General features: G+C 39.6%; 1 protein-coding gene across 3 annotated transcripts; it reads left to right on the forward strand.

The window, feature by feature from the left end:
- Positions 1-20,973: 20,973 nt before the first annotated feature.
- On the forward strand, positions 20,974-50,271 carry CXADR (CXADR Ig-like cell adhesion molecule). 3 transcript variants are annotated; one of them, XM_048956567.1, is made up of 8 exons: positions 25,122-25,231; positions 34,757-34,923; positions 35,582-35,786; positions 36,141-36,299; positions 37,878-38,000; positions 38,264-38,402; positions 38,742-38,928; positions 49,704-50,271. In XM_048956567.1, exons 1-8 carry the CDS (start codon positions 25,144-25,146, stop codon positions 49,743-49,745), a joined length of 1,110 nt encoding a protein of 369 aa, XP_048812524.1. In that variant the 5' UTR covers positions 25,122-25,143; the 3' UTR covers positions 49,746-50,271. The 3 variants fall into 3 exon arrangements, with proteins under 3 accessions (XP_048812516.1, XP_048812524.1, XP_048812507.1); XM_048956559.1 differs by lacking the exons at positions 25,122-25,231; positions 49,704-50,271 and adding an exon at positions 20,974-21,116 and having other exon boundaries at positions 38,742-40,874; XM_048956550.1 differs by lacking the exon at positions 49,704-50,271 and having other exon boundaries at positions 38,742-40,874.
- The last annotated feature ends 21,818 nt before the right edge of the window (positions 50,272-72,089 follow it).

Raw genomic sequence — 72,089 nt, forward strand, 5'->3', positions numbered from 1 at the left:
AGTATCAAAAATTAGACACCTAAGTTTGATACTGGGGTACTGAAACCCTCTATTCAGGAATCTCATATACCTATCAGTTGACCAGGGAGACTGCTGCCATCCTGGGTGAGGTGTGGTTCCTCAGAATCCGAAGTCATAGTTCTCTACAACCACAGGCACTTCATCCTTTAAAGAATTTAAATGTGAGGTTAAGCAGGGAAAATAAAGTTTCCTAGAGCACCAGCAGCCACTAGCCATCACAAAACCTTATCTCCTAGAAACAAGTAGAGAAACATGACCACAGACTTCTTCAGTGGCCATCTGCCATTATGCTTTGCAGCCACATGATGCAACCGATGTCCTAAGACTTTCCACAGAATTCAGTAAGAGCAGCAACTTTCCTGAAAAACTTGTATCACCCTTCTTTAAAGTGAATTTTAGCCTGCAGGTTGATCAGCTACTTTAGGTATGGCCTCTCCTTGCTCTTTTTGCTGAACTGTTACAAAGGAACTGGAGTTATTCAAAATAGAAAGGGAAGGGAAATGACTACTCCAACACAGTTATTATAGTATGCTTCTGGAAGGCTGGAGATGGGTTTGGATCCCTGTCTCCTTCAACAGTGGGATCAAAATCTGTGGTGCTTTCTCCTCAGCCAAATTTACTGAGAGTCAGGCTGCTGAGTTGCACACCTGTGTCTTGAACTCCCCGTCCTACCTGGTGGCACAGTTTGGGCATGAGGGAGGAGAGGGCTGGCTTACTGGTAGTCAGAGCCAACCACATACAGGGGAGATGGCTGGGAATCCAGGTATGAAGGGGAAGGTACATAAACTCCCCAGCATCATGTGCTGCATCTTTTATAAATTGCTTTCCAAGAGAAAATAAGGTGTTTTGAGAAAATTTTTTGTTATTTTTAAACCTTTGCAAGAGAAATTTTGCTTCTCAAACCTTATAGCTTTCTGCCTCCGAGCTTCAACCAGCAGACTTTGAACTGTTTACAGAAACAATCACCTCTGAATAGTCTTACAAGGGCCTGTGAGACCTGTGACATAACAAAATAAATACAGCACTGAAGCTGTACTGACTTACTCTACATTTGACCTTTTCTTCTAAAAGCAAGAGAACAAACGGATTTCTAGGAATTTTACAAAAGGAATTTTGTGTTGAGACTGCAGATACCATTTTATTTTCTACTGTCATTATTCCAACAGTTTAACTCCACAGATTATAGACAGAGCTTTCAGAAATAAATAATTTCCTTAAAATGTCATTTAAACATACAGGCTCCAACAGATACCTTGTAAAACTGCTGTATTAGCTCATACATTACAGTATAGTTGAGTTTATCTGGGAAAGCTGATACGATGATAGACACCTTCCAATAGCAGGCAAAGCACCTGAGTCAGTCATCCGTATGGCAAATATTCAGGAAATCAAATTTCCCTAGTGATGGTACTTGTTGAAGGACATTTAGGTGTATGTACATTCTGTCCACTTTGTTCTCAGCAACTCTCTAGAAATGAGTGTCTATCAAACGGGATTAAATACTGCTTTGTCCCCCTGCTATTTGCTAGTTATGGTCATGACCACATGTCTAGAGCATAACTCAGTTACAGCGCTTCCCTTCTATATTATTCCATCAGCAAACTTACTGTAAGGGCACTAGAGTTATTTAGCAGACAATACCTGGAGTTTCTGTCCTTGAACTGATTGAGGACTGAGAATGACAGAAGGTATTATCCTGTGTGTGTTTGTAGGCTGTTGAATCAATATGCTGCTGGAGGGGAATCTTCCACATCATTTACAAATAATGGTGAGAGATTTGCTCTCAGAAGCAATGGAGTACAAGCAAAGTGCTTCCATTGACTTGTGCAGTGTTATAAATTTTGCTGCTTGATTAATTTAACCCTCTCTCTCTCATGAGCTATCTATACTGAGAATTACTGCCCTAGACAGAGACTTAGCTGTTGCAAAGGGATGAAGGGATAGAGAGCACCCTCAGCAAGTTTGCAGATGATACAAAGCTGGGAAAGGTGGCTGACACACCAGAAGGCTGTGCTGTCATTCAGCAAGACCAGAACAGGCTGGAGAGCCAGGCAGAGAAGAACATTATGAGGTTCAGCAGTGGCAAAGGCAGAGTCCTACACCTGGGAAGCAACAACCGCATGCGTCACTAAGAGTTAGGGGCTGACCTGCTGGAAAAGAGCTCTGCAGAGAAGGACCTGGTTGTCCCAGTGGACAAGAGGCTGACTATGAGCCAGAAGTGTACCCTCGTGGCCAAGAAGGCCAGTGGTATTCTGAGGTGCATTGAAAAGAGCATGGCCAGCAGGTCGAGGGAGGTGATCCTCTCTCTCTGCTCTGCCCTGATGAGGCCACATTTGGAGTCCTGTGTCCAGTATGGAGCTATTCAGTACAAGAAAGACAGGGAACTATTGGAGAGAGTTCAGTAGAAGGCTACAAAGATGATCAGAGGTCTGGAGTATATCCCCTACGAGGACAGGCTGAGAGACCTGGAACTGTTCAGCTTGGAGAAGAGAGGATGGAGAGTGGATTTTATCAGTCCTTATAGATACATAAAGGGCAGGTGTCATGTTGATGAGGATAAGGTCAATCACTGATGGTGCCCAGTATTAATGTCAGGTAGCTTCTGCATCACAGACAACTAAAGCCAACTGTCTAGGAATCTATGTTTTCTGTTCATATAAAATGTTTCTAAGGTTGTTTTTTTTTTTGCACTCCTGATGTTTCTCGAGACATTAGATGTCACAGAATGTCAATTCTGTCAATGATCTTCCTCCCTAGCTTTGCATTTTGATGTTCAGCAATATGAAATTTCAAGTCCTTGTACTCAACACACATCTAACTTTCTGACCCTGAGCTTTATTATTATAGTAAATGATAGTCTACAGCTGAACTCTCCTAAAAAGCCATCAACTACACGATGCAAGAAATGAAACATGTTAAAAGCTTGGGGTGTGGACATGTATACCAGAATCTTCCCCAGCAGTGAACACCTGCAGGAAACACAGCTTTTCATAGCAAAAGAAACAATTAATTAACTATTAACTATTAATCCATTTGGGACAAAAAATGTTAACTGCCAAATCACCAAATATGTCAAATCCAAAAAAGTCTGAAATAATAACATTTATATAATATGAGTTACTGCAGATATTATTCCTATGCAGCTGTTTTTCACAAATAAGACATTTTCTAAGTGTACCCATTTTTCCCCAGTTCCATCAGTATTAACTGCTACTGTCTAGATTTGCTGATTCTACTTCTAAAATATTCCATCATCACCTGAATTACTTAACTTTTTGTCTAGCAAAACTTTCTGATTAGCTGGAAACTGATTGGGAAAAATAAATAAATAAATAAATAAATAAATAAATAAATAGATAGATAGATAGATAAATATTAAGAGCTCCAGCAAAGCATCTTAATAAATCTTTCTGTGTCACTAAGTATATTGGATAAACTAAACTGAAAGCTGAACAGCTTCAAGTTATGCTGTCAGCTTAGTGAGGCACATTCCTTTGCTCTCTATTTGAAGTTCAATTGTAAATTATTCCCACAAAGGAATTTTTCTGAAATGGTACAGAAGCTTCACTGGACATGTCTAAATGTCAGTTAATAATATGTACATTTTCCTAAATTAAGTGAATGGTTAGCTTTTTGATGAGATCCTGAAATGCCAAAACTTAGGCTTCTGAATGAAGATCGTGTGCCAGCTGGACATTTCAGCGATCTCTGCCCGAACACTTGTGTTTATTTCCTTAGAGATTTTGTAACTGAAGACCTTTTGTGACTGAAGTCATTTTGACTGAGCAGAGAGCAAGCTTCTTTGTTGTTCTAGTAATCAAATAAGCCACAACAAATGAAAATAGCTGTGAAATACCTCCAACAGCAACTCTTCTCTGGCATTGTCTTCCGGTGTTAGAAGACTTCTCCACAGTACTAAGAAAACAGATCTGCAAGATTATTTGTCATCACTTAATCTCTTTATAGCACTGCTCCAGTGTCCAGAAATATTACACTGAAAGGTTTCCATGTGTTAAACACGTATGTATGTCTGCTCACGCAGAATCCAAACTTGATTGGGCTGCTCTGCCAAGACAATGATTGGAGATTTCAGGAGCCCATGGCTACAGCAGGAGATGAATTCTTGAATGTGTACATGCACAACATACAGGAGTTGAGCTTAGGAGCCCACAAGTAAGAGACATCACACAGGAGGCAAGGCAGTCAGCAACTGCATACAGGCAGATTCTGCTCTGGGAGTAATGACATTCAGTGCAGTCAGAAGTACCTACAGCCCAGAGAAGATGTATGTGGAAATCCAAAGAGATCCTGTGTGCAGGATGTAGAATAGAAAGGCAGTGCCACGAATGCTCCACCTTTTTACCCTTGTTTCCACCGTGTTCCTTGAAATACTATGCCTTGAACAGTCACTGGCTTTTGTCTCCCACCAGCAACTGGGCATAACTTCTCCCTTTCCCCAACATCAGTTCTCATTCTTACCCAGTAGATATTACATGCCTCCCATTTTCCCCTAATCCAACAACTGGTTTTCCAGTATTTACAAATATACTCTACAAAGAGGTTAACTACTCTTTACTTAATGAATTCAGTTTATGCAGAACATTCAAGAACACTTTCTCTTAATAAAGAACTCCAGGGATGTTGACATTATACAACAAAGGTCCATATTCCTCTCGACCTGCTTTACGTTTTCTAATTTCTTTTTCTTTGGCTGGCAGGAGAAGCATGAATAACTCAGCAGAAACTACTCGGCTGTGTTTCATCCCTGGCTGCTGACTCATAAAGATTGTCTGGGAAAGTTTGTAAACACAAAAAATTGCCATTAAATATAATATCATATTACCAGCCTTGCAAATCAAAGAAGTTCTTACTGGGTTAGGATGAATAACAAAGGGTACAGAGACATATTTAGAAAGCAAATGCTTATGTATGATGAGCAACATGCATTTCACAAGCAGCAGGGAGGAGAGGTTTGTGAAAGAACCAGTTCTCACACAACTCCACCCATGCAGATCCAACAAAGACAGCAAATAAGCAGCAAGGTTGACTGAACCATTTAAAATGAAAGGAAGGTAACACACCCAGGCCTGGCTTCCTTTCAGCATTTATAGGTTAACATAGAACCAAAATTCTTAAATGGTTTTACAGCAATGTGAAATATGAATCTATTAACAAGAGCATTTTAGATTTTGAGATGAGTATTTTCTAATGCAGTAGTCTACCAAACACTGTGTGTGTATGTAGGGAATATATGCATAGTGAAATACTGCATGTAACAGGAATGACATGATTTATTTACTTATTTCCTTCAGGCATCTCATCCTCAATCTTTTTTTCTCTTTGTTCATCATTCTCTCTAATTTTTCCACTTTTTACTTCTTTCTGCTCTGTCTGGGGAAAGGAGAAAAAAAAAAAAAAAAAAAAAAAAAGTCCTGCTCCTGTTATCTGGTGTTAATGATGTTGTAAAGAGCAAATGCTACGAGTTCCTGTTGCAAACAGCTCTGCTGCTGCTGCCAGACAGCTACATGAAAGAGGCTGATAGGAGCAGCTCCTCTTCTAATGCTTATTATAGCTGAACAGCAAGAACGTATACCTGAGTGGTAAAGCCAATAAAGATGCTTCCAATGACAGTAAGAGGCCAAAAATGCACCAATGCAGACAAACCTTTAATGACAGCCTGTAAACACAGTTATCATAGTTAATATATGGTAAATAATGCATGGCAGGTAATCACATGCTGCCCTTGACAGCAGACACGGGCTGCATTTGTTAACCCTCACATCACATCACTGAGCTCTCTTTTCAGAGGTATCTGAGGGAAGGACAGACGGCAAGATATAGAATCACAGAATCACGGAATCGTTTGAGTCAGAAGTCACCCTTCAAGGTCTTCTGGTCCAACTCCCCTGCAACGAGCAGGGACATACAGGGTCATGAGATGTTGGTGACCACTCATGTTGTCCTGCTCCACCTTACTTTGACACATATAGACATAGCCACCCAATGTGCTGTTTTTACCCATTATTTTTACTATTAGCCCACAGAGCTGAAAGCACGGGAAGCAGAGACAAACATTTCCTTTCAGTTCTTTAATTAACTGCTGAGGTAGGAGCACCGCAGCTCTCTCTCCCTGCCTGGAAATTGCCAGAAAGCGCCGTCTTTCAGTGCTAGCACGGTGGGAAACCGGCACCCTGCCGTTCCGCGGGTCGCATCCCCCCGAGCCCGAGCTGCAGCCCGGGGCTGCGCCTGGGCGGGCAGGGGGTGGGACGGGAAGAACTGCCTGAAACTCTCTGGTTTCAGGCTGTGCCAATATTTTCCTAGAAGATGATAGAGTTTCGGCAGGCTGCTGTGGGTTTTGTCCGGTCAGCTTTTATCTCTGTAGCTAGAGCTCTGTGCAGCTCCTGCCTGTTCAGCTCTTACTCTTTGAGGAGCCGATTTTGTTTACAGGAAAAAAAGCCTGAGGAAAAACAAAATTTAAAAAAAAACGAAAAACTGAGAAACTGCTTAATGACTTCACGTGGCCGTCACGCTGTTCCCGTATTATCTTCTGAATATTTTATTTTCCTTCTGTTCTTCTCCAACAGGCTGTTTTTTTGCAGCCTTTTCGGTCTGGTGTTGTTTGTTTGTTTGTTTTTTGGGTTTTTTTTTTCCGTTTGATTTGCAGAAGGAGATGTGATTCAGAGTTCATCTTGCAAATCGGGCCGCCTTTGCCCCAAAAGGGCTCTGAGGAGGCTACATCCAGCTTGCAGGGGTCGGGTTTCAGCGTGAAAGTGCATTCCTGACTGCCCCCCTCTCCCTTTGTGTTGGCTTTTCCCCGGCAAAATAAATGGAATTCTTAGAAAGATTAATCCCATTCAGAGAGGGAGAAACAAAAAAGATCAGTATACGTGTATGTACATATACATACATATATATACATATGTGTATATGCGTGCTTATATATGTGTGTGTGTGTGTGTATATCAAAAGGTGGGGTGTTGTGTTGTTTTTTTTTTTTACACTTTTCACCCCATTGCAATGTTTTTCACTCTTTGCTTCCCTGCTTTCATTCTTTCCTGACTTACATTTACTTCAGGTTTCATTCTGCTTCTTGGCTTCTTTTTTTAGCAGAAAAAAAAGCACTGCTTTAGATTGCTGGTAATATTTTTAGGTCTTAAAAAAAGTGACTTAGGAAGGCAGCCACAGCTTTCACCTTTTGCTCCTTGTTGCTGTTCATGGCTGAACTAACTTGTACTGGCCACACTGCTTTGTCATTTCAGAATCCTAAAAGCATTTCTGTGTACAATTATTTCTGTTCCTTTTACAGTGGCTACATGGAAAAATTCAGTCTAAAGCCTGAATTTTTAGATGAATCTAATATTTTGAATGTTCTTTTCTCCTTCCCTTGTATTGTCTTGTCTGGAAGGTTTTTTTTTTTTGTTTTTTTTTTTTAATGTGGGAAATTGAGGAGGGGGAGGGAAAGCATTTGCATCACTATGGCTTTTTATGTGAATTCAGTTATCCTGGCACAAAACAGTCTAATTAAACGAGAATGCCACTATAAAGAGATAAAAATGTTCACTTATTCTTAGGAACAAGCAGATTTTAAAATAGCATTTGCTGTGAACTCCTAACATAAACTGGAGAATGTGAATGGCCTTTTTAGTAAACAGTGAATTCCTAACAGAGAGATAAAGATACATTTAAGAAAAAAATCTTTTTTGTCCATGTTAATGATGATAGTAACAACAACAAAAGAATCATTAGTGCATCCCTCTGTTTTGAAAATTACATTTACAAGTTGAGTGTCACTATCACGTGATTCATCTATCAGAGAACTGCTTTGTGTTCCATTAAATATCTGTGTGAGCTACTTTGTTTACTTGGGAAGTTGATCTTTTACATTTTTAAAACCTTTTTTTTGTTGTTGTTTTTTGTTTACTATGTTTTTGAACTTCACCTTTTTCTCTGCTTGTCTTATCTTTTTCCTTAAATAGCTTTTCCCACTTCAGAGCCAGAATTAAGAAACTGGAGACCATCATGAAAATGAGCTCTCTATATGAATTATTCTGAGGATTATCTGTTTTGTTTTTTCTTGGTTTTTTTTTTTTTTTTCTTTTTTTTTTCTTTTTTGAGGTTTGTGTTTCTAAGCATCCCTCCTGGTCTTTAAAAACCAAAGCTGGCATCTGTGTTGGCTTGAATTTAAATGGTCCCTGCAGGCTCTTTAACTCAAAGAGTTATTTTATTCATTTGGCTGTTTCTTGTTTCTTCCCGTAGGGTAACTACAAACCTAGCTCTTATATTTGTTTACTTGCTTCACTATGTTCAAATACTATCTTTTCACCAGTGCTTATGAATTTATTAGTGCTTGAATGCATTTATATTGTTGAACTCGGTCCAGTTTGTCTTTATCACCCTATTTTACCTCCATGTATCCCTAACAATAAGTTATCTGCACATGGCAAAGTACTGTGTAACAGAGCAGAGGATGTAGGGAAGTGTCAAACATACTCTAGCTATTGTTGCCCTATTAATACATTCCTCAATTGCACTGCCTGCAGTCAACGTTTTTTATTTAAAAAAAAAAGATTATAATTGGGTCCCTTACCTCAACATCTATTAAATAATGTCACAGACACTTCTTTCAGTGTGGTCAAATCCATCTCCCAGACTGCATATTCTCCCGTCCTTTCTACTTTCTCCTTGCTTGGACCAGCTCTAGCACTACTGATGACATTTGCTACCTGGCTCCCCAAACAGCTCCTCACCCTCCTGCCCCTTCCCTTTTCCTGATGGATTCCCATGGCTGAGTGCTACAACTCACTGGCCTTGCAGTAGTGCAGAGATTAAAGAAAAAGGAAACACGGTGCAGATTAAGACCTGAGGGACTGAGGGTGTTTGTTCAGCGTTACTGAACTGCACCTTTCCCCATCAAACGTCAGCAGCTCAACCTCCAGATCGTGAAGTCTGTCTCCTTTAAAATATACCTTTGAATAATATGGCTGCATGTTCAATAGCCACTTCTAAAATGTTCTGAAAAATAGTCACATATCTATAGAGAGGCAACAGATTTTATTAAAACAAAGCATAAAGCATCTGGAAGCAATCTAAAAAAGCAGAGGAAACACAAAGCCTTATTTTGGTCCTGAGTGTACCAGGGGAGTCTTTGTACCCCAGGCCACACTTGAGGTTCAGTATGTTCTGAAATTATATTCACATTATAAATAATCTTTGTGCAACTTCTTAGAAGCTTTTCTTAAATTAAAAGAGCTCATTTCTTGCATTACAGCAAAGCCATGCAAATAACACTGCTGCCATCGCTCCTTCACAGGTTTAGCAGACACAACCTTATTTTCTAAATTCCTGTAGAAACACATTGTTCGTCCAGGTTCATCAGTTTGACCATACCATCTCTGCTTATGGGTCTCTCAATTATTTCCTTCTTTCCATCATGTCACAAATATCCCTATGCTGGTTTAGATCTACTCAATCTATTTTTTTCCTACATCTTGTCAATCTTTTCATCTTCTTGACCTGTTTTGTCAGATGGCACCATCTTCTACTGCACATTACACCTTTCTGCTTTCTTGTTTGATTCTCAGTAGCATCAAAATACACTCTCCCCCTAAAAATAAGTAAGGCCACTAAGTTGGTTTATTCCACATGCTTCCTTAAAACCTCTCTCTCCATGTAAACATAATTAATTTGCTAGTTAGTAGGCACTTGGGTGTTAATACCTGAACCAGAACCAAAACTATTTTCTTTGTCTACCTCATACTTACTGTAGAGGCACTTAGTACTTTTCCTGACCACATTTCTTTTAACTTTTTTTGCATACGTTGACTAAATGACAAGTCTGCATTATAATTTTCATGTCTTTGTTGTTATTGTGTTTTTTTGTTGGTTTTTTTTTTTTTTTTTTTTAATGGTCAGCTAATTTATAGTATTAAACACATCTGGAGAGAGAAGTATACTGTCCATAGTTTTGGTCAGAACTAATTGTTTTAGTTTCTGTTTTTCTACACTGCTGAAAGATAGAATGTATTAAATTCTTAGCTTCATCTTGACAAAAGCAAATTACAAACAGTAACTTATAAAAAAGGGAAGTATCCCCCCTGTTCTCTCCACTAAGACACCTTCTGGCCTCTCCACCAGAAGTTATTACCAAGCACAAAAACAGGAACAAAAAAAGAGATTTGCCTTGTTTCTCTCTTCCGTTCACTTCAGTCCATTCAGAAGCTGGTGACCTGAAAGCTCTTAGATGTGACTGATTTCCAAAAAGTAAACTGGAGAAACTGAGGTGTAAGTACAGCTGCTATTTTGATGTTCCTGCTATTAGAGTAGTAATCACTGAGAGAAGGATAAGAAAAATGTTTGCAGGGAAAAAAAAAGTGCTTCTCAGGGCTACAGCCTTGAGAAGAAGGGCTTGTTATGAAATAGTCACAATGAAAACCAGTCATGTTTGCTCTGGTATGAGGTTACAATGCCAGGTCAATTATCATCCAAGTAATAGTTCTCTGTGGGAAAATTAAAACACCTTATCTTCCCTGAGAATGCATGTTGGAATAGCTGGGTTCATGATGACTGTTTAATTGCACACCTTCAAAAGAGCTAGAAGAAAAAACAAAAAACAACAAAAAAAAACCACTAGCTTCAGAAAAGAATGTAGACACATTGCTTAGGACACTGATCAACATTTTTTTATACATTTTTAGAGTACTTAGTGAAATAGAGCTATGCTTTGTGACAGGAGCCTTTAGACACTGCACAAAGAGACAAGAGTAGCTACAGTTCTGACAGTTGTTTAATAGTAGATTTAGCTGAAATGACAACTGCATTAGCTGATACAATAATCCCAGCCCCGTGGTCATCCTTACCTTTTTGCAAAACTACTGGCCTGCAATGCCACTCTGTCCTGCATTAGTTTATGTACTCTGCTCCCCATGTGTGTTATGGTGACCACGGTGACCAGCAGTGATTTGAGATGGGATTCAGCAGCCACCTGTGGAGATGCTGTCTTGGCAGCTGCTGCTCATGGGAAGCACACCTGGTGACAAGAAAATCTGGCCTTGCTGGACATGGTGCTGGAGGCTCATTCCCATCATGCCAGAATTTCTCTTGCAGCCTTTACTATGGGGAAGTATCAATATCTTTCACCAACTTAGCAGCATGCCCTGGCAGCCCAAAGGGCCCACTGTACCCTGGTGTGCATCAGGCCCAGCACTGCCAGCTGGGTATGGGAATGGGTTTTCTTGCTCTGCTCTGTGTTGTGCAGCCTCACCTGCATGCAGGTTTCAGTGCCACAATTTGAGAAGGACATGAAACTATTAGAGAGCATCCAAAGGAGGGCTGTGAAGATGGGGAAGAGCCTGGAGGGCAAGATGCATGACAGGCCGAGGTCCTTTGGCTGGTTCAATGCAGAGCAGAGGAGCTGAGGGGAGACCTGCTGGTGGCTGCAGCTCCTCACAGGGAGAGGAGGGGCAGCGCTGAGTTCTGCTCTGTGTGACAGCTACAGGGCCTGAGGGAGCGACATGGAGCTGCGTCAGGGGAGGGGAGATGGGGGTTAGGGACAGATGCTTCACAAGTAGGTGGCTGGACTTGATGTTTCTTTCCCCCTTGAATTCTGGGATTTGCCTAATCCCTCTTCCCCAGTGGCCACAAGCCAGTGAACAGAAGCACAAAGACAAAGTAGCAAAGGAGCAGTGATGAGCACAAGGGGAACAGAAGGACCAGGACTGCCTGTCTGATGTCACTACAGGTTATTTGTAAGACTCAGCCTCTGACACTCTGTAAAGTAAACATAACTTCTTGTTCAATAAACTTCTCATAATAAAATACATTAAAATGCTCCATGAAACAGGCATTATTGCACCTCTAACACCTCTTACCCTTAGAGTATTTCCAGCATGAAGGGGAAGGATGTTTTGCCAATTCTAAGTTATTGATTTTTTTTCATATTTTCCCTTTTAGTCAAGCAAATACTTTATCATATAGCTATACAGATCAGACAACTAAGGAACAGACAAATGAAGCAAACTGCTCAGAGATTTCAACAAACAGCAAAACTAAGAATCTGGCTGTCCTGCCTCCCACTCTCCTCTCCATGTCACGCAATTCACTTTTGAACTCCCGAATGCATTTTACTCATCCTCCTGGAGCATTTCACTAATTGATGAAAGATTAAAATATAATTCAGGATGACATTCAGCACTGAAATCTGCCTTAACAAGAGGTAATAAGCTGAAACTACGGCAAAAAGGGAAAAATAATTACAGAAAAGCAAATTACAGAATATGAAAAGTAGCTTCATTTCTTTGTAACATTCTCTATGAACAAAGTTGCATTTCTTTGTTCATTCTGTGCTTGCATCATGTCCAAAAATACGCCACAATTCTGTAATAAGCATCACTTTCAATAAACGCCAACATCGTTGTAATTTCCCATTAGATTAACAGTGCTTGACTTCCAGTTAGAGAATACTTCTACTAAGCAAATATTTTCCGCTGGCTCTCTGAGAGGCCATTTAAAACAGGTTTCGTTGTAAATAGTTACACAAGCCATTACAAAGGCTGTTATCAGTGAAAATATGTATTCCTTAACACTGTCAGCAATTTTCTACCAAGCTAATCTAATTACAAAGCACTATTGAAACTAACCCAACCCGTAAGGGTAGGGAAGGTAAATTACATAACCATACTTTTTTAAAAATTATTATTTAAAAAACTTTTATAAAGTTGATCTTTTACAGTGATTTTACTGTAGTGTGATGTTAAAAGATCAAGCAAGACAGAAATGCATCCAACTCAACTCAACCTAAAATACAAACTGGAGCTCTCTCTCATGACAGGAAGCTGTTTAGGTGCAAAGGCATACAGAAAGAATCACAACTAAAGACAGGTGCACATCGGAGTGGATTCCTTTTCGGATCAGCGAGCAATATTCAAGCAGCCATGTCATACACTCCCTTTCAGAAACTGGTGAAGCCTAGTATTAAAAGTTGCTAGACTTTTATTTTTGCCTCCATGGGAGAAGGCTCTTTTAGAATTTCCAACTTGGAGAATTAAAAAGTTTCCTTTAGGAGGAAAAAAAAAAAAAGTAGAGTGCTGGTCCAAAGTTCCTGTTATACCCAGCAGGTGTGGCTACAGAAAGGCAAAGGCAGGTTTCTGGAGTACTCCAGGACTAAATGTCAGCTTCAGCAACAAGGGGCTGGCTCAGCACCAGGTCTATTCCTGTCTGGCCATGGTTATGTACAGTGTGCCTGAGCTCACTTAAGGGCAGACTGTTGCCGGGAGCGCTGGAACACTTTCTCCAAAACCAACCCTGATAAACTACCAGTTTCTGTTGACAGATCTGTTGATGAAGTGGTTTCATATGATTCGGGAGGACAAGAAGCAATGGATTTTATTTTCCTTTGTAGGATTAACTTGCCAGTGTGTCAGTGCCTGGACTTAGTTGACGGATACATGACCATTACACAAAATGGGAAAATGGAGGGCAACATACTGGATGTGGAACTATGACTAATAGTAAGACTGTAAGACTACTGTTTTAGTAGCAGTTAGATACTGAGGCAGGCAGTCAGTTGGCTATTTAGTCCTTTCTGTTTTCTGAGAACCTCTCTGATAGCCAGCATAATTTGAAGGAAGTGTATTTTAAGATCATTTTTATTTGCATTTTTATTTTGTGATTTCTGTAGGTCTTCTTCCCAGTCTATCAGTTGCAAAGATCTAATATTTGTTTATTTTTAATGAAAGTTCTGATTTTCACAAGTGTAAAAGCTAGTCCTTCAAGCAAACTGGAGAAAATTGCCAGTGATATTACCATCACAATCTTTGTAACTGTTGGCCCCAACATACAGATCCTCAAACTTATTTAACAATTTAGCTGGCAAAAATGGCAGTTAACACTTTGAGGAGCTTAGCTTTAAGTACTGTTCCAGTCACCCCATGGCAAGCAAATTTTACAGTTCTAAGTTAAGCATTCAGGCTTCCCAGGAGAAGGGGGATACTAGACACCTACACAAGAAATATTTCAACAAGTAGCCAGCTGAGCACAGTGTCTCACACTTGTGAAGAATGAAAGGAAAAGCGTGGAGCAACAAGTAAGGTTGAACAGGTATCTAAGCTACTGACAGTTGGACTTGAAATGGCACCTACCTACTTACCTATTATTAGGATCTTAATCTATGAAGTGGTGACACACTGGAACAGGTTGCCCAAGGAGGTTGTGGATGCCCCATCCCTGGAGGCATTCAAGGCCAGGCTGGATGTGGCTCTGGGCAGCCTGGTCTGGTGGTTAGTGACCCTGCCCACAGCAGGGAGGTTGAAACTAGCCAATCTGAGGTCCTTTTCAACCCAGGCCATTCTATGATTCTATGAACATCTTCTTTATGCCAGCAGCAAAGACTGGTTTGGCAATACCAGATGAAACAGGTTGTTTTTCCATCCTGTTGTCACACTGCCCATCTCTTATTTTGCCCTATCATTTTATTCCTTCCACTGTCTTCTGTGCTGACACGCTGTTCTTCCACCCTTGTTGGCTTGTACCCAGACCTTTGAGGACGTGAGCTGGCAGAACACAAACACGAGCAATGATCTGGGCATGCCTGTGGGATCTGGTCTCACTGACAGAATAAGCAAATGAATGTCAAATGAAGTGAGTGTGACATGCAGTTGGCTCCTGGCATGTTCTTGCTTCTTGCACTGGCTAACAGTTGTATCGCAACACAGTTAAGAGTAGAAATACTGTATAGCAGACTTGTGCACTCCAGGCCACAGGCTCTCCCTCACGCCAATTAGGCCAAAGTAGTCTTCAAGCTTAGCATGAAAGGGTAATTTCCCCTGATTGTGGAGGATCTTGACTCAGGTTCAGGGATATCATTTCAGGAAATGGCTTAGAGCAGATGCTAATGAATGGGAAAGGTCAGCAGTGACAACAGGAGAAACTTGCTGCTTAGCAGGATAATGCCAGCTGAGTAGCAGTTCAAAAACTGTACCAGGTATCTGTAGATATAGACATTAAAGTGGATAGTAAGTGCTAAGGCACTACTCATAAATGCCCTGCCCAAATAAAATAATTTGAAAAGTCACGACAGATTCCAAGAAGTCATCAGCTACTCGTTCTAGGCATCAAAGCTGTCCTAACTTTGGGATTAGATATAAAACACCATTGCTTCTGACTTATCTGTGATCATCTTTATGTTCAGCTGAGCTCCCTGAAGGGTTGGAAAAACCCCTTCCCACTACCATTAGCTCATGAATGCTCTCAGATTTCAGGTATTGTTTCTTTTCTCCTTTCAAGCACTGTCTTCTGTTCAGTCCTTACAAGATGACTGATTCCTTTTGTTCTGCGCACTGGATAAATGTACTACAAACACCCTCCTGTCTATAGATAACAATTCATACAGTGCACCTTCCTGCTTCTTCATGGGCGTTTTTCATTTTCCCTTTTGCTCTCTAATTATCACTTCCAGCCTGGCCATGCAAGAATCCACCCCAGTGCTGGTGAGATCCAGTTGGAGATTAAAACCCAAACCAGGCATAACTCATAAAAACTGTGTACTGAAGAACCTAACTCCTCTGTCTGGCTGTAATATTTAAGATCTGTGTGTGGAGCACAACCGGCTGTGCATGCTAGTGTGCAAGCTGAATTCCCTGCACAAGGAGTCAATTGTAGAAGTAGAAATTCAGCACTTATTCAACACAACCATTCCACGATGCAGCTAATTCTACTCTAAAGTGAAATTAAACCAAAGCTGAGAGGCCAAATTTCATAAGGCATCTGAGACAATCTATTACTACAATGAACAAGTATGGGCCTATTCATCCCATCCTTTGTCACAACTTCACCTCCACCTACCTTGTGTTTGCAGGGCTTTTATGGCACCAGCAGTGATCAGCTATCAATTCATCAGGTAAACTAAACTGATAAAAAAAAGTGAGGAGGATAATTATTTGCTAGTCAGGTGAACTAAATTAGCTCACTAGGTTGTCAGATGGCTATCAAAGTTGGCACAAGAGAAAATCTGGCAACTGCAAAAGTGGGGAGAGGTAATTGGGATTGTGCTTTTTGTGAAATGCTGTCACTGGTCATACAGGCATCAGCTAACTTCACAGCTGAAAGACAATGCAAAGAGAGAAAAGGGGAAAGAAGAACGCGAATGCAACCTTTGGAGACTGCTTATTTCTATATCAGCTGCTACAGAAGTACTTCCTCACATTTTTTTCTTTTGCACTTTACTACCATGCACATTTACAATGAAAGTCTGAATACAAATAGATCCCACTATACAATTAATAGAAGGCATTAATGTTTTTACAAAGACAAATCATACAATGTACTCATGTTACAGACTTTATACAAACCAAATCTATTTTGTATTACACAGATTCAGCTTCCCTTTTATAGAGAAAATGCGTAAATTTAAGCTTGGGCCAAACTCTTAACTGCTAGGAAACTGTAGGGAACTGGTGTTCCTCCTTAGCCCTTTATTGTCAACACCCTATATGATGCATATGTTTAAGTAACCTATGAAAAAATAATTATTTGAGGCGGTTTTTATTATTAACCTTTAACATACAGGGACACAAAGGTGTAAATTGCTGCCCTATTAGAACATTTTTGCCAGAAACAGTCTCCCCAGAAGGAGCACAGCAAGGTGTGAATTGTACCCTGATAGCAACTGTAGCTTGATTGAGGTGTTAAATTTCAAAGCTGTTATTTTAACTCTGAACAAGGCCACCTGTGAAAAACATTAACCCAAATCAGGGATAATTAAACCCCTGCTATTGTTGGCTATTTTTCTCTTTATTCCTTTTTATTTTCCCAAGTAATGGATTGCATTTAGTGATCATTATAAAAAGGTAGTGATCTCATGAAAGCTTAATAGGAAACCACCCAAGGCCATTAAAGAAAAAGGTGGAACTCATTCTGATCTCCCCATTGGTAATCCATCCATCCATCCATCCATCCATCCATCCTAGTGTGGAAATTAAGGTGAGGAAGAGGTGGTGATACCTAGCTGGAGCAATCCCAGTTAGGAAGCTGGAATGCTGGGCATGTGCTAGCCTCAGAAATTTGACTTTGTTCCAGGTTCTGCCAGTTGGGACGTAACACAAATGTGTGCTCAAATCAGTACTATGAAATATGTAGTGCTCAGTAAATTTGCCTTCTAAAATCCTTTGCTGTAATCTCTTCATGTTGATGAGACCTTAATGTAGTCTATATCCTTGCTCTGGCAGGTATTTTCAGCATATCAAACTGATTTGCCCTGGGCTTGTTTAACTGATGTTGATAAGGACAGCTAGAGACAAAAAGCTTCATTGCAGAAGTGCCTGTGCCTCCCTCCCAGCAGGGCATGTACTCCAGCTAATGCAGTGCTGAAATTTCTTGGAAAAAAAATTGTCTGCACATGGTAGACTCTTCCCTTCTTACAGTTCAAGATGTGGTTCAACAGCAGATTAAATTGATCTCAGCTGGGCCACCGAGTCCTTCCCTTCCCTGGCTGCCACCCAACCTCATTTTTAAGGTCAACTGAAACTCAGGCAAATAAGCAGGAAAACAGTGTGCAGAGCTGAGCATGTTGAAAACAAACGGTATTTGCTGGGCAGGCTTCCTGAGCTAACATCAGCTAGTGTTGCAAGGTCCAGACCCAGCAAAATAGCACATGTGGCAATTCTGGTGTTCAGGGCTGACCTCCAATTTACAGTACATTCAACAGCAGCAGCCTGCAGCTTCAGAACATAAACTGTCCCATTCCCCTCTCCTGGTTAAGACTGTTCTCTTCATTTGTGTGTTTTCTGTCTGAATTCTAATGTAAACTGATGCAGTACGTTGATCAAGAAGAAAACTCGTTCCAGAAACAAATGCAACAAATCCCTTTTACAGGTAGAAATCCAAACCCGAGGTCCCATGGGTACTATCTGCTCCTTCTTTATCTTTCCTTCTCATTTTTTCTCTTGGCCTTCTTGAGACACATTGTTAACCATGTTACAAACTATATAGGTCCATGGGCAATCTTCCCTCAAGACTTGTGCTGGCTGACCCCAGCAGCTTCTCCATTTGCCAGCATGGAAACCAAAACAGAGAACAGCTCTTGTAGGTCAGATAGTAAAGGAAGTGCACCAGAAGAAGGGAACAGAAATTACTCATAAACTGAGATTTAAATTGTTAGATTGTTTATTTCCAAGAAAAGTAGTGGCAAGTTGCAAGAATATGCAAGCATATTCATTCAGTCTTTCAAGTTATGAAGAAGTAGTTTTGGATATACATGCCTGTCTCACCTCAGCATTTTGTAAATGCATTTTAAAATTACTTCTGAATTTGTGATTTATGTAAAAACAGTATTTAAAAACTTTAGCAAGATTTTACTGGTATTATTTCAAGGTACCTATACATACAGGCTGGCACCAATCTATGAGTTCTCCTACATAGTTTTTTCTTTGCTTTAAACACATGATGTGAATTGTTTATCTTTGACTCAAATCTTAAGATTCCTGAGCAAGAGATGTTGTTCTCCACTAATGAAATGCTACATTTGCAAAATGTAGGTCTAGATTGTAGATCTTCACTCCAATGGATCTCTCTTCCTTGTTGAGTGGATTTTGCAGTCAACTCTGATTCTTTTTTTGGGTTTGATCCAAAATGCTGGCATAAGTGGAAATCTGTTCAAGAAGTTTTGAACTTGACCTGTTTTATTGTGAGTGGAACAGCTTTGGTCATTTTCAAAGCTATTTTTTCCATTGTGGTGTTTAGAGTTCCAGGAATTATAGACCATTCAAAACCTACAGCATGTCACATCCTCTAATAAATCCAGTAGCTTTATGCCCTATTAGCCTGATCTGTCTTTGCAGCGGAGAAGAGTAGATTTTTTTTAATTATTTTCTTTTCTTTTTAATAGTAATTGTCATTTAAACATTTTATGTTGATGGACTCTTCATTTGCTAATGCATGACAGTTTTCAAGAGTGTAAACACAACTGCATCAGCGTCCCTTTTGATTTAAATGAGAGAAATATTCTATCTAGGCTAGACAAAGTGTGGATTTCATATTTCTTGAATGCAGTACAGTATTTCTTCTAATTATTAGCTGGGATCTATTTTGCAGGAGGTTGAACATCTCCATTTTAATGATGAATCATTTTCTTTTTCTGTGATGACCACAATTGCCTTGCTTGACCATGATTACCATGCTTTCCATGGTATATAATTTATATGTTGACACAAGTGGATATACAGCAAAAATCTCACTCATCCAGCCAGCCTAGGATTAAGACAGATTACCCTTTAAAGCACAAGTTTGCAGCACATATAAGAAGTACATGAAAACAAAATCTGAATATTCCCACTTTGAGTTCCTGGTCTCCTTAGCATAATATCACTTTGTTTCCTTTTATTCAGAGAAGGGAAAGACGATTCTATTTAGTCATTAACTAAAATGCTTGAAATCTCTTGATTTAAAATTCTGTGCTTTATGCGTAGTTTCTAGCATCTTATTCAGCAGATTTGTTACTGAAAGGAGATCTAACACACATTGTAGGTACTGCTGTGTCCATTATAGGAATTACTGTTTCCTGGCAAGATGTAAGCAGTACTTTAGCTGTGCTTTAATGGAAAACAGCAATGCATTTTCCTTATTTATCGAGAAAAATAAAGGTTCTAAGCTGGTAGGTAAAAGCTGCAGCTTTATTTACAGCACACAACCATTCTGAAAGATGTCAGTGTACACTCATACATACATTACTCCAGCAGAAATGGAGACACCACCCATTTCATCAGTGGAAATCCCTAATTGAATGAATGGAGTAACACCTTCTCTGTAGCCAAGTAGACATTTACATCAAGGGCAGAAAGGACTCGTTTCTTACATACTCATAGAATATAATTATATAAAAACATCAAAAAGAAATGACGAACAGTAATACAATTGCATTCAAAAGCCACGTTTGGGCTATACAGTCTGGACTACTTATGTTCTGTGTTTGTGTCAATAGTTTTATTACAGGGATGTTCGTTAATATAGGCAGAGCAGTGGGCATGAAAAAAGAAGTGCTCACCATGCAGCTCATCCCTTTACAGGAATGAACAGTGGTAACGGAAGGCCGTTTGGGTCACTTAACACTGTGCCATGGGCACTTTACCCTGGACAGCCTGATCTGGTGGGTGACAACACTGTCCGTGGCAGTGGGTTTGGAGCTTGATGGTCTTTGAGGTCCCTTCCAACCCAAGCCATCCTATAATCTTGAGAACAAACTCTACAGGGTCTGCTTTATCTAACAATAAATGTAATGGACAGTTTTGCTGCACATGGAACACAACACAAACCATGTCCTTCTGGAATCAGCTGTGACTGCCATTTTGGGGGTCCTGCACCATGATAAAAGAAAGCCGCCCTACACCCCACTTGTGCGAGCCATTTTATCTTCCTTTTGTCCTTTTCTAGTTTTCCTCGATTTCGAATCATTCACAGTCAGAATACGTACGCTCCGCACAGGGCGAGAGCCACACAGTACCGCGGCGTTGCCATGGGGACTGCCTCAGATCAGCCTTTCTCGGTGTCTTCCCCAACAGCCGAAGCCAGCAGCTATCGATAGGAAAAAGCAGCGGCGCCTTTCTTTGATAGCGGCGTTCACACGGCGCTCTCAGCATCTCACTTCTGCTCCCTCAAACGCACTTCCATCTCCGGCCCTTCTGTCGGAACGCTCTGGTTAACACAACCTCGTACATATCACGATCGCTAAACGCAATAACACTCGGCTTGGTCTTGTAGCACGCGGGCACAGCCGCCCTAGGGCGAGGATCGTTACTCTGCAGCCGCACCGGGCGACGCCGCTCTGCTGTGGGCACGTGCGGCCGCGCGGGAAGTTCGCAGCCACCCCGACGGGCGCAGAGCAGGCTGAAACCCCCCAGGGGCGGCCGGGCGAGCGGGCACGACGATACCCCGCGGGGCCGGGCCGGTGCCGGCCGGAAGTGACGGGCGCTTCACCTGCTGGGCGGTGCGCGCGGGGCGGGGCGGCCGCCGGGAGTCGCGGAGAAGCAGGCGGTGGTGCTGCTCGAGCCGCGCTATGGAACCGCCGCCGTTGGTGCTGCTGGTGGGGCTGGCGCTGCTCGCCGTCGCAGGTGGGCGGCGGGACGGGCCCGGGACAGGGGAGGCGCCGGGGTGCAGGTGGAAGGGAAGGAGGGAAGAGGAGCGGTCGGGGCCGCGTTGGGCTGAGAGAAAGGGCGGCGGCGGCGGCGGCGGTGGTGGTGGGGTTGGGGGCTTCTCCCGCCCCTCTGCCGGCCCCGAGGGTGCTGCCGAGCCCCCCCAGCCCGCGGTGTGGCCGCGTAGCAGGGTGCGTTGCGCTCGGCGCCCGGCGGGGCGGACCTGGGCTTTGTTCGCCGCCGCGTTTTGTCTCCTTTCTCTTCCTTGCCGCGTGCATCTGCCTGCTCGCCCCTTTCCCACCGCTCGGGCTTTGCGATTCCTTTCATTCCGCCTCTCTTTCTTTCACCGATTCAACTTCCAACGTGGTGGCGGTGAGGATTGCGAGAGGCGCTTCCACGCGGTTCCCGGCGAATGGAGCGTCCCGCCAGGTCCCCACGGCTGCGGGCAGCGGTACGGCCGTGCCCGGTACGCACGGCACGGTGTTTCCGCAGCGGTCCCTGCCCTGGTGCTTGCCGGCACCGCCCGGGAGTGAGTGGCTGCGGTGGGCGGCAAGGCTGCAGGCTGCCTGGGAGCGGGCATCGAGAGAGCCCGCCAGGGAAAACCGAACGTGGGGAGGAAATAGAGCCTGAGAATCTGCGTAGTTAATGCCTCTTCAGGGCTAGTCTCATTCTGGGAGGGTGGAAGAGACCTTGGTGTCTTATGGGGAGTGGCTGAGTGAAACGAGATTGTTCGATGTGGAGAAAAGGAAGCTCAAGGGAGCCTCTGCAATTCGCTGAAAGGAGGTTGTAGCGAGGTGGGGGTTGGCCCCTTCTCTCAGGTAACAGCGTGTAATGGCTTTATCTTGTTCCAGACGAGGTTCAGGTTGGATATTAGGAAAACATTTATTCTCAGAAGGAGTGATGATGCAGTGACACAGGCTGCCCAGGGTGGTAGTGCAGTCAGTGTCCCTGGAGGTGTTCAGAAACCACGTGGATGTGGCACTGAGGGACGTGGTTAATGGGCACGGTTTGGGTGGGTTTGTGGTTGGACTAAGTGATCTTAGAGGTCTTTTCCAACCTTAACGATTCTATGATTTGGTGACTTCCAGAGAGCTCTTGCAAGTTTGATTGTTCTGGATTAAATGAGGATGACTGAGATTTATGGTGGAAAAAGGGGGAAAATGAGGGATTGTGAGGGAGTAAAAGCATTTGAATTAAATACTGCATCAAAACAGAAAAAGCATGTTTGTTCAAATGAAAAGTTGGCAAACACCTGGATAAATTGAGATCAATAAATCAATTGAACCACATGCAATTACTTGTGCTTCCTCACTTCAAACGTATCATTTGAACCAGAATTGTTTCAGACCTAAGTGAAACTACATAAGATGCCAAAACACCTACAGAGGTTAATGTTTAGAGCAAAGCATGTCAGGCAGATAGGGTTTGTTTCCTGTTGGAATGCTGATGCCATTGTTGATGTCACCTCTGTTTTGGGAAATTACTCACGGGATCAAAATTCTGTTTCACAGAGTGATGAGCTCTAATCCCTTGCATAAAAGGGTATTGGTAGCTCAGCATTAACTCACTCTCTAAGCAGGAGTTGTGTAAGGACTGTGAATTACAAGTATATAGAAGGTAGGTTAAGTTTTATATTAAAGTGTTTCTTGTAACAAAAGTTGTGAAAAAATGCTTGAGCAGAATCGTATGCACTGCAGATGAGCAGGATCCTCTTATAAGAAATGCAGATAATGCTATAAAGCTGGAGATGATTAACACAAGGCGATGTGCAAAGCCGCAACCAACCTTTACACCTTCACTTCTCTGAGGTGTGTGTGTGTGTGTCTTCAGACGTCACTGTGAAACTGGATGATTTTGTGTACTTCCTTCAAGTATTTGGCTTTCTGAGTGTGTGCTTTGATTAGGAGTGGCTTTGCTTATTTGATGGCATGGTTAGTTGAATAACTAGTCTGAAAAATGCACAAATCTCATAGTCCTCTGAAGGAAACAACTTAAAAATCTGTGCATCGCAAGTTAATACACCAGAGGTTGCTGGTGTTTTTTCCTCCACCAGGCTGAGTTAATATTTATGTCAGTGCTCCTGGCAGATGTTACTTCCTTTGTTGAGGAAATAGATACTGCTTTATGGACCAGAGTTAGAGGAAGGGAACTCGTGTAGTTGTGTGAAAGCTGTTCGTGATAGAGGGCTGTCTCATTGTTGAAGTCCTTGACTTTGTGGTCGCGGAGTAATTTTATCATGGTACTTCAGGGCTTAGTCTGTGTTATGTACTCCTTTTTTCCCACTCTTCTCTGTAAGCCTACTGTTTCTTGTTTCCATGTTACTAACAGTTGAAGATTGGAAATAAGCCTCCTGATTTGTACAGAATCAGTTATCTTGACTGTGCAAAACATGCTCAGCTATGCCATTCTGTGTTGAAAAAGTGTTTGTATTTAAGCTGTCCCTGAACCCTGCTCAGGGCTGTAATATCTTTTCTAAGGTCAATTTCACAGTCATAAATAACTGAGAGCTTTCCCTTGCAGGAAGGAAAGAATTCATACAAGAACGTTTTGGGATATAAGGGGAGAACAGTCCTCTTTACCCCTATCATTGTAATTGGTCCTGTGTTGATTGTAGCCATTGCGTCTGTATTACTTGTTTGTGCAACTGATAGTTTCCTGTGGTGTTTTCTGAGTTGGTGCTTCTGGAGAATGCCCACACACAGAATGGATTGGTGTAGTGAAACTCAGTCTTCTGCTGTCTTGAGGACTTAGGATATGAATTTGACATTTGAATGGCTTTCTGCAACTGTACGAGCTTTTCTAAAGCTATTTTACTGATTCTTCTCCAACTGAAAATGCATGCCAAGCCTGTGACAAATGACAACTTGATATTATGTATTGTAGTTACAATAGTACAATAGGTCACATCAAGTAGGTGGGGATTTCCAAAATGTGCAGATTCTCCTTAATATTCTACAGCTGTCACCAACAAATCCTGGATTAGGATAATAGAACTGTTGAAAGTATACCTCTTCAGATGTTGAAATATTTTACTGATAGAATTGGTATTAAATTGTTTTCCAAAGGATGATGCAGAATTCTGGTGTAAGGGGTGGAAACTCAGTGGCAGGTCATTTTGTAGGTCTTGTGATGATGCAAATTGGTGCATTGAGCTTTTTTTTAAATTAATTCTAAGCTTTCTGGAGCTCTTGATCATCTCAAGAGTAATAAGGGAATCATAGTCTGAGGTTGTCAGTGGCATTGAGCATGTGTTTGCTTATTCTAAGAGGAAGTGTGTGGTAAATATTTGTAACCCTTCCCTTAGTGTACAGTATTGGAGAAGTCATCTCATTTGAAGCATGGTGAAAGTTTTTGCAGGGTTTCAGAATGCTTGAGAATATATATAGCTGCCAAACTTGCAGCTTTTAACAAAGAAGATACTAACATTTTTTCTTAATGTGTAATGGCAGAACACAAGCTTTCCATAGCTATGAGATGATTGCAAAGATAGATTCTAATCAGTGTTAACGCTTCTTAATATATATACATCTATGGTGATCCTTTTAGCCTTCAGGAAAGGTAGTAATGCACTGCACATAAATTCTTAGGAGTTATTTACTTTGAGAAGTGGATTCAGCTTGGTTCATGGTGGTAGGTTTTTATTTTTTATTATTATTATTATTTTTTTTTTTTTACAATACTAGCAGGTAACTTTGTACTCTACTAAATCCTGCACTGTTTGAAGTTTTTTTTTTTAATTGAAGATCAAGCTATTAGTTAAATAATGTTTGGATAGGGCAGTTATGCTAGATTTTCTCAAAAACTATCATTAAGTGGTATTCGTGGAACTTACAGAAGTATTTCTGACAATGCTCGTGGAGAGCAGAACACGGTAAGTCAGCATTTGGTGGCTAGTACACTTTGTCAAGTATGCATAAGAGGGAACTTAAGCCTCTTCGTGTTTTTATGCAGCAATAGGATCTCAGTGAAGCTTAACTAGGAGAAATTTGACTACCTCTGGGATTAAATGATCATTGCTGTCCTGGTCTCTCAAAATGCCGAGCTTGGTGCATTTGGTCTGCCGAGGAATAACTTCAGCAGTTTTCAGAGTTCAGGTACTTGTTAACTTTTAACATCACTGGACAGTGATCTGATGCTCAGAACTCTTCTCCTATATTTCCCAAATCTTTTTATTTTAAGTAGTATGAAAAAAGCAGTAACTGATGTTGTTTGATACATCTAGTTACTGCTGTGACATCAATCTTAAGTTATGAATGACAGTCATCTTGCTTCATTTGATCTTCTGTTTATCTGAAGGTATTTTATGCATTCTGCTGCAGAGATTATTGTAGCTTGTCACTTAGGTCTCCTGGCTGGCTCCCCTTGCTAGTTTCCTGTGTTGGATCAAGCCTCAGCTGCCTGTCTTCACTTTCAGTACTTGTCACAGCATTTTCCATAACTGACTCTGCTTTATATAGAAATGAAGGTAGCACACCTAAATGTTTTTTTTTTTTTTCAGCTTCTTTCACTTTTTTTTTTTTTTTAAGCAAAACAAAAAAACAAATACTTGTATGCTTTGCCTTTGATTCTATTTGTGAGTCAAGAAATTCCTTGTAACCATCTTCAAATCTATCTCAGCCTCAGAGTGTTATGAAATTCATTTGCCTCAGTGACCCAAGAGATGCACATACACCAAGGAGCTTGTTTTTGGGGCCAGTATTGTTTCATCATACTTCTTAATTAAATTAATCATTTGTTGTTTCTTGCATGTATTCATGAGCTTTTAATGGTAGGGACTCATTTTTTTTGCTCACATTGCAACTTCATTTCATGAAGCTTTTAGATGCTGTGTGAAACATTAAATATGTTTCAACAGTAGTATGGCTCAGCAGCTTGTAAGAAGAGCTCCCCTGCCAATTACATCAATTTAGTCATTGCTGGCTAAGTATACAGTCAGCTTATGTTGCCTCTTCTTTGAATTCCTCTTTTTACTAGTTTTTGTTGTACAGGGAGTAGTTACAAAAAGAGCCACTTCACCCTGTTGTCATTGGAGTGAGCAGGTGGCAGTGAAGCTGTAGTTTTGTGGGAATCTATTTCAGAAGCAGCTTGAACATACACAGATCCAGCATCCTTGCTGGTAATTTCCTTTACCATGCAACTGTGTTAGTTGTGTGAGTGCATGATGAATGTGTCTGAATGGAGACTACTTAAAAGCTTTCATTAGATTTATTTTACTTTAATCAGTTAAGTTTCATGATTTGGAACAAAAAAAGTTATTCCAGCAACCTTTCTTGGTACGGAGCGGGAACAATCATAGGGGAGATGACTCAAGAACGTTTTTATTTTACTTATTTTTTTATTTTTCCAAAGAGTTCTGCGCGATCAGTATTCTCCCATGTGAGAAAAATGTGTAACTGTGGCCTGAGGGAGCTTCATTAGGAAGTCTGACTAAATCAGACGGTTGAGTGGCTGGATTCAAGAATTATTCTTGCACCCTGTTTCAGGTGGTACCTGGCATTTGTCTGGCTCCATGTTGAGCCTCTTTAGGGAGTTTTCAAGTCAGAAAAATATTAAATTTGTGTAAGGTCAGTTTTCTACCGGTATCTTTTCTTGATGTGACTCAATGAGCTCACTAGTCAGAGCTGTAAGGAAATGGTCAGCGGTAACCTCAGACCCATGCGAGTGGGATAGGTAGCTTGATTTTTTTTGTCACTTCTTGGATTGTGTATTTAAAAACTGCATTGTAATACACAAGCAGGATCTTGAATTTTTGTGGCTGTGGGTTGGAGCTAGTCCTGAGCCATTCAGCAGCATTAAGGAGCTCCTGAAGTACTCGATGGTCAAATGTTTTGCAGTTCAGCTTACCGCTGCATTTAACTTTCTGGCTATTTAGGGTAGATACTCAATTTCTTTGAGCATATTCCTTTCCTTCTGTTTACCTACATGTGGAAAGAGAAGGGAAAGCAAAAAACCAAGCTGGCATTGTGTTGCTTACTTTAAAGCAGCACCACATTAAAGATAATTAACAGTTGAACAACAACAAAAAAACTAACGCTACTGAATAAAATAACTTTCCCTCTTAATGTGGAACTTGCATGTGCTAGAAAAAAATGTTTCTTGTTCACTAGCTCGGAAGAGCTCAAACTCCTTTACTCAAGTGAAAGTAATATGGCTGCTCAGTTAAGTGCTTGATTGGACTTGAACTCCCTAATGCATTGACTGACGGATGTGCCTCATGCTTTCATGCTGCAAAAGGGCTGCTTCATTCATTTTCCTTTTAAATGCTATCAAATTGACAGGAAAGAAAAACAGAATCATGTAGCTTGATTGCTTAGTGAATATAAACCTTCAATATCAAATGGAGTGATTGATAAATGTGATTTGCAGGGCTAGTAGTAAAAAACAACGGCTGCAGTTGATGTGGACTTGGGTGCAGAGGCAGGCTTTTGTGTGTGTTGGTGTCAGAATATGTGGGGTTTTTTCTTTTTCTTTTTTTTTTTTTTTTTGCTTTGATTATGAAAGTCTTTGCAATGGTTGGGTGCCGTTTCTTTTTACTCTACTGAGTACTATGTATGGATGGGTCCTTAGACACCTAGTTGCATAAAGGTGTGCTATGATTACATCTGGTGCAACTTCATGTGTCCATCTAGGTTGTTGCCACTTTCAGAGATGACTTTGGGTTCCTTCTTCCTTTCCCTACTGTCTACAGTCAGTGTAGTGCAGCAGCTGAATGAATTCATTGAACGCGTTAATTAATTTGAATCACTCTGTGGTTGTGCAGCGTGGGGATGAGCAGTGCTTTTACTCTTGAGAGCTGGGAGCAGCTTGGTTAGTGTAGGTGTAATGTGAATTTCTTTCTGTGGGTGGGGTTCCAAAGCAGCATAGTAAGCAAATCCTTATGAAGGCTGCGGTATCCCCACAGCTTTTACATGTGTGGCTTTGTGCTCCTGAAATGTGCTTAGTAATTCAGAGAATTCAGTCTGGAAAGAAGAAGTACATGTTCACGGTGCGTGAACAATTTTAATCAGAGTCAACTGTTTGGTTTTCTACTTCTTTGCATTAAGAGTTTTTCTGTCAGAAAAGGAGGTGACAGAATCAGAATTAAGGATGAAGGGGCAGCTTCTGAGTCCAATGTGGTCCAGTTGCCTGTCACTTAATATTGAAGATTGAACTGCTGCATACTTAATTGTTTGGATGTGAGCATGCATTAAAACTCAGAATTCATAGTGTTCTTCCACAGATGTTTCCCTAAACAATATTTCTTTACTTAAAATCAATCACAGTTTTTGTTATATCCCTTCCCCCTGTATGCATGGCCCCTTCCCTACTATTTCAAGCCTGTCCTTCGCTTCAGCAATGAGATACCAGCTCTCCCACTCTAAACATGATAAGCATGTCCCTCTTAAGTAAGGTCATCATTTGCTGTAGTTGCTAGGATACTTGGCTAATGACTTTTGGGTTTAGCTACAAAAAAAACCACGAAACGTAAGAATGTACTGAGCAACTTAGGAACACAAGGACAGCAAAAAAAGGAATATTGGGTAGAATCTGAAGAATGTCAAAGGAAAAGAAGGAAAATGTGAGGAGGAAAAAAGTTCAGTAAAGCTTAAGCCCATGATTTTTAGGTCTTTGTTGCATAACTTTCAACCATTTCAGTGAGTTACAGTTGGGAATGAAATTTAAAATCATGCTATGTATGTGCAGTATTTGTAGGTTTGTTTGTAGTCCTGTTTGTTTTATAGTTTTTTAAATAAAAGTTCTTTATGAGACTGGGAGAAGGAACAACTTCTAACTTCATTGTGCAGTATGTTTTAAACTGGAGTTTGAGGATGCAACTCTGCACTATTAGAACAAGTTATTAACTTGATCCCCCCTGAGAACTTTTTTATAACAAGTCGGTAACATCCAGACTGAAATATTTTTGTCTTCAGAAAGACAGTATGCATAGCTGGTTTCTTGTTGGTTTTAGTGTTTTGTTTTTCCTGTGTGTAACTTGAAAGGATTTATGGATTCAGACGATCTCAGAGACTTTGTAAGTTAAGTTATTTCTGAATTAATGTATTTTGTCAGATTTCTTAGGGATAGACAGATAAGTTTAAGGTGGCGTTTGTGAAATTCTGAATTACAATCAGTCTTTTTGAGCTTTTCTACCAAAATTGTGAGCTTAGATTGGCAAAACTCTTCAATTTTTAGAATGGGTTCAGTTTCAGATTCTGTGTTGCTTAAAACCATGTTTCTGTGAGTCTGGTGACTGAATAGTGGAAAGGAATATAAGACTGTCCCTCAGGAATCCTAGACCCTCAAGATAAGAGAGAGAGTAGGCAGAAAGGAAAACTCCCCTTAGTAAAAGAGGATCTGGTCAGAGATTAACACAGTGCACACAAATACATGAGCCCCAATGGGATGCATCCAGAAGTGCTGAGGGAGCTGGCAGAAGTGATTACCAAGCTGCTCTCTATCATCTTTGAAAGGTCATAGAGAATGGGAGAGGTGCCTGAGGACTGGAGGAGAGATAATGTCACTCCACTCTTCTGAAAGGGTAAGGGAAGGGAGCTGAGAAACTGCAGGACAATTGGCCTCATATCTGTCCTTAGGAATGTGGTGGAACAGTTTATTCTGGGTGTCAGCTCCAAGCAAGTGGAAGAGAAGATTGTGAGTAGTCAACATGGATTTTCAAGGGAAAATCATGCTTGACCAATCTGATAGCCTTCTATGATGTCTACTATGGCTGGGCAGATAACAAGAGAGCAGTGGATATAGTGTGCCTTGGCTTCAGTGCTTTTGACACTGTATCTCATAAAATCCTCGTGGGTAGGTTTAGGAGGTGTGGGATGGATGGGTGCACAGTTAGGTGGATTGAGAACTGGCTGGTGGAGCTTGGAGGGTTGTAATCATTGGTGCTAAGTCTAGCTGGGGGCTTGTAGCCCTGTAGCTAGTAATATCTCCCAGGGTATGATACTGAGTCCAGTCTTGTTCAACATGTTCATCAATGACCTGGATGAAGGGGCAGAGTGCATCCTCAGCAATTTTGCAGATGATACAAAACTGGGAGGAGTGGCTGACGCAGAAGGTTGTGCTGCCATTCAGTGAGACCAGGACGGACTGGAGACTTGGGCAGGGAGGAGCATTAAGAGGTTCAACAAGGGCAAGTGCAGAGTCCAACACGTGGGGAGCAACAACTGCATGCATCAGTACAGGTTAGGGGCTGATCTACTTGGAAGGAGCTCTGTGGATAAGGACTTAGGTGTCTGGTGGACAAGAGGCTGACAACGAGCCAATATTGTGCTCTTATGATCAAGAAAGCCAATGGTATCTTGGAATGTATTTAAAAAAAATATGGCCAGCAGATTGAGAGTGGTCCTCTCACCTCTGCTCTGCCCTAATGGTGTCACATTAGGAGTTCTGTGTCCAGTTCTGGGCTCCCCAAGTCAAGAAAGACAGCTACTGGAATGAGTGCAGCAGAGGGCTACAAAGATGATTAGGGGCCTCGGAGCATCTCCTGTATGAGGAAAGTCCGGGAGAAGTAGGACAGTTCACCTTGGAGAAGAATGAGGGGAGTTCTTATTAATGCTTAGAAATATCTAAGGAGCGGGAATGGTTGGCACACTCACTGCTGGTGCCCAGTGACAGGACATAGCACAGCAAGCACTAAGTGGAACATAGGAAGTTCCATACGAATACGAGAAAGAACATCTTTACTTTGAGAGTGACAGAGCACTGGAACTGGCTGCCCAGGGGTGGTGGAGTTTCTGCTCTGGAGTTATTCAAAACCGACCTGAACACTTTCCCTGAACCTACTGCAGGGAACAGCTTTAGCAGAGGAGTTGGGTGATCTCCAGATGTCCCTTCCAAACCCCTAAGATTCTGTGATTGTTTTTAATAGTCCAGTCCTCCTTGATGTGGAAGCAGATGAAAAGTTAGAAAGCAAAAATAGGAAGGGAGAACTTAAATTACATGATTTGAGGAAGCGATTCCACCCCAGTTACTTTGAGGCTGGGCACAACTGGGAGACTACTCAGTGAATGTGCCTCAAATCAGTGATGTTCCCCACCATGATTGTTCAGACAACGTGAAGTTTGGGGAAGAAAAACCAAACCCTGTTTGGAGACCCAGCACTGTAGTTGATTGTCCAGGTGATACAACTTTACCAGAACCATTCTGATGTGGATTTTTTCCCTGTTTTTGCTGTAAATGCTCTGTTCGTTCATCAGCTTTCTCTTTGTAGCTTATGGCAAAACCTTCCTTGACGCTGATAAACTGCACTGGTTTGTGCAAAAAGTGTTCTGAAAGTTTACCTAGACCAGATCTCTGACTATTTGATTGTTCAACTTTATCCTGCTGTTGGTAAGGCAGATTACATGAAATGTGAAAGAGAGGTTTAAATTCTTGTCTTTACTAACACTGTGTATAAATTCCAAGCTCTTGTTTGGAAAATGCTTTATGGGTTTATTTTTGTGAAATGTTGTCTTGAACAAAATGGGCTTAGAAGAAGAAGGTGTGTCTGGGATGAGAACTGAGAGTTATATCTCATCTTTTTTTAGGCTAGTGCCCTTATTCATGGATCTTTAATTTCTATGGCTCCACAAACTTGTGATGTTTTCTGCACAGTAGAGATGGTGTGGCTCTGGTATACTTGCAGAAAGTACTATACTGGTGGATAGGAAATGCAGGTGTGAACATCTGAATGTTGTGTTCAGGGATTAATGTGTCCTACCTAGGCTAGTAAAGGCAGGCAGGTTTTTATCTTTGCTGATCTATTTGTAGATTGGGCCATTTAAGTAGAGCGGTATGTGGTTTGTTCATGTCAGTAGCTTTGGAAGTGTTTGTAGAAGCGTTTCAGATTTTTGCTGGAAGTGGTGTGTTGGTGTTTTTTGGTTTTACTACTTACTGTGAACTGTGCTTTACTTATGAAATCTTTTGTAGCATTGTATGATAAGTGTCAAACATTGGCTTGTATAATGTATTAAACATTAACTGTTTGAAACTTATTAAGCTAGTATAGTACTTTCTCTGCTTTGCAATTGGCTCTTACCAGTGCTATATTGTCATCAAAATCTGAATTATCTGCAGAACTCTGAAATTACTGCATACTAAAACTTGCTCTTTAGATACTTATCCACTACAGATACAGAAGCAGTACTGCTGTACCATTAAAAAGTAATAGACTCGCTGTGGTTGAGAGGCATGTTTGGAAGTGAAATGGTGAGCCATTTTTTTGAGACTGAAGTCTGTCAAGAAGGCATTAGGTCACAGATGTGCAGGCAAACATCTGTAACCTGTGCTTGAAAGAAGAGTCTCTTAGTGAATTTTATAGCTTGCACTTCAGAAAACACTAATATACATTTCTGATTGTCCCTGGTATTTCCTTCTTCAAACCTCATTTTATGAAGAAACTTCAATGCACCTACAAGCATCTGCTTACAAGCAAGTATTGGCAAACAATCTGTTTTTTGGAGAGTTTGTTAGTAAAGTTGAAGTACTTTGCAAATGCAGGTCGTGTATGGATCAAATATGATTTTAAGAGCAGCAGCAAAACACATGAACTCATTTCTTAATTCATTTAGAAGCTGTCTGTCTTTGCAGTTGTGCTCCGTGGTGCTTGCTGCTTCAGCACTCAGTTTGAGCCTGGGGGCAGTGCTAGTCCAGCAGTCTACCTCTGTTGTGCCTGTCCCCTGTTTTCCAGTTGCCATACTTCTTGCTGTTCCTGCTGATTGATTCTCTCTCATGTTACCTATTTAGGGAGGGATTGTGTTCTCTGGGTTACATAACACTACCATAGCAGTACTATCCAATTGCCGGAAATGTTTACATCAAGCTTAAATTTACACTTTGCTCTGTGTAAGCCAGAAATCCAGAATTTCAGTGTATCCTGAGCTCTTCACGTTCTTCATTTAAAAAAAAAATATATATAGACTAAATAAAGACAAAATTTGATGAAAATTTACCTTCTGTTACTTCTGCTGGAATGTAGAATTCATTCTCCATTTATTGTGTTTTCTATATTGAAGACTTGTTTACAAGCGATACTAAAATTTCCATCCATTTGTATCAAGCATTCAGTTTTTCCTAGATTAAAAATATAATACTAATGTAGCTCCCTAAGCTTTGTTTCACTTGAGGGGTATTTGATGTTATGCCTAAATATTCAGAAAGAATATTCAGAAGAATACAGATTTTCTCTGTCTGATAGAGTCATAGTAGCACTAAGATGCCACAGGTGATCCGCTCATGTTTTGAGGAGTGTACTAGGGGATGAGCAGAAGTTGAGTATTTCTGATTGGAGAAGAAACTGAAGAAGATGAGGGCAGTTTGGTGACAGTATCATTTGATCATTTATGTGCATTAGCTTTGCATAGATCTTTAATGCATTTACTGGTGACCTCAGTCATCTACTTTTCTGCTGCAAGCAGAGTCAACAGTGAGTTCTTTAGTCTTACATCACCTGTGACTAAACCACTGTCCTTGCTTTCCTTTGTGAGTCTTTATGCTTATGTAGTAGTAGAAGCTTTTCAAGACTACCAATCCTGCAGCCAGCTGTTAACTCACAGTGCCTGCGCTCCCAGTTCCTTTTCCTTTGCCCTCAGTTTTGTAGTCACTCTTGTATCAGGTTGTCTTTAGTAAGCACAGATCGGATGCCAGTAAGAGTAGGTAGTAGTAATGATTTAAACAAAACAAAAAAAAAGAATAACAAACAGTAGTAGCAATAATACTGTAATAGTTGAAGGATCAGAGGAACCTTGGCAGTCTCTTAACACTGAATCTGTCTAAACCATCTTTGCCCGCTTATTTGGCAGCAGGTGGGTGTCTGCTTTACAGAAGGGAATTTCCAGCTAGTTTGACCTGCCACTACCTCCTAGTGCTAGTGCTTGATTCAAACCCAGCTGGCTCTGACATCTCCTTCAGCTAAGATGCTTGCTTCTTCTACCTGTCAATTCTAATATTGACTGAATGGGAAAAATAAATAAACCAAGTAGAAAATAGCTTAGCATGCCAGCATTATGAAGAGCTGTAGAGATTTTTTGAAGAGATTATTTTGTTCATTCCTTCCAGATAAAGCAGTCCCAAATTCACAATAATTTTGTCAGTCCTGGTTGACTTTTTTACTGTTTAATTCCCTCGTTTTACCAACAGTTTTCTTTATTCATTCAGAATGTCATTAGACATTTTCTGTATTTTCCTTTTTCAATAACTGTAATGTCAAAATTTTCAGTAGCAGCCTTTTCATGTATTTAGCTTTGTATGGGACTTGAATTATGCAAAAGCTGAAAGATGCAACTGCCAGTTGGATATGATTCCAAACTAGCAGTAACAAACTTTGTATTGTGTTTAATAACTTCACAGGATTTCTTGGGTAGTGATAAAAGTTTGATGTGATTTTTTTCAGTGATATAATTGCCATACAAGAAAAGTGTATGACAGATTTGAAAAAGGAATTATGTAATTCTGATTTTTTTCTTAATGAGCAGATGATTTTAGATAAGCAGCTGAGAGAGCTATTTGAATAATCTACACATTATAGATGTACAGAGATTGGTTTTAGGCGTTATTTTTCTAGAAAGATATATTAATGTGCAATAGAACACTTACTGTGGAAACTGCATGTGAAATGCTTTTAAAACAAAAATAATTTTTTTTAATAGGTCTTACAAGAAGCCTATCTATAACTTCAGCTGAGTCAGCATTTGAAAAAGCTCAAGGAGAGAGAGTTACATTGCCGTGTACTTTTGTACTCTCAGACGAGGATGTAGGCACACTAGATATTGAGTGGGTCTTGATACCAGCAGATATTCAGAAGAAAGAAGAAACAGTAAGTAAAAACTTTAATTTTTGGCAGCTCTGATTGAGTTACTAAACTAGTTCAACGTGGGAACTTCAGTAGTGACTCGTTGGACTTTCACCTCTTCAAGATGGCATGCGTGTGGTCTTAAACTACTTTGAAGCACCAAGGTGGAAGTTTTGAAATAGTAAGAACGTTGCAGTATTTTGTACTTAATCCTCTACTAACTGTAAACAACTCTAAAATTAAAAATGATTCAGAGAACAGAAGACTTTGCTCTTGTACGCCTACATTATTTACCCTGATTGAGGGTAGTCATTCATGAGAATTTGGTCTTAAATGTACTATGTCTTTGTTAGATATTAACTATTTCATTTATTCTGAAGTCTGAGAACTTCTTTAGCAGAGATTTTACAGAATGAAGATTAGATAAATAGTTTTTTTTTAAGACAGAAGACAGTGTTGACATCCTGTCACCTGAGCAGGTATTGCATTGGAGTATTTCTTAGAGCATTTTGTGTGGTGTTATTTAGAAAAAAAAGGTACATCATGCCCTGGGATTAATTTAAGCAGTAAAGAGAAGTTGCTAAAAATCTGAAGATGCTTGTGGGTTTTTTTTTTCTTTTTTTTTCTTCAAATGCTTATATGTGAAGTAGATTCCTGAATTCCTGTATTTTTTCTTTTACAGATAATTCTGTATTCTGGAGATAGGATTTATAATCATTATTATCCTGCTCTGAGTGGGCGGTTGCAATTTACTAGTTCTGATCCCAAATCTGGTGATGGTTCAGTGGATATCTTGAATTTAAAGTCGGCAGATACTGGCACATACCAGTGCAAAGTGAAGAAGGCTCCTGGAGTTGAAAGCCAAAAAATACAGCTGAATGTACTTGGTAAGCACGTTTTTTTTTTTGTTTTTTTTTTTTTTCTTTCTTGAATTTTCAATGGCATATTTGTGTTTATGCTATCCTTCATTTGATATATACAATGAAAACGTATGTAGGGCAAAGTCACACTGAATCTACAATAGTGCATCCATTATTAAGTCTTCAGGACAGGGGCAGGCAAAGGAAATAATGGAGTTGATGAGCGTTTAAAAAAATTTTGCATTTGATTTGTATTTCATAGAATTTTTTTCATTCTTACAAGGGCTTTTTTGTACAAAATTTCTATAGTAAAGTGCTGATGAACTAAAACATTACTATTGTGATTGTGACTTATTAATTCAGTAATACTTTGTTTATCAGTAAAGCCAGCAAGCACTAAATGCTCCATTGAAGGATCACAGGAGATTGGAAAGGACATTACATTGAAGTGTGCATCACAAGAAGGAACCCCACTTTTGTATTATGACTGGAGAAGAGTAGTAACTGGCACACGAGGACTTCCTTCAACTTCCGTGCTAAGTATTGTCAAGCTTTAAGTATTTCAGAATAATAAGTAATAAAGATTGTATTCATATTTTTGACATATTTTGACTTGTTAGCAGCTTTATGCATGCTTTTAATATAGAGCAGTATAGAGAAGTCACTTCTATCCTTTCAGTGGATAATAAAACTGACATTTAAACAAGCTACTCCAAGTTGAGAGAGATCTTTACCATTAGGCTTGCAGGATCATGCTCATCTCTGCATATATATGTTTTGACTGCTCTAGCTTGCTGATTCTTGGCTGCTTTTCTGTTCGTGTGGATGGGGTAAAGAGTCAGAATAGAATCTAGACCAGTGGTTTGAACTGCATTTTCGAAACCAGGAATGAAACTTGAATTTTAGTAGGGATTGAAGTGAGAGCTTCAATTCCTGATCAAGTTAATGAACTGCTTAGTTAAGAAGGGGAGAGAATACATATCTGTAGAAGAAAAATTGTCATGAGTAAAGGAAGAGAGAAGGTTGTCTCTATTCTTATGTGTTAACATCCAGGAAAGAATTTTCTTAAAAATGTTGGGTGGTAAATTGAGAATTGTTATTGTGGCAATATTGGATTTTTTTCTTGTGAAAACTTAATTGCTGAAGTTTATTAGAAAAATTGATTTTACTCATTTTGTCAGTTCAGTTCATTGGTAGTTTGTGAGTTCTGACTTTGGAAGTTATTCTGGAATATTTTATGTGATTATGCATCTGAAAAACCTCGTGCTGTTCTTCTTGATCTTGCCTTGTGGTAGTGCTATTTGATATATCCTATTTCTTGTTTTGACAACAAGCAGTTAGTTACTAGTGTCTCTGTGTATCACTCAGGACCTTAAGTTTCTATTGTTCTCTCTTCATCCACATTGCAAGTTTGTCTCATAAATAAACTTGACAGTTTTAGTGCTGAACAAGAATGAGGAAGTATACGAAAATGGTGTGTAACATCATAAAGCTACTGTTGCTTCGGGTTTGGGATTGTAGGATCCTGAGCACTGAATGTGCTGTCAAGAGCCTAGATGCTGCTTAACTTCAGCTGAAAGAGCTAGGTCTTTGTGAGATTCTTTCTTACTGTGATGTAGTCTCTTGCCAGCTTTGGGTTTTAAGTGCTGATGGCAAATCTATGAGCGGTCTAAGCGTTTAAGCCATTTGAAGTTCATATAGTAAAATCTCAAAGGTAGTTACCAGTTGCTTTAAAAGCCTTAGGAAGAAGCTTTTTCTGTTTTCACTCTGTCAGCCTATCTAGAGTTAGATGGTCACCCACTGGATAAGCCTTTCGTGTTGAAACAAAATACGAGGTTAGGGTGAGAGAACTTTCCATTTTAAGCATCCTTTTTTTTTCCATTGACAGAGCAATTTGAAGGCTTTAATACTATAGTCAATTTCTGTGGCATAAACTTCTACTAAAATAAAAGGCTTTTGCAAATAGTAGCATTCTGTGGTGTAGTAAACTTGTGGTTTTATTGTTTTCAATGTGGCATTTTTAGTTAGGATTTTGTGTATGTGCTTGATTAATCTATTGCACTGAATTGGAAATTAAGCTTCAGTAAATGGTAAACCATTGCTTTTTATTCTTTGTAGATAAAAATACAGGGGAACTTCTTTTGAAAAATGCCTCTAAGGACTATTCTGGTACATACAGTTGTGTTGCTTCAAACCGAGTTGGCACAGATGAATGTTCTGTTGAGCTGAATGTCACCCCTCGTAAGTGTTCACTATGTAGTAGTCACATAGCATTTTATGTATTTGAATAATCTTGTTTCTCTTTAAAAGTTTAAAAGCAACAAACACTGTTTTGCAGCTGAGGGATGCTGCTTTAATTTTGTACTTTGCCAAAATTTTTTTTTTCTTTGTGTAGAAAGATACAGTTCTCCTGTCATTCTAAATCATAGAATTGAAATTTACCTTTATTTCAACTGATAGATTAAGTTTGATGTTTAAATGCTATTGTAATTTATCTATTCTAGCTATAAATACAGCTGGTGTAATTGCTGGAGCTATTCTGGGAACTCTGTTGGGCCTTGCCTTATTGGCTTTTCTTGTCTTCTGTTGCTGTAAGAAGCATAGAGAGAAGAAATATGAGAAAGAAGTACATCATGAAATCAGGTAATGACATGCCTACCTTGAGGTACTGCTTGAAAATTAACTTCTAAGTGTCTTTCTGCAAGTGTCTTTTCTGTTTCAATCTGGTAAATTTATTAAAACACTAACAATTTATCTGAGAACTTGTTTTGAATATGGTGTAGGTAGTCAAGTCTACCTACTTTCAGTAAAGATCTTAAAGAAAACGAGAACTTTCTTTTTTTTTTTTTTTTTAACAAACAACATTTTTGTCTGCTGAGTCAGAATGAAAAGAAACAAATGGAAACGTTATTATGTAAGCTGCTGCATAGTAGTAATAGTGACTGAACTCTTGTTGTGCAACTGTTCTCTCTTTTCTTTCAGAGAAGATGTTCTGCCTCCAAAAAGTCGCAGTTCAACAGCGCGCAGCTACATAGGCAGCAATCGTTCTTCTCTGGGTTCAATGTCTCCCTCAAATATGGAAGGATACTCCAAAACTCCATATAGCCAGGTTCCAAGTGAAGACTTTGAACGTGCTTCTGGTCAAAACCAAACCATTGCATCTTCAAAGGTAGCTGCACCTAATTTAAGTAGAATGGGAGCTGTCCCTGTGATGATTCCAGCACAAAGCAAAGATGGGTCCATAGTATGAAATATTAATTTAAGACCTGTTTGTTTTTTTTTTTAAGTGTTTGTTGTAAGTATTAGAGAGAACTACAGTATTCCAACCCTCATTTAAACAATGGCATGCAATTTTCCTTGAAGAAAATGTGTAGGTTTGAAAAGCCACCAATTTTCATTTTTAATTTTGAACTTATTAGGGTGTAACAGCTGAACTATTGAAAGTGTGAAAGTTCCTAAAATATCAGGTTTGGATTTCTGGTGGCTTACTGAAGAGACACTATTAGCTGATGTGCAGTTTTCAGAATCTGAAAGAGCAACACAACTGAGAAGTAACAAAACTGTTTCATATGTAGACTGTGAAGTTCCTCAGTTCTTGAAGCTTTATTCTCAATCTTGGAGTAACAGGACTATTTTAATTTGGCCACTGTCTGATGAACTTTCAGTGGGGCTGAAATACTGAGGATGAATTTGAATTCTGCTCAAACTCAGAGGATTTATGCAGTTCTTTAAATTGGTAATGTTTGTCTGGAGTGTTTCCTGAGTTAGTATCTCAGGGACTGCCAGTCATTTGGTTGGTTCAGTTAATTTAATGAATCTCTTCTGAGTTTAAAGTCACAGAGAGTAGAAATGTGAAAGGAGATTTTGCAAGCTCCTTGCAATCAGAATTTTACTGCAATAACTAGTTCTAGCAGTGTCAGATAACTAATTTATCCTATGTAAACAAGTTTTATCAGTTTGTTACTAGTGGTATCTGAGTTCTCAAATCTATAGCTCAACTGTTACATTGTCAGAGTGAACATGCACCTCTGCAGGTCTTATCTGCTGTATCTCACGTTTTCCAAAGTCTGCCTTAGATTCTAAGGCAGTGTTCTTTTCCTAAACCAAGTACCTAGAAGTTTCATGGGGCTTTATTAAAGCTATTAAGTAACTGGTATTTGATAGTTGCTCTTGCTCTAACATCACTTCAGAAAAATCTTTTCCAGGTTCAGGTAAGCAATAGGTAGTCTAAAGAGAATGATGCATCTTAGTGTGAATTTGCAAGGAATTCACTTCCTCACTTGTCTGTTCAATAACCCTAAATATTCTTAATAGATGTTTAGAATTCTCATCAGCAAGAGCTTCATACAACCAGAGTCTAAGAGAACATAGTTACCCAGAGTTGTTGATAGGAACGTAATGTTTGAAGAGTTAATTTAAAAAAAAAAAAAAAAAAAGCCATGCAAACTTAAAACATTACAGGAGAAATAGAATAATTCCTGATCTTAATTGCACACCTACTTAAAGGTAATTGATAGTTTCTGATGAGTGATATTGTATATCTGTAACAGCTAGATTTAAAGTTAAATGCTGTTTGAATCTTTGGTTTTTTTATTTTTACTTCCTATTTACTAACCTCTTTCTCATCTTGTGCTTGGGAGTGTAGGGAGGAATCCCTTCAGCTTATTCTAGGTAAAGATGTTGAATTACCCGTTAGTTTGGAAAACTCTAAATGAATATAGTATGTGGCACAGAGGTTGATGAAGAAAATATTTGAAGAGCCTGTTGAAAGGTATTAGGAGTGTTTGTATGTAGCAGCAGTGTGAGATAAGAATTCCTCAAACTTCTAGGCTTCGTGTTCTGCTTTCTTGTAGCTGGTTAATTAGATCTGTAAGTTATTTGACTTTCTATTAAATAATTGTCTTTTGTGTAGTTAGATGCACAATTTTTGGTTGGCTCTGTTAATGTAGAAAACATACCCTTCATACTGAATTTAGATACTTGAATGGCTACTAAGTGTTCTAGACTTAACAATTTTACACATTTGGAACTTTTTTAGATTGTAAACTTATACTGTTAGAGATCGGACTTTTTATCTTTCATGTGTGCCTTTTCAATAAACTTTGCCTGATTGTATCTTCAGTTTTTATGAAATTTCTGGTGCCTAAATTTACTGTTTGGACAGGTGCTTAGATGATGGTACAATTTTTAAAACATGACACTGTGATCTGATTTCTTGATTCTTATGTACTATTTATACCTCTTCTTGCCTGTTTTTTGGATGTGATTTCAGTGGCTCTCTGTATTGTTCTGTATTTCAAAATGTGAGTTACTCCTTCAATTGATAATTACAATGTAAGTGTTTATATTCCTGAAAACTGTTCAGTTGTACTAATTAGATGGATGATTGACTCTCACTTGTGTGGTGAATAATAGGTTTAGAAACTGTGCCAAACACATGCTTGTGAAGAACAATAAATGAGGAGACATCTTTTTGCATCCAATTACTATGATAGAAGAGACTTTAGGATATTTTAATCATAATCTGATTGTTTATCTTGAAACTAAGGCCTTTCCTAAATGAAAGGGTGTGGTTATTTGGATCATAAATAAAAGCTGAGTACTAGAACTAGACCTGAGTCACAGACTGAGAAATAGCTAGAGACCTAAGACCTTTGCAGGCAGCAAACCTACAGAACTTAGTTCTTAGCCATCTATGGACATATGTGAGATTAGGTGTGGCTTTTTTCTTTTCTTTTTTTCTTTTTTTCTTTTTTTCTTTTTTTTTTTTTGCCCTGTGAATCCATGCTTTCCATCAGGTAAGCCCTGGGACACTCAAGAGTAGTTATCTCACTCAAACATACAGATTGGAGTTTACACATACTTTAATGCTCTGTCAGATTGCACAAAACAATAAATTGACAGAATGAAAGGACAGCATGATATGCCCTAAGAGCCTAGCTGTTGGGCTTAGTAGCCTTGGCAGTGTCTGTCTATTTATGTACTGGAATGGAAAATAAAAAGAATGGAATCTGACATAGTCCGTATCTGAAATAAAGAACCTCTGACTTGGGGTAAGCTTTCCCTCAAGTTGCTCTCATCATGCCTTTTTGAATGAATAAAACACTACAGCAACATAATAGCACTATTATAAATGATTTCTTCAGTCAGTGGATTCATAATTACAATTCAACACTGCATTATAATTCTCAAAAGCAGTTACCGTAGTTTAGCAGCAATTTTTAGCTGTGTAGGACACGAACTGAGAAATCACGAGGTGTCCAATGATACAGATAAACCTGCTAACAGAACTTCTGTGGGAGGTAACGGCAGCTGATATACCAGTTAGAAGGTGGCATTTTTACTGTCTCATGTTATTTAAAAAGAGGAAAAAAAAATAGAGAAATAGAGGAGGGAGGCTTGATATCATTATGTAAATAGTCTGAATGAGCTCAAGAAATTACTAGATAATGCCATGACTGTGAACTTGCTTGTTAAGGATGACAGTGTAGAAGAAACCATTGAATTTTAGCATGGTGTGAATAGTGTTAGACTTGTAGTACTGTAGAGGTTATGTAACATTTGTCCATACACTACGAGCCTTTTCATAAACTTCTAAAATGGATATTTAAAGATAATCATGCGAATCTTCCTTACCTAAAAAAGAATACTTTTTTTTTTTTTAAACTATGTAGTGCACAGAAATGCCTTGTTGGAAGTGTAAAAGATGACTTTTGGAGCAAATGTACAGTGCATACATCTTTCTCTACTCTAATAGTCACGTTTGTATTAGATGTATGCTTCCTGCTTAATAGTACAAATAAGACTTGTTAATTGCAAGCTGTCTCTGTAATAATGAATATTGTATATTACTGTTTTCCAGGATAGCCTTTTAGTTTTGCTCTTAACTGTGTATATTCCAGATCACTTTAGATCGCTGTGGTAGTCTAAAGACACAATACTATTTGTATCACTTGAACCTTGTTTTATACACTTGATAGGTGCTTTCTAGGGCCCTTTGGGTGTTGGTCCTCTGGTGTGCAACACAGCTCAAATGAAATTGGAGCAATAACATTTCCCGGAATACAACATGTTGCAACATTGCTTTATACTTCTCGTGCACAAAGCATGAACTTGAATATTGATATGAATTTCAGTATATGAGGTTTTATATTCACATTTTTAGGGAATGGTATTATACAATGCAAGTACTGTGAGTGAATCTGTAAAAACAAACTCAAAATTTTAAAATGCTGTAGTTCCATGACAGACTTGTGTACTTTTTGAAATAAAACTGTTGGAGAAAACAGTAGTCTGTCTTTATTCTAAAGCAGCAGTTATGTATGCCTTCAGCTTTCTTTCTGTAATTAGAAGTGAACTAATAAATATGGCTGTGTATACCACACTGGCAGTAATCGTTTATTGCTTCTTTCCCCCCCATTAATTTCAAAATAAAGGAAAATGAAACTGTTTATAAGTATTTTAAAACCTACAGTTTATATGAGAATTCTTACTGTAGGTGCACTAATGCAGTGGTCAGTTTAAATAAATTCTGAAACAATAAAATGGGAAGGATCTTAGTTTTTGTCCTCTGTTATTTTAGCTAGAACTAAGTATTCCTGAATGTAATAAATTCTTATAAAATTCAAACAAGAATGTTTACACTAAAAATGTTTGGATAAAATGCTTGTTTTTATGCTGTCAACCAAATTTTATTTAAAAAAAAAAAAAAATCAACTGAAGTTGGCCTGGAATATTCTCTACCTCTTAACCTTGCAAACCAACTGATAATTTATCATTTAACTTATGCAAGTTCTCTAGTGTCATCTTGGGCACTTCCATTTAGTCTCAGGACAGAAAGCCTAGCAAGAACAATGTTTGTGTTATTATCATGTTCTGCGTTTACCACTGGAGGCCTAAATTACTTAGATTTAATGTATGCATATCTTCATATGATAATGCATACCTGTGCTGTGCCAGGTACTTGTCATTTCTTAGTGTATGTCTTATATCTATTTAATGTGTATGCAAACAGAAGTTGTTAAATAGTAAGAGTATTACTAAGAGTAGAAGCCTTTTTTTTTTTTTTTTGTATTTCAAATTATGGTATTTGCTTAAATACAAAAGAAAACCTGATAAAAATGAAGATGTATGTTGTTGCTCTTTGTAGAACTTTCTCTACCTTTTTAACTTGTTAACTTCAAGGCTTCGGTTCTTTCACAGGTTGGCAGTTTTCTCTCAAACTTCAGTGCTTCAGCTGCTCCAGTGATTTTACATAGAAACAGATAATTGTGAATCAGAGGACCAGCTGGATATGGGAATTCTAGCAAAACAGTTAGCCCTTCCTTGATAGTCTTGTAAAAGAAGAGAGGACACTTATTAGGTAGTTTCATAAAATTTCTGTGGTTTTTACATATGTAATCAGGCAATGCTTTGGGTAATGTTTTTTATAAGGTCTGTCTTGTTTCTTCACGAAGCTTGGACTTACTGTGAGATTACTATTTCAAACTTCTTTGCAGGTGGAGGGGCTCTGTAGTTACACTGGTAGGTAAGAAATTACTAGATCACTTTAGAAAGCAGTTAATGCAAGCTACTTAGTCTTGCTTTTTTGTCTATGACAATTCTTATCCATAAAATCAAAAGAACAGAACTGCTTCTAAAGAAAATAGCTAATTAAGGAGCAAAAGTGAATTGAATGAATGGGAGAAGCTTGTCTAGAATACTGTCTATCTTTCCAGATCTCAAGATCTTTTAAATTCATAATTCAGTTGATGAATGACTATTCCCAAGTACTCAGTTCTGGGGAAGGGGAAGTTTTGTAAACAGGGATTCTGTAATGAGTTTATATCGCTATAAGTCAGTGCCACCTTCACGTACTGCTGCTTAGAATACTTAAATCCTCAGTTGTCTAGTTGTCCTTGTTGGCCAGGGAACTTGGAGTAAGAAAATTAATAATTAGGTAGCAGAGCTGATAGCTGTATTTTGGGTGGTGGTTCTTTTTGTTTTGTGGATCAGTATAGTCCTTGAACTTTTTTTTTTTTTTTGCTTGTTTTCAGTTGTATTGACTGGATGAAGGATACTTCTGCCATATTATTTAGAAAAAAATGCAGTTTTTTAGCTCGTACCAAAGATCTTGATATGGTGTTAGGGGGAGTGGGAGGTGGGAGGGAAGGGATAGCGTTGCAAACAAGTTGAGTAAGTTGGTTATGTAATTTGATTATGTAACAATTTTAAAACAGCAATATTAGAATAGATGTTAACATCTGAAAGCACATCCTTTTACTTTCAGTAATCTAATTTTTTCTTCAGGGAAAAACCTCTTGAGGCAGTATGTCCACTGGGAAGCTCAGAAAACTGTGTGATGCAATGACAGTTGTCCCATTTCTCAGGGCTGGAAGCTTTGGTTCTGTAAGCGGCAGGCAGGCAGGGTGGAAGTTGAGCTAAGTAGCTGAGGGGTAACAGACTTCTTTCCAGGAGTACTTTTTGATCTCCTTATTTCATATTCCTTGATAATACTTCAATTGCACAGAAGTGTGCAGCAGAGCATCCTTTCTCAGTGTTCAAGGTCTCTGCAGCTGTCAGGAGCAACTTGCAGCATCTTGCTAGTCGTGTGAATGGACAGCGTTTATAAGAAACTACTTGCTGAAGTCAAAACACTTGATCTGTGCCATTCTTATGCATAGGAGATTAAGATTAAAAAAAAAAAAAAAAAAAAGTTTTACTACAGATTTCTACTTACCTGTAGAAAAGTTCAAGTAGGAGAGAAACTGCTACCCTTAAACCAGAAGTAAAGGTAGCTGGAGATAATGCATAAAAATTCCTGAATGGCTTGCAACTTCTGAATGAGATGGCAACTCTGGGGCACAGCTGGTGTTTTGTAGAACTTGTCAAAAAGCTTATGTTTTTGCTGCCAGCACTGTACTGTTTAGCCCAATAAATAGAATGTCCTTTTATGTCACTTCCAATACTTCCAAGAGTAGAAACAATTCATGTAAGCTTGGAGGAGCTGTGAAATACAAAATTAAGCTTGCAGTTAATGTAGTCTAACCTGTTTCTTGTGGCCTTTGAGTACTCTGGGATTTTTCTTGTGTGCCAATAGCTTCAAGTGGACTGTTTGGGGTTGCCCTAATTTTGTCCCTGTATTCTATAATGTGAAATTGCTTAAGAATTGCAATGCCTTGTTTCAGACTTGAGTTTTGGTGAAGGTCACTTCTTTATGGAACTTATTTGAATTTAATTACCTTGTTATTCCTGTGTAAGACAGAAAACTCAACATGTTTGAAGTGCAAAACGTGAAAAATGCTCTGTTCTCCCATGCTTGCTCCAGCTGACTTACAAAAAAAAATATATATATATGTGTGTATATATATATACGTATATATATATGTGTGTGTATATATATATATGTGTATGTATATATATATATATATATATATATATGGCTAAGTATGAGCACTTTGGACCAAAGTAATCCATTTTCTGTTTGAGAATACCGATTGCCCTCTGGTGGCTGACCTGTTAGCTGCCTTTAATCCTTTTGCTGGTGCTAAAAGGCACTGCACAGTTGTACTGATGGCTAAGGAATGCTGTGTTACAGTTATTTTTCTAATTGTTTGTTCAGGAATATAGATTAAGAAAGTGACTGTTGCAATCTGCATCAATTAAGAAACTTTATTTCTCTGTATAAGATCTGACAAAAAGCTGTGAACTGTACAGGTATCATTAAAGGAAATGCGCAGCTGAGATATGAGTATAGGATTTGACAGATATTAACAGTTTTGATGCAAAATACTACTTCTGTTACCTTTACAAAGCCTATTGCTAAGCTGTAAGTACAAATTTGCTACATTCCTTATACTTCAAAAAAAAAATAAAAATTGCTGAAGCCTGATGGACTACTGTGGACCAGAGCTTAGTGATGATCCTTGAAATACCTGTTTTTGCTAAGGCTGAAGTTAAGGTCAACAGCATTGCTTCTTCATTTGCAGGCCTTTCAGGGGAAAAAAAGTTTTTTCAGACCTCTTTAATTACAGCAGTTGAATTTTTTTAAGAGGCAAGACAATGAAAAGTGTGGTTTTTGTAAAATAAAATAAATTAAAAAAAATACAGTTCTGATCATGCTAGGCTTGCCTAATTGGAAGGTATTGAAGTTAAATATTATTACATCTTAAAATTGAAATTGTTGCTGTTTGAAGTTCAGTGGTATTATTTAAATAAGATATACCAATATGATATCTTTTTTTAATACTGGATGATTTGGGTAGGCAGGGCTGAACTTCAGACAACCTTCAAAAATACTTTATGTCTAGATGAAAGAGCTGAAAGCAGTGTTAGAGCCTTTGTGCTGAGCAGCCCTGTTTTCCCCAAATTAGCATAATTTTCTTGCCCTCGGTTATACCTGGGCAAGCTAGGATTTTAATCAGCACTCTGAGAGGGCTATTAACTGACAGCGAAAATTGGGTCATTACATTACACATGTGAATTTTATTCTGACAACATTCTGTGTCTGTGACAGCCATATTAGCAAGCTAACTTGCTGCTGGCTTTATGGTTTGTTCCTGAGGGGAAATTGCTGAACATGCAAGGAGCTATAGGACATCTTTAATGTGTGATGTGGCCAACAGATGTGCACTCACCTGCAGCAGTGACAATAACAAAATAGTTCCAAGGCACGGAAGTAGAGGATTAGAGTTGAAGTCCTGGCTATGTCATTACTTTGCCATGTAATTTGTTTTTCTCATTTTTTGAACACTGGGAACATCTCCTTATTTTTATCAGTTTTCACATCTCAGAATCACTGAATGGCTTGGGTTGGAAAGGATCTTAAAGATTATCTAGTTCCAACCTGCCTGCCAGGAACAGGTTTGCCAGCTATTAGATCCAGCTGCACAGGGCACCCAGAGAATGGAGATAATTCTGTGGACTGCTAGAGACTTTAGAACTAGATTTGTCCATCACGTTGCTTACTTTAAAAAAAAAAAACAAAAACAAAACTAGCCATACATACTTAAACTGACAGACTGAGATTTTCTTTCCTGTTGTTGCTTTATCACAGCTACATGAATAAGTCCTAGCTGCATGCAAAGCTTCATTTGCCAGTCTGCATTTTTCTTTTTTTCTTTTTTAAATAAAGATTTACTTAGATGAGGAGGAGAAGAAAATGAAGACTGAAAGTATCAGGACAGTACAGAAGGGAAAGCGGATTAGGTTGTATTTGTTTGATGTTGCCCTTCCAGCTCTCCTAAGCATTTGATTTTTACCTTCAACTTCTTCTGAACAAACGGGGGATCAAAAACTATCATTCTGTCTAAGCTGGTCTGTGTGTGCCACATAACAGACTTCTGTTTTCACATGCAGGCATGTTAATTGTCTTTAGACTCATTTGTGGAAGGGAGTGAGCAGGACAGACTTGATGCAGAGCCATCATTATGTAAGCCCCGACTTGCATGCCCATTTTATCTTTGAGAATAGATACCAAGCTTTATAAAACATGTGAGAGCTGTTTTTTCAGGGTTTTCCAGGAGAGTGGGATAGGATGAGTTGTGAGGGGAGCAGCTTATTTTTTTTAGAAGGCATGTGTTTATTAACTACCTCTAATTATTAATTATTACTAATGAAATACTAATTATTAGTTACTTCTTTGAGAGCTGTTGATGGCAAAGGTCAGAAATAGGGATGTGTGTTAGCTGTATAGCAAGGACAGAAATACAGACAGTAAAGGGTACTTGTTGATTCAGTGTACAATTCCAATTAATATGTCTCTTAAGAGTATCATTTAATTCTATCAAATACAACTTCAGGCTGATGGCAGTGTTCTTGTTCCCTCAGTACAAGAGTTGAGGACAGACAGATGCATGAAGTTGGAGTGGGATATAAGTTCCAGGAGAAAAAAGTAACATTGCCAGTATCTTCCCAAATGGAGAGCATGGTAGATAAATGATGCTGAAAATTTACTTTCTCACACTGTTGCATGTAGTTACTCATTTAAAAAAAAAATTGAAAACAATTTAGAAACAGTAATCAGAATAAGAGGGTAGAACACTGCAACCAGAATAAGATGGTAGAGCACTGCTTTGAATTATACTTCCGAGCACGGTTTTTGAAGGTATCCATTTTTATTATCGCATGCACCTGGAAGGTTTTACTCAAAGTGTATTTGAAATTGAAATGTGGCAGTTTGTGAGGAAGAGCACAAGATGTTACAGAGATAGCTTGAGTCAGCTTTATAAATACAGATTTGACAGAGGAACAGTGGTGGAGTTGAGGCATGTTTTAAACATCTGCGAGGACTGGGGTGGCAATACAAAAGGTCTTACTAGGTTGAAATGGTGGAGTAAGAAAATGAGATCTTTCTAGTAAATGCAGCAGATGTATACACGTTGAAGAGCTGGTTTGTGTATCGTGTCTTGAAAATGAATATTGTTTACTGTTAAGTATTTTTTATTGAGTTTGGATGTGTCACTGGATATTTTGAAAAAAAAATTTTTTTTGAGTGTTTAGCAGTAAATAAAAGTGTGTGATTCTTTGACGGTTCAAGTTACTGGGATGAAACTGAAGAAACAGTCATCCCAGCAGTCTTATCCAGAAACTTTACAAAATGACTGTAGTGCTGGGAAATTGATGAGAATTTTCAAATAACTTAGTTGAAAATGCTGGAAAATTTGTGATGAATTAAAATTGCATTATTAGCTAGGTGAAGAGTGATCCTATTAGTTGTTGCTGACACTTGACTTGAGTGGACTTGAAGTGTGTTCTTGGCAAACTCAGTCATTTCTTTTCAAGTTAGCTAATAAACACTGTTAGCTTGCTACTCCACTGCACTTGTTTTATGTAGAACAGTGGTATAAATTCTTACCTGAAAGGCCATCATTTGGATCATTATCTGAATCACGCATTTAATTGCTGTATGTTAAATTGCCTGGCCCATTTTTAATTTAGATTAATGATATTCTTTTTTTCTTATAGTCTGACATCGCACACAAGATTGGTGACATAACAGTGGTATAAACATGAAGAAACACACATCATTTTTTGCATGAATTTCAAGTATGGTGAAACCGAAGTTCAAAATGAAGTGCTGGTTTTTTATTTTTTATTTGTTTTGTACTTTTTCTCACTTTAGATCCAAGACTGTAAAACAGGCTGTATTCAGTTTTGTAAGTACCAAATATGTTAAAGAATACTTTTAATGCCAAGTTTACAGACATTTTTCGTGGTGGTTCTGTTTTGAAAAGCGCGCACAATCACTCCGCTCTGCCCCACTTCCATGTCAATTCAGAAACTTGTTGAGTTCACAGAATCAATCCAGGTAGCAGAAATAACAGCCTTAAGTGGTGGGGCAATGAAAAAGATTTTAAACTTTGAGTAGTTTTGTTTATCCCTAGCCTTCTGTCCTGCTGATGCGATAGGAAGTGCATCATCAATTCAATGCTGTAGTGATACTAACGAAGACTTGGAATCTGTGTTTGAAATGCACTGTATTTTAAGACTGTATATATTTTATAATACTTAATAAAATATACTTGAACGTCAAGGCATGCTTCAGCATAATCTGTTAATGCCGATGTTGTAGTAATTCATGTCTGTACAATGTCTCATTCTTCTTCTTCTCAGCTTTTCCCTGCAGGAAACTGGAGGAAAGAAGAGTGCTTTCTTTAAAGAAGCTAATTAGAGTATTTTTTTTCCTTCTGTGATGTGAAACTTTGAGTATAGATTTCGTAATAAGAATCTGCCTAGCCATAGAAGATCACTGTAGACTGATAGTGTGGTTGGGAACTTAATAATTCACTTTCTTCTTTTTTTAAAAAGTTATGACTGAGATGAAAAAGGTGGGAGCCTCTACCCCACTGATGTTTGGGCAGATTTAATAACTGTCCTCTGATAACTGACACAGTCGACGTAAATCAGAGCAAGCTGAAGGACTCTCCAGCACTGAGGAATTAACAACGAGGGTAGACAAGTTTAAACCTGTCTTTGATCATCAACACCTTTCTCTGCTGTGTGGTTGGCTTTTTTTCTTTTTTGGTTGCTGTTTTTATTTTTAATCAGTTATATGCAGTTACTAATTTAAATCTTAATCCGGTGATACCAGCTATGCTTTTCTCTGAAGGTAACTGTATGCTTTATTGGTGAAGCTGCCAGTTATAGCACTGAAAAAGTGTGCTTCTTATCAAATTATTTTTAGTCCTGGTTTTGAGAGGGGCATACCTGCTTCTACAATAATCTCTGAGATGCTTTTGACCAAAAAATCTGTATGATTCTCTTTGTTACTGCACATAAAAAATAAAACATCAGGAAATAAGAATACTCTCGTAAGAAAAAGGGAAGAGTTTTAGAAGTCACAGGCTTGAGTAGCCAATGTTTTTTTAAGTCATTCCAAATCTGATTTAATTTCAGTGTTAGAATTGCAGAAAAAATACTTTGCCTTTTAGAAACACTTGCTTTTGTGCTAAATGTTACATTTCTCATCCTCTCTTTTGACTCCATGCTGCCTAAACTTGTGTGAGCAAATCTGGCAGGTAATTAATCAGGGTAAAATCTGTTGGGATCAGTATGAGAGTTACCTGATTGAGAAGCAACAATTATTTGATGATCCATAAGACAGTTATTTGTAAGTGAAATTTAAGTTTTGTACTACAGTGTCAAGATGAATAGGTATCATCCTCCTCCTCCTTCCCCAGTGAATGCCAATGTTTAAGTGCTTAATTGCTAGTGTTTTAGTAGAGTAGGGAAATGTAGGAATTAGTGTGTGAGGCATTATGTCAATCTAAAAAAAAAAAAAAAAAAAAAAAAAAAGTTTTGTGAAAAGAACTTGGGGAAAATAGGAAAAAATGTCATGCACCGAAGTTTGTCCTTGGAGGAATAAGAGAAAAGAATTAATTTTTGTCCTGAAATTCCTGTTTAAATTAACTTTAATATGCTTGTATTTTTAGTACAGAAAAATAACTGTTTTTGAAGTTAAATGTGTTGCATTTATGTTTTCTTCAAGAAAGCCAGTAACTGCAGAACTACTTTTCCATGCCTCATCCACAGCACAGCTGTTCTTAATCAGCTTTCTGTAGGCCATTGCAGAGTCTTCTGAAAGGTACTGAATGCTAGCTGTTCAGTCCAGAAGTCTGCCCCAGTGAGATGGCCAAGAGTTAATTTATTATCGTGGTGTAAGTTGGGTACAAGCTTGAAAGCCTGTCTGATGTGGCAGGGAGGTTGAAGGTTGAGTCTTACACGCCATCTGCTGTCACATTCATGTTTAGAAGGTACAATAAAAGCTTGCAGATCATGCCTAGATAGACTGTTGTGACCAGCTGGCTGTTTATGAATTATTGTAGATGTCAGTAGACATTTTTAATTGGCTGTGGTGGAAGTTTTCAACCGTTCATCCCTTCTAACACACAGGAATATCTTACATGGAGAAAACACCTGAACTTCTGTGCCAACTGTGTTAAATGAGACCTTGCCAGGGCTTGCTTTTCATACAAAAGTTCAACCAGTGCTTATTTGACAGCTCTGCTCTTTCCACATCCAGAAATCTGTTTTCATGTGTAAGCTAGCTGACCTGGCCAATGGATAAGCCTAAATGTTGCCTACACTCACTACTAGCCTGCATCTTTACTGCAAAATGGAGAAGCTAACTTGCAGTGCTTTTCCACTATCACTGCTTAATTTGTAGGTCTTACCAAATACATATCTTTGGATCAACCTGTATTCTATTTTGTTCAGACCACTTCAGTATAATTCTTTCAGCAGCCTTTCTCTAATTACAGACGTGTGAAAAACAGCACTGTGCTCATTTGTTCTCACACTTCCTGGCCTCCTCTTCGCTGTTAACAAATGTTCCAGTCACAGACATCTATAGGTTTGAGTTTGGAAACTGTGTGTTGCAATCTCAGACCAAAGTTGATTACATGGGTTCAGACTGCCTCCATGTTGTCTGATGTGCTGCCCAGGATTTAGGGTGAGCCAGGTCCTTTACCAGCTGAACTTTCCTGTGGTTCAAGGGCCGATTCCCATTCTAACTTTGCACAGCAGGCACTGTGGCTGCAGCAGGCTCAGAAATGAGCTATGCCAGCACAAGGCAATTTCATATTCCTTCAAGTCTTTCCAGGCCTGAACTAATATCATTGCAATGATTTGCATAAAAATTAGAAAGCCAGACTGTAGCTCTAGCACGTGTTTTAAGTGGCAGAATTCAGCATGCTACAGACTGAATTGGCCCTGCCCTTTTTGCTCCTGGCTCTTCGTTCCTGTCCTTGGGCTACCTCTAATCTTTTGTCAGCATAAGCACTGCTGCAGCTGCTGTGAGCCACATCAGAGATGAGATTTAGTTTAAAATTACTTACATGCTGTGTAGTTTAGTTTTAACTTGAATGTGTTCATCCTTTCAGTTCACAAGGCAACTGCATCAGCATTTGTGCTGATAAAAGGGGAAGGAGGCAATGCAAAAGTGGAAACGAGGATCAAAGAATGAAGGAAAGGCAGGGCAGCTTCTTTCAGTAGCATTGCTAATGGTGCTCTGAGCAGGGAACTGGACTAGAGGAGCTCCAGAGCTGCCTTCCATCTTCAACTGCTCTGAGATTCTATGAAATAAACACCCGTACCCAAACTCTCCTTGAATCAAAGCTGGTGATCACTGGCTGCCATGTATGTTTCAAGGTGCTTGAATGCTGTGGGCACCTCAGTTTATGACATTGATGGCTCCAGGCTCTCTTAGCCTACTTAGAAACCAGTTAGTCTGAATGGGATGCAAAGCTATGCAGTGTCACATGTGCATCCTGTTGGCTGCCACACGAATGAACCAGTATGAGTGTCTCCACAAAAGCAGAGTGTGTTCTCAGGACATCCTGCCCCAGTTGGAGTTGGGAATAAGCATGTTGGCAGCAGCTGTCTCTTTTCTTTTCATACGTAAGGGAGATGGTTGTTGATAATGCTGATGTTGTCTTCAACTATGAGCTTGTGAAAACATACACAGTTATTTTATGTGACTCTAAAGTAGTTCCAAGTCTCTCCCTGAGGCATCTCGTGAAGTAGATTCACAGGGGCCAACCACCGTTAGCTTCAAGGGCGGCTTGGATGGGTCACTGGTGGTGTGATTCTCTTTGCAAACTCTGGGTCTGTTCTTGTTTATATGACATAAAGGGGTGAAATGCAAGTGAAGAGAACAGCTTGCTTCAAACTTTACTCCAGTAACATGTCCAAGGATTGCATGCTTTAATTCATGTACACAAGGCCCAGCTCACTGAATTTTAACATGGATAGCTAAGACTTCAGTGTGGTTAGTTCTAGGTCATTTGTATTCCTCATATAATTGTAATCATCTACAGGAAAATGTAATATCTTAAGAATTGAAGATAATTTATTTTGAATTGTTTGCTTATATAACACAGTTTGCTTTAATGTTGAGGAAGCTACTAGACACGAACAGGAGCCTGAGCTGATACTGAAGATGTCAGAATGCTTACAATGCACTGTATGTACTGTTCTGTATAAGTAATTTCTCAGTTACAAAGTAAATTTCTGTACAGTGATAACTGTAAATAATGCAACTATGAAAGTTTTTCTTGACAGAGAACTAATTATGGAATTACTGCCTTCTGCATTACCACTGCCTTATGCTGCTTTTTACCACCTCAGAGTATTTATTTAAATTGCCATGTGTCTGTCCTCGTGACTGAGGTGTCATTAATGCAACAAGTATGCACTGTCCTTGCAGAAGAATCTGTTCCTTCACACCTGTCTTTCTCAGCTTTGGACCACTTTCTGTGTAGCCCTCTTTTATCAGAAAACAAACACTTCCAGAGGCTCCAATAATCCTACTCTTCATGTTAACAGTAAATCTAATGCTTGGAATGAGCATGGGAATGAAGTGCATGTGACCCTTGCAGAACTCACTGAAGAAAGCTGTATGTGAGTTGCTTAAACTGCAGAATAAAAAACTAACACACTGATGCCTCTCCTATAAAAGAAAAGTTTCAAATCTTAATTTTGATGTATGTATTACAATTTAAATGGGGGTTTTTTACAGAAGATGGAGACTTACTGTACACGTTGGGATAGTGATAGGCCAAGAGGGAATAGCATTAAACTAACAGAGGGGAGATTTAATTTAGCTGTTAGGAGGAAATCCTTTACTCATAGGGTGGTGAGATGCTGGCACAGCTGCCCAGAGAAGCTGTGGTGCCCCATCCCTGGAGGCACTCAAGGCCAGGTTGGATGGAGCCCTGGGCAGCTGAGCTGGTGGGAGCCCTGCCCACAGCAGGAGGTTGGGGCTGGGTGGCCTTTAAAATCCCTCCAATCCAAACCATTCTGTAGTTTTATGTTGGGACTGCTTATAAGAAGCTAGGCTAGTTTCAAATTTAGTGTACAATCTTACTGGGTTTACTGTTAACAAGATGCATTGCCAGCCATTATTACTGCACATGCAGTACAGTTCAGCCTTAATGATCATCATACCTTGAATGACCTGTAATTTTGCCACACCAGAGCTGCAGAGCTGATGTCCTGCTGTTGGTGGTGTGCCCTCTGGGGCAGTTTTCATCCCAGCAGTCAGGGTAGAGTGGCTTGAGATCCCTTGGATAGGGAAAATTGTATTCAAATGGCTGCCTATTTTTCTCTGCCCCTCCTTTAAGTCAAAATGTTTGAGCCAGTTCCTAGCCCTCAGTCTTTTGCCCTGGGATACGTGCTGCACAAAGTTGCTGTTACTTTCTTAGGGCATCGCAGGTGTCTTACTTATTGCTCTTTTTTTTATTTTTTAGTTCCTCAGCTTTTCTTAAAATAAAAGGAGTCTCTTCTCACCCCTCAGGCTTGGTATTTCAGTGACCAGTAATTAACCATCAGAGAGCTGTTAATAGTTCCACGAAATCTCCTTTGCATTCAGTGGAATAAAGTATTAACAGAATCTTAGGATACCCTTAGTTGGAAGGGACTCATAAGGATCATAGAGTTCAACTCCTGGCTCCACACAGGATCATGCAAAAATCAGACCAGATGTCTGAGAGCGTTGTCCAAACAATCCTTGAATTCTGTGAGGCCTGGGGCCATGACCACCTCCCTGAGGAGTCTGTTCCAGTGTTCAACCACTGCCTGGTCAAGAACCTTTTCCTGACATCCAACCTGAGGATGGTTTAAATCAGCTTGGATTAGCCTTTCTTTGGGGAAATTTGGTGTGTGCGGATAAATTCTATTACACCAGCAGAACTATCTGGCAACACAAATGCTTTTTCACCCAGATCCATAGAGGAGATATTGTCGGGAAGCACCTCTACAGAGCAAAGATGCAGCGAGCAACAGGTCCAACGTTATATCACAATATCAGTTCTAATGACTTGTGCAGAAGTGCTTGTGAAGCAACTGTTGGCCTAGTTTCTATGGTAGTAAGCAATGTAAATCTATATTTGTAGTATCAAGAACCTTTGTACACAGCTAATAACAAGAAGTTGTAATAATTTATTCTTAACAGTTTTGAGACTTACAAAAAAAATACAGTTTTGTAATTTTTTTGTTTAAGATTCTGTTGGTTCATCTGATGATGATGTGCTGTGCTGTCTTTTCGTTAGCACTGTGCACATACCCTGAGAGATCTCAGCCTCCTTCCATCTCACGGATCTGGACCTTTCTGGAGATGCCAGCCAAGTCTGGGCTGCAGTGGGCAGAGTGTAGGGCTCCTGTATGATGTGATGGGGCTGGAGGAGCCACAGGGCTTGGTGCCCTGCTGGGTGGATTGCCTGGTCTCTGAGTGCTCTGTACTGGCATCTGGCCTCTCTGTCATGAAAATTCAGAAGAAGAGTTTGCTCTTAGTAGCAGGGAGGTGGCTCATGCAACATGGACTGCTAAGAATGGAGGTTTCTAGAGCCTCTTTCCCTTGCTCTTAGGACTAGCTCTCCCAATCTCTTTAGTTGCAGAGTAAGACCAACTGTTATTTGACCTAAAATAATGCCATTACTGTTCATAAAAAGCAGTATACATGGGTAAATCATTGTCCTATTGTATTACACTAAAGAGCCAGATTTGGGCATGTCAGTGGATTGCCTGAAGCAAGGAAATGTATGGACGAACTTAAACGCTATTATTGTTCACTGATATTGGCGGTGGCTTCTCTTCCTTTGTGTGTTCTGAATGTATTTGCTTGGCATTGCGCTGTCATGCAGAAGAAGGAGGATTAAATTTGTCCTGCTGTGCGATGACTCATGTATGGAGAATGTGCAGATTCGGAAAGAGAGATTGCAAGAGTGAGCCACTCAGGAGGGGCTGTTTGTAGGAATTAATAATAACCTGATAGCTGAGCAGGTAAAAGTGGATTTAGGAGAAGGAATTAAAATGAAGAAAATCTATTCAAACCACCACTGTTGCTTCTCTGTCCATTTCCACTAAAGCCACTTCATCATTCTTTTCAAAAATATATTTTGTAGATATACAGTTTACTCTTTGATTTTAGGTCATGTGTACATATTTATACATGTTTACATTAGATGTTATTACGTATGTATGTGTACATATCTAAAACAAATGTGCATCACCCTGAGGTGATTTTCCAGCTTTGGTGTATGATTTTGCTTTAGTGCAATGTATAACCTTACATAATATTAGAATAGGAGTGGATATTTAAAGTTAGTATAACATCAACTAGATGTTGTATCTAAAAATACTTAACATTTTTATTTTGCTAGTACTTAGCCAAGTAGGAGCTTCTGCATGTGGATATTATTCATGCATTCTCAGAGACGTTAATATAACCCTGGAACTGGCATGAATTCAATCCAGTATTGAGCACTGTAGGAAATGCATTTTATGTTAGTTCCTTGTTATGTCGTCTTAAAGCACAGTGGAAATTCATAGGATATAACAAGCTTTGCATTTGGGTATGGCTGATTTTCTTTCTGTTTAACTAATTTATTCTGAAGTTGAAAGGGAATATCGAGTCTAACATCAAGGCTTTCCCAGTAGAAAGCTTTCTCCAAAAGATTCTCATTTGGATACATGTGCCTCATTTCCAAGTGGGATGTTATATTAATTTTAAACAGACACAATCAGAAAATCTGCATTTGAACTCTCTTGTTGAGAAAGAAATTAAAAAATGGGGGGAAAAAATGGCAGTAAATAAGCAGAAAGCTGGAAACGATTGTTCTGATTTCAGCTCTCATCTTCATCACCCACTCGTGACAACATTGTTCTGGTGTACAAGCCCTGAAATGTTAGATTTACAGAGCAGAACCATAAATAAGACTGCCATTGTCTTCAGCTTGTCGGTTTGACTCCTGCCTAAGGATAACAGACCAGTGCTAATGCTGCTGAAAGACTGCTTGGAAACCTTCAGGAAGTTCTTCTGCCTCTTGGTTCAGTGCCCACTGGCCTGGTAGCCATGTCAGAGAGGCATCTGCAGATCCTTTGGTGTGTCCACTGTTTGCTGTTCTGGATCAAGAATCTGAGTGGAGAAGGCCATGAGATGGGAGATGCAATACATTAGTATGAAATTAGTTTTTAAGTAACTTGTCAAGACTGAAGTTATGTGACCTTAGGAGTAAATATTAGTTCTAAGAAAAGAGTATGTTTACTCTAACAGTATGTTTACTCTAAGAAAATGGCAGCCTTTCATCTTAACCAGCATTATCGGAGCCTCTGTGGCCTTCTTTTCCCTTTCTGCACTCCTCTGGTTTTCCTGGCCTTATTCCTGGAAAGCAGCTACCTCTGTATGACAGTCACCTGTCCCACCCTCTTTCTGCATTGCCTCTTGTATTGTGGCCTTTAGCTTTCATTAGTGAAGAACAAATAAAGTAAATAGCCACTTAAATTCTTGATAATATGTACCCATTATACATGCCCATAGAAGCTTCACAACATGTGTGACACTGACATCTAATGAGCATACTTCTGTCAGTGCTGAGAGCATTTTAAATAGGAGCAGTCAGTGGGGAATTTGATCAGCTCCCCCCCAAAAATGTGTAATACCAAAAGGAATGTATAGCTAAAATCCACGTCATCCCCATCACCTTCATTACTGCCAGCTACTGTGCTGTAGTTACCTAAGCCTCCTGAACTATTCCTGTTTCTCCTGCTGGCTACTTCCCCTTTCTCCTCTTTATGTTCCTGTTTCTGTCCCTTTTTAAAATTTCCCTTGTGAATTAACTGTCGTTATTGGAGTCATGCCATTGAGTATGCCATAAGTTATGGTTGCTTCTAACAAAGCTCCGCACCTATAAGCCCATCAAAGAATCTTTTATGTAGCAAGTACCAATTTCATTTCTTTTTTATGTCTCTTGAGTAACAAGGCAAGCCAAATCCAAACGCTGTTTCTCAGGCAACAAGATATAGTTGAGAATGAGAGCTGCACCTTCATTAAGAGCAATGCAAAGTGTGTAGTGTGGAAATTTATGTTGATCAGATTCTGAGACCTAGCCTCAGTACAATATGAAAACATCAGTTTTTTTCTATTTCACTGCAGCAAAGCTTGCAACAGGGAGTTTGTTTGCATTTTTTGCAGTTTTTAAGTATGCATATTTTGCTCCAAAAGTAAGGCCTTCTATTTATTTCCATGATAACTATGATAGATGATAACTTTGACAGATACAAAGAGCACAATAACACTATGTGACAAAACAAATTTTAAGCTACAGTACTCTATTTTTCAGCATAGTCACTATCATTAGCTGCTTTATGCAGATGAGCTGCTTGAAACAGTCTTCATTACATGGAATATCAGTTGTTCATGGCCATCTGGAACGTGGCTTGTCCTCCACGTCACTGTCACCACTTCTGAAAAGCACCAACCACCACCTCACTGTGATCACGTCCTATGGTTGGTCTCTAGAAGCGTTCAGCAAGTGTCAATGAATGTCAATGGGTTTTTTCCACATGGAGGAATTCAGTGACCTTTCTTTGCTTCACATGCACTTTTGCATCAGATGCCATTTTGTCAGACTGCCCCTCTGCTGCCACTTCTCACATAGCAACAAATTGGAATGGAATATTGGTGGGATAGTTCAACCTCTGCTACCATACCACCAACATCTGCTTCTGGCATTATGATCTAACATAATAAAATAGGAGGCATTACTTTCAAAGCAGCCCTCATATTTGAAACACATAGTTAAACTATAACAATGCTGCTCTATAGAAGTTTCTGCAGTGAATTTCCATTGACTCTACAATGTATTTTTGGCAGACACTGAAGACATTTACGTGGCTAATTAATAGCAACTTGCCAATATTCATTTCTACTGGGTTTATCAGTCAGCCTTTTAAGAAATGTAAAATCACAGAATTGTTTGAGTTGGAAGTGTTAGGGTTAGGGTTTAAGCTGAAAGGGGCCCTTAAAGGCCATCTAGTCCAATTCCCCTGCAATGAACAGGGACACCTACAGTTACATCAGATTGCCCAGAGCCCCATCCAGCCTGATCTTGGGTGTGTCCAGGGACAGGGCACTCACCACCTCTCTGGGCAACCTGTGCCAGTGCCTCATTACTCTTATGTAAAAAACTTTATCCTTATATCCAATCTATGTCTCCCCTCTTTTAGTTTGAAACCATTTCCCTTTGTTCTGTCACCACAGACCCTGCTAAAGAGTGTGTGTCCCCTTCTTTCTTATAGCACTCCTTTAATATTTAAAGGCCACTATGAGGTCTCCCCAGAGGTGTTCCATCCCTTGGATCATTTTTGTGGCCTTTTGCTTAATACACTTCAACAAGTCTGTGTCTCTCCTGTACTGTGGAATCCACATCTGGACACAGTACTCCAGGTGAGTCGTATGTCAAGCTTCATAAAATTAGCCTCAAGCTAATTAATAATGTCAGTGTTCTTTAAGTGACTGTTGTTTTTACTGTACATCACCCAAAAATTCAAGTGGAGACCAGCAATCTGCATATTTCAGTGTCATAGCAATGGAGTGCGAATGATCTGAAATCTGGAATTACGCTTGCCCTTCTACCTATCTTTCTGTGCCCTGCTCTCAGTTTGTAATCCTAATTTAGTTTATGGACTTAATTATTGTTAGCTTAGTCTCTGTAACTGAAGTGAAACAAACAAACAAATGCATGCTTCGAGTTTCCTCGTTGTGGTTAATTTTTTTAATATATTTTCCTAATTATGAATTTTTAAAATATATTTTCCTAATTATGAAATGGCAAATGAATGCAATGAATGCAAATATGAAAAAACACTGGATTCTACAGTCTGATATTTGGAATTTTGTATTTGATAGCAGGGTTGAACTGTTAGAATTATTCAATGAAAGAGCAATTTATGCGGGAATATTTAACTAAAATATGAAACCAGTATAAGAAGTCAATAAATAAATAAAATCACATTTTATATACAAAAACCACACATATATTCATATTTAATGTATGATGTAAAGAACAGGAATTTAGTCAAAGAGAAGCATAGAAATGCTCTTCTTTTAATATTAATTTGATGAACTCGTTAAACGTGCTTCTTCTTACCACTAGCAAGTAATTGTGCAGTTGCTATACTTAGGATAGAGACAAGTGTAAACATTTTGACCCAGACTGGCCTCACTGGGTTAAACACTACAGGCAATCAGTCAGAAAACAGTCCCGCCACATAGATCTTATAGTCTAAATAGTAACAACAGCCAAATGCTGGCAGATCAAGGGGCAGGCAGATCATTATCTTTTCTTGGGGAACTGAGCCGGAGATCAGTTAAGTGAGATACCATAGATCAAAAAGGAGCACTGTAAGAGAAAGATAACCCAACCCAGGTTACTGGCATCAAAGTCCAGTGCATTCACCAGATCAGCATTCTTCCAACAACTACAGCCATGTGAGTGGAAAAAGAGAAAGCACACCCAGTCATTAGTTGAGGTGATGGACAAAATTGTCAGTCAGTAAGTAAAAAAAGGAAGCTGGAAACTGGAGAAAAGGATTATAGAAAAGCTAAAAGCAAAGCTTTTAACCTGTGAACTTTCCCTTTGTGTCTATTTGGGGTATGACTGCCAAAATGGGATGTTTACTGTAGGATTGTTTCAAGCAGGAGGCCAGAAATGTGCACGGATCTTTTTTTTTTTTTTTTTAAATTGAATTTCATCAGCTGTTGAAAAATCTGTGCTGCCCATCCATTTCTGGAGGTTGGAGCATGTGTATGCTCCTTTTTGATCTGTGGTATCTCACTTAACTGATCTCCGACTCAGTTCCCCAATCTGTCCCTTTGGAATTATTTGCAGCAGCAGACATTCCCAGTGCAAATCAGAGTGCAAATCAGATGGTGAATCAGTGATCTCAAAAGAGGATTACTTTGGATTAGCTGTCCGGTGAAGCAGGCACTTTGTGTAATACACCAGACAGCTCCAACGTGAGCCAACTCATGCTTTTTTTTTTTTTTTTAAATATATTTTATTAAATGGATTTTCATATGCTAATTAACATTATTTTGACAGTGTGTCTAGAAGACAGATTATGTGTCACACTCCATTAAGCAACAGAAAATTTATCGCCAGAATTTCAGGAGAAGAATCGTAATAGGAAACAGCCTAAGCTGCATTTTGGCTGGCAGCAGTCACACAGAGGTTTAGACATCTCTTTGAAAGTTCTGCCTTTGATTGTCCATTGCAATTTGATGTGTGAGACCAGTCTCTGACCGGACTTCAGTCCCTGGGCCTCTGCTTGCTTAAATCATTTATATTTTAGTGTTGCTTGAATCTTCCTCCTTATCATTTTACTGACAACATGTGCCATTAAATTAATGTGTCTTTCAACTTCACACGGATGTTGTGACGTAAGTGACATGGTTCTTCGAAACGCCATTCACTCATGTACAAACTGTAATTTCCTGTTTGTGCCTGTAGCTGTGAGGCCATGAGGACTACAAAGATGGGGAAGGGTCGGGAGGGGAAGCAGTTCAGGGAGTGGCTGAAGTCCCTTGGCTGGTTCAACGCAGAGCAGAGGAACTGAGGGGAGGCCTGGTGGTGGCTGCAGCTCCTCACAAGGAGCAGAGAGGCAGCGCTGAGCTCTGCTCTGTGTGACAGCGACAGGGCCCGAGGGAACGGCATGGAGCTGCGTCAGGGGAGGGGTGGGTTGGGAGTTAGAAAAAGGTTCTTCACCTGAAGATGCCTCCCACATCAGTTGCCTCTAACAGCAAAAAATTGACATGACTGATCTTTGTTCTGGCTGTTGACAGACAGATATAAAAGCATTACTCACTGCATTTCCCATCTCACAAAGTTGGCTTGCTTGATTAAGAGGAACTGTAAACAGGTGGGAAGAGTAATGAAGAATGTGCTTGGACATCGTGTACCAAAAGCAGGGAAATCTGTACTTGTTCCATATATGAAATGATACCTATTTTGGCATACAAGGAAGGCCAGTGTCTGCAGTGTCTGCAGTGTCTGCAGTGTTGAATTCTGTGGACAGTATGAAATCCCGAGGGAACAAAAGCAGTGGTGAGGGAAATAAACAAGCACTCAAGGTCTAGATCCAGGCAGCTTTACATTAAGGCAAGTCCAGATTCAGCAGCACTATTGTCTCCTGGGTTTAGACTGTAACACCTCCAGCCTACAGTCTTGACTGCATCTCCACCCCATACACGCTCAAGAGAGCTGCAAACAAGCTGAAACTTTGGGATGCACCAAAGAAAATTTATATCATTTCTCATGTGCTCAGGCACTCTTGATTCTTGCTCCTTGTTCAAGATAAATTTGAATAAGTTGTTTCTCATTCAGTACCAAACTCAGCATACTGTCAGAGGTTTCCTACAGCGGATCATCAGCTTACTCTCTTCTTTGGACTCTATGGCAAGCTAAAAGTAAGCAAGAAGTCAAGAAGCTTCTTCTGAAATAGGCAAAAAGGATTTTTCCTGGTGCATACTGTCCTTAGGTGAGACACCAGTTTCAGCAATGAACAAAGAACTATGAAGAGTGACAGGGAGACTTACACCTCTAAACTGCTGAGATGGAATGAGGTCAAGATTGGCAAAATGCATTAAATCAGCAGGAGAAATCCTCTTTAAAGTAAGACATTACTGGCAACATTGTATGTTCATCTTACCCTTCCTGTTCAAAGCCTTCACTGGAAGCCTCTATCCACTGAGGCTGTGACAAGGATGTTCAGGTATATTTTCAGTGTAGACAGTATAAACACATATTGTTTTTTTATGTACATTTATAATACAACTCTCTATGTCATCGTTTACCTACAGTGTGCTTCTGTCAGAACATATCCGTGATCTTTTGTCATGAAGCAAACATCAGCATCTGTCCTTTTTAATGTAATAAACACTCCTTCAAAGACAAAAACATGAGCTCACAAGAACTGATATAAGGATTATGACATAGGACTGGAGGTCCTTGTTTATTGTAAATCTAGGTATATTTGGAATGTATTGTTAGTAAACGTTGATGACAGACTTTAAAAGAAAAATAAATACCACTTAACATGTTTACTCTTAAGGCAGACTGTTAACATGTGGATGTCTCCATGACAGAGAAAGAGATGACACCAGACTTGAATAAAATATATTTTCCTGTTTTATAATTCTTCCAATATGTGGCAAGGTGCTGAAGGCACCCGAAAGTAGCACATGTACTCATTTATTAATATGACAATAGTAAATTGATTTATTGATGAAATCCTCCTGTACCTGCAAACGCTTACAAGAAGTCTGGGTACCTACTTAAGTGAATGTTTAATTTGTACTTAGGAAGAATTTTACAGAAGTCTTATGCCTGAAGTTCCACATATCATTTTCCCAAGCATACAGAAAAAAAATCATATACATATGTATGTTGCTGTACTTAAGTCACAGATGTATGGCAGTCTGCTAGCAGTTAGATATGCTTTTGAGCATTACCCAAATATATTTGAGTCCTGCTTTCATGGATGCCTACACCGAAGGTATAATGAGCCAGTGAAATGAGAAAGCAATTCTGTAAAATCCGTTGTTCATATAATATGATCTTAGAATATCCTTTTTTTGGAATGAATCTACAAGGATCATCGAGTCCAGTTCCTGTCTCTACACAGCACTGCCTAAAAACTAAATCATATTTCTGAGTGCTGTCCAAACGCTCCTTGCACTCCAGCAGCTTGAGGTTCGGGGAGCCTGTTTCACGCCCACTGCCCTCTGGTGAAGAGCCTTTTCCTAACACGCAACCTGGCCCTCCCTTGACATAGCTCTATGCCATTCCCTTGGGCACTGTTGCTGCCACCAGAAAGCAAAGATCATCTTTCTTGTTCAAATTCATGCTGTTTGTGATTGCCCAATGTTCTCATTTGTTAAAATCTCTCTGCAAGGCCTCTCTACCCTTGAGAGAGTCAACAACTCCTCCCGATTTACTGTTATCCTCACTGCATCCGGTTACCATCTTGGGATCAAAGCTCTTCTTTACAGATAGAGTACTTGATCCTGTAGAGAGAGGTGTGATTTAAACAGCTTAGAGAACACCACTGATTTTGTTAGATTGCTTTCTAAATTTCTAATTTATCAAATAAAAGTATTGGAACCAAATCAAAGAAAAGAGAGTTTGGTCATCTCCCATTTATGTCAACTGCAAAGTATGCTTAGTGTTTTTTTTTCCAGTTGGACCCTAGAGCAGCCTGTGAGAGACTACTGACTTGGCAAAGCTTTGCCTGTGCACACAGCTACTTCCTTGCAGAAGCCGTGCTATTGAAGTCATGGAGCATTTGCAATAAATAAATAAATAAATAAATGGTGACAAACTGGGAAGAGATTGCTATTTTCTTCTGTTAACATTGCTTGAGAAACTGTTTTCCACTCCCATCTGGAGAACTAGTGGTACACCAGCGAGTCCAGAAGGGAGTGATTCAGGGGACCACACAGAAAAGGAGAAACAAGGTCTGGACAAGGAATGATCTCCTTCAGATAGAGTTTTATTTGTTCCTTGACTCAAGAGACAACACTTGTGCTCTGTGCAGGACCAGTAACAAAGGCAGGTTAACAATGCCTGCTCTAGCTGCTGCACCAGTTGGGCCTTGGGCACCACGTGGAGATGTCACTGTGGTGACATGTGGGCACCATGGTGACATTTGAGCTTCTCCCACAACAGTGCAATTTCACTTGCTGACTGGCAGGACAAAGAGTGGTTTCTCACAGAAAGGACTGAGACTGCAAACTTGGTCAGACTGAGACAGGAGACCCTGAAAATCAGCCATCTGCAGCAGGAACCTCTTCTGTTTTGGATCCAGAGGAACTGGCTGAGTTCTCAGGCTGCCCTTCTGGTTGTCCTCAAGATCAAGGAACAGCTTGGGATGCTGCTCTAGCATCAATAATGGGAGAAAAGGATTCACAGACATTTATTGATGAGCAGGAAACCAGAAGTTTGTCTCGTATTTCTTTGGAGCAGAATGCTGGCAAAGCCAGTACCTTTGCAGCCTGCAGCTTTCCAGAGAAACTCTGGGTACTGGTTGAGAGTTACTTATGACCATTGGTGGGGTCACAGTGGAAGGTGTGTTATATTTGATGAAGAACTGTTTCACGTGGAAGTACTGGAATAGAAAGGGCCTTTGAGAGTTTTGTTTGTTTGTTTGTTTGTTTGTTTACATAAAGTGTGAAAAACTGAATTTAACAACTGAATATGTATAGATTCACCAAAATACAGTGTGACTTGAAAAGATCTCCTTCATTTCCTGAGTTTCAGGAGAGGAAGAGGCATTTGCTGCTCACAGGAAGGTACATCAGTTGCTCCACTCATGAACCAACTTTCACAGTATTCTGTTGGGAGAGATGAAGGGTCCAATAAAATAGGCATCGGTAGTAGGGGAGACGAGGATGACAGTAAATGTTCTTATCTGCTTGTAGATATTTTATCAGGAGCATCATTGAGAAGTAGAAGTGTGGATAATATATATTTGGGCTTTATTCAATGAGTTAGCATCCATGATACAGACAGATAAATAAACCAGGATATAATGAGCATTTATTTCAGTATATTTACAAGATATCTTGCTGTGCAAGAGCTGAATTCTGTTGTGGTTTTTTGTGTTTTTTGTTTTTTTTCCAAATGTGGAATACAGCTAAGGAGTATAATGTTACCCATATGTTAACTATACATGGAAGGCGAAAGGTTGTGGTATCTGTATTTCCTTTTTATTTATTTGTTAAATATTACATTGCTCAGCTCCCAGACAGCAAAAACACAACCACGTTTATTGTGTTACAGAACTGTATCATCATAATTTATCCTATCACTAGTTACACAGGTGAAAAAAAATATATCTTTGATAGGATGTGAGATAATGGCCTCAAGTTGTACCAGGAGATGTTCTGTTTGGATATTGAGAAAAATTTCTTCTTGGAAAGAGTGCTGAGACACTGGCACAGGCTGCCCAGGGATGTGGTGCAGTCACTGTCCTTGGAGGGGTTCAAGAGCTGTGTAGATGTGGCACTGAGGGACGTGGTCAGTGGGTTGATGTGATGGGTTGATGATTGGACTGGATGACAGTGGTCTTTTTCAACCTTAATGATTCTGTGATTCTATGATCAGAACTGCATCAGAAAGTCCTAGGCAGCCTAAGCTGCAGGTTTAAACTGACCAAAAGACCTTTTAATGCCTGTGTTTGTCTTTAGCAATTAAAAGCCTTAGTTCCTGTACCTGTCTTTCATTCCCGAACTGCAACTAACTCTTCTTTGCACTTTTCATTTACTCTTCTACTATAATCCATACTTCAGGAGTAATTACCCACTGGATCTGCTGACACTACCTCACAGATGGTGCTAGGCAGCCCCACACTGCTCAGCATGCACCTGCAGTTCCTATGGAGCAGCCCAGCACCACTCAACGTACACCTCCAGCTCTTGCAGGGCAGATGCAGGTGATGGGCCAGCACCATAGCATAGGACCCACTGCAGACAGCAGGAACAGCAGCACCTGGTTACAGCTTCCCGAGACAATCATTATTAAACATAAATCTTCTGGTGAGGTAAACTGAACTCAGAAATCACAGCCAATTATACAAGATCAATATCTCTGTCTCTCTTCTTTCTGAGGTTTTTAACTTACTTATAGGTATGTTTCCACGTTGGAAGTGGCAAATTAATTTAGAGTGATAGCTGCTTGGCAGCTGAGGATAGGCATAAAAATTGGATTGGAGAGTAAGCCCATTTTCTGCCCCAAGCCTCCTTCTGTGGCTGAAAATGTGTCTAGCTGGTATTATACTGTAGTAAGAAACTGTACCCGGAAAAAAACAAGTAAATCAGCTGTTTACTGAAAGCCCAAACGTCTTTGGACTTAATGATAAATATGAAGCAGTTATATATGTCAATATATAAGGAGTTTTCAGACTTCACTGCTTTAAATCTGCTTCCCAATTCAATATTTATATGTGATCATATCTAAAGCATATGTAGTGCTATTCAAACAGGCTAGTGTCATGGTTTCTTTCCTCTAGTGCTGTCACTGGAGTGTTCTGGGGTTAGTAACAGAGTTGCTAGGCTGCTTGAGACGCAGAGGGAAATGGGATGAAAAGAAAAATGTAATTACTAAAACCTGCCACCAGAGAGAGCTTTTGTCTTTCTAGAGCTAATAGGAAGACTGCAGAAAGCAGTGCTTCATCTCTGCTGCTATAATGGAAATTTTTATAAGCATTAAATTATTCATCTTAAAGTATCAGGAGGAGAATAATGAATCAAAATTGACAGCACCAGTAGGAAGCATAAACGCTCTGTGTGTGTGCGTATACATGAATACAAATCATTTTAATTGCACGCTTTACCCTTTGATAACTGTCAGGACAGCACAGAAAATAAAACAAATGTAAACCGGGGACAAGCTGGTACTAACTGAATTACCCGTATCTATACAGGTATTAATCTGATACTGGTTCCCTTGATTTTAACTCAATCTACTATTGTGGCCAAGAGAGAGAAGGTTGCAGAAGGCTGGCACCCAGAATTTAACTGAGTGGAGAGCTAAGCTGCACAGCGCTTGTAAGATTCTGCACCAATGGAGGTGATCCACTGTTGTTGTCATCATTGCTGAAACACACCACCCACCACCTCACTGTGCTCACAGCCACTGATTGGTCTCTGTTGGTGTTCAGGAAGTGTCAATGCATGTCAGTGGGTGTAATTGTTTTACACATGGAGGAATTCATTTCCACACCATTGCTTCCTATACACTTCCATGTCAGATGCCATTCTGTCAGACTGCCCCTCTGCTGCCATCTGTCACATAGCAACAAAACATAACAGAATATTGGTAGGAAGGTTGAGCCTCTACTGCTGTACTACCAACATCTGCACCTAAAGTGTCAGACAAAATAGGAGGAATTACTTTTGGAACAGCCCTCATGCTGTGGCTGATGTCTCATATTACTCATGGCACAGACATCAACATTGGCTTAGGAAGAACAGCAGGTGAGGTAGAGCTCTGGGATGTGTCACAACAGGTTTTCAGGATTCCTAGCATCTTTCTTGGGTGTGCTGCATTGCAAATAGGATACTGGTCAAAATGAACCTTTGTTGTTGCCCAGCAGCTTCATCAATTTTGTATTATCCTACAAAGTATCCCATTTTTCACCTTTCTTACCTCCACTGTCCATTCTTCACTCTTATTGTAAAAGAGTATTTGCACTTTTGAAGGTGAATGATAACAAGTTTAAGTGATTCTTCTGAGATCTATGCAGAAATCAATGGAAACCTCCAACAAAGCAATGTTCTTATTCTAACAGGAACATTTTTCATGTTCAGTTCTTTTGCTTAATGCCCTCGCTTGCCCTTCCAACATGAAAACTTCTTGGACTGCACAGGAATATACACACTCAGTTCTGTAAGAAATGTTTCTCACTGCAGGTAGAATAACTACAGCTGTTCCTGTTCTCTTCCAAGAATTGTTTTGTTCTAGGAATGCCGGATCTCAACATTCCTTGCTATCCTTTAAATGTTCTTCATAGTAAATATCAAATGTACTCCACATCCTGTTTTGTTTTGTTTTGTGTAGAATCAAAGCACATCAAATCAAATAGCCACTGAAGGAATCTATATCCTCTTAGGGGGCCAAACAGATGGCAAAAGTCCACGTGATCTGACCACACATACATGTACCCAAGAAACCCCTGAAGAAAAGAGTGTATGACAAGAGATGAATAATTCCAGTTGTATCAAGCCAACTTAATTATAGGTTGCCTTTAATGCTGTGTTCTGGGATTTTTGTGTGTGTGTGACTAATGAAATTAATTAGCAATGACACTGACATCCAACATTTTTTGTAAAGTCCTGGAAAACTCAGCTATTAATTTTAGTGTGGGATTCATAAACAAACTACAGAGTCTCCTCCTCATAATAGGTGACTGTGCTAAAGTATCCTATTAATGAATCAGGTTCCAGTTTGTTTTACTTACCTGAAAAAACATCATGACTAGTACGTACTAATTTATTTTCAAAAAATTATTTTAACAGAAATGTAACCTTGGCTTTCCTAAAGGTATTTCGCCCTAATTTTGACACCAAAGTGAGCTCTTAATTCATGAGGGTTGTGTTGGCTGCTTGCTGTGACACAAATGGTGCTCAAGCCCCTGATATTGGTTGGGTCAGACATGCGGCTGCACCATTGGATTGACCAGACATGTCAGAGATGCTGATCATATCAAAATCCCATCAATGTCAAGTGAGATTTTAGAGTTGTTATAATTCAAGACCGTGCTTTAGAGAAAAGGTGAAAAGTTGTCTTAAGTAACAGAGGATTTGACACTGCAAGATGTTGAACGCCTTTGATAACATGTGAAATTCTCCCTTAAGAAATTTTAATCACTCAGAATTAAGGACAATTAGAGAAAACTTTATTGCTGTCATCAGTCCGTCTCCACATAGTCCCACAGTCTTTCTGATAATTTCACAAAGGGCTCAGTGTATGAGCAAAAAAGTCTTCCTTCTCTCCGGGCACAAAGTGAGGAAAAACCTGCCCTGGACATCCCTCACCTGGACATTCCCCAGCCTGTGTACCTGTCAACAACCAGCTGTGCTCCAGGACCTGGGTACAACATGGGTGTGAAGGTGCTGAGGCCTCTTGAGGCCACCAGGTTCTTTAGCTGTGATGTCAGGATGCAACACAAAACATTTCAAAAGCTCAGCAGACTGTCTGGCTGTTTCTGTGAATGCTTTTGCACAAATTCACAAATTTGCAAAAGTTGTGAGCTTTTGCAGCTGCTCTACAACCTCTTGCTGTACTGTGAGGGGAAGGTATGACACTGCTGAAGAGCACTGCCCAAGGCACGTCCGCTCCCTTTGCCCAGCGCTGCACAGTCCCAGCCCACCCACACCACGCTGCCCTTTGAAGTAGTATCGACTCAATTCTTTGTCAGACCGCACTGTGAATCAGCTCCAAGAACTGTATGGCTTGGTAAACAACCCAGCAAAACACACTGCTGCAGACAGCCATGCCTACCTATCAGTGAGAAGATCAGGTGCTCCTGTGCTGTGGGCAGCAAGGATGCTTGGCCTAGGAAAAAAAACAGTTCTGGTGTGATTCTCGATTCTGGTCTGATCTCAATTGCAGATTCTCAGTTTGACAGGAGAGTGAGATCTCAGTGGGTTGACGTCCTTGCAATCTGAGGGTTTCAGGACCTGGCTGAGAAAGCATCCTGTGCTCAGCAGTAGAAAAGAAAAGCCCTGGAAAACACAGTCTCCAGTTCTCAGGATGTCTTTTCAATTACACTCCTGCTCCTGGTGTGTTTGATCTGTCTTGATAGATTTCAACACTTCTGCCTGCCAATGGCTTCACCATCATTGCCCGCTGTACCTTTGCAGAGTTTATAAAGGGAAGGTGTCACACGAGGCTGCTGCTCTGCCCTTGGTTTCATAAATGCCAATGCCAGCTTGAAAGCTTAACACCAGATTTTTTGAAGCAGAGAGATGAAAACAACCTAATACTTTTCTTCCTCTTCTACCAGTGTTTTAACCCAGAGTTTCCAATTTCAGTGTGTTTGTTAGCTTAAAACATGCCACGAAGTGACACTGGGATCCAGCAGCAGTTCAGAATAGAGGTGGCATATAGCTGTGTGATATCAAATAACAGACTCATATCAGCGGGAGAAATAATGGGAATATTTAGAGCTCATTTCATGCAGCAGTTATGGTGGAGGAAGAAGAAGGTTATCAGCTTCAAACTACAGAGCAACATAAGTGGATTTACCTCCCTAAGGCAGAGAAAAAGCCACTCCGTTATGTGTGCATACCTGCTTGCTGACATCTTGTTCAGCAAAATCTGCTCAAAGAAGGTAGCTGCCACAGGATCTCAGACAATTCTGAAATTATAAGAGCAAAGATTGTACTGCACAAAACATCTTCTGCTTGTGTTTGGGCTCCACATTTTCTAAATAAGCCAGCATGACCCTGCAGGCTGTTTCAGATAAATTTTGAAGGATTAATCTTCCAAAATTTTGAGAAGTAGTAAGAGC

The sequence above is a fragment of the Lagopus muta genome, chromosome 1 (assembly GCF_023343835.1).
Source record: "Lagopus muta isolate bLagMut1 chromosome 1, bLagMut1 primary, whole genome shotgun sequence".
NCBI classification, from domain to species: Eukaryota; Metazoa; Chordata; class Aves; order Galliformes; family Phasianidae; genus Lagopus; species Lagopus muta.

Excerpts from the sequence above, each read along its gene's own strand:
- CXADR (XM_048956550.1), top strand. The coding sequence starts at position 25,144 with ATGATCATTGCTGTCCTGGTCTCTCAAAATGCCGAGCTTGGTGCATTT. Across the intron at positions 35,787-36,140 it reads AATACAGCTGAATGTACTTG|TAAAGCCAGCAAGCACTAAA; the intron begins GTAAGCACGTTT and ends TTTGTTTATCAG. Across the intron at positions 38,001-38,263 it reads TGAGCTGAATGTCACCCCTC|CTATAAATACAGCTGGTGTA; the intron begins GTAAGTGTTCAC and ends TATCTATTCTAG.